The following is a 72,089-nucleotide window of genomic DNA, read 5'->3' as shown; positions in this document are numbered from 1 at the left end:
CTGTATGAAAATGGTAGTGCTTACCTTTGCATCGGAAAGTGTCCGATGCATGGTTAATTTGTGTCCGATGTACGGAGAAATGAACATACTAGTGAAAACCAGCTTTTAAAAGAATTATACGAACATTGAAGTGAAATTTCTTTAAAATTTATGTAAAATTATCAATCTTTGACTTTATTCACCAAAGTCTGCCTCGTTCCGTTGAAGTCGAATTTTAAGAACGATAACTCTAAAAAATCGCAAAATCTTAAATTCCTGGTTGTCCCCCTTTGATGATGTAAAATATGACGTATCTTCAAGGCCATTCTCGGGGTATTTTTATCACAACATGATAGTAACAATCGGTATCATTAAAAAATTTAAGTCTTCAGCTTCAAGACAGAAACAAATAAATACAAGCAACTCTTAAGTTGAAAGAGAGTTTATTGTCTAAAGTTGTCCGATGCAAGGTATGTGTCCGATGCATGGTGAATTCACCCTATTTATTTTTTATTTTTCTATTGTTAATTTTTATATTAAAGCACCTGAAATTAGAATTATAAAATAATAGAATACATGTAATTTCAATGCAAGGAAAAGATCGGAGGCATTCCGAATAAATCGTTCATCTTGCGTTCACCGTTCGTTCACCGTTCAATTTGCGCTCGCGTTCGCGCTCCGTTCGCGTTCTGCGTTCACTCACCGTTCACCGTTCACATATCGTTCACCAAGTTGCGTTCAGCGTTCGCACAACTTTCACTCACCGTTCGCTCTGCGTTCGTTCACCGTTCGTTCACCGTTCGTTCACCGTTCAGGTGGGAAAGTAGATTGTAACTATAGTAAATCAAAGTGTCAAAGTTTTCGATAAAGTTTTTCAAAGTGTCAAATTTTTCGATAAAGTTTTTCGATGTCTTAAAGTATCCAAATTTTTGACAAAGTTTTTGAAGTGTTAAATTTTTCGATAACGTTTTTCAAAGTATCCAAATTTTCGATAAAGTTTTTTTAAATTTTCAAAGTTTTTGATAAAGTGTCGAAGTTTTGGATAAAGTTTTTAAAAGTGTTAAATTTTTCGATAAAGTTTTTTAAAGTGTCAAAGTTGTCAGTAAACTTTTTCAAAGTTTAAAAGTATCCAAGTTTTTGATAAAGTTTCTCGAAGTATCCAAGTTTTCGATGAAGTTTTTTGAAGTATCCAAGTTTTCAATAAAGTTTTTCGGAGTATCCAAGTTTTCGATAAAGTTTTTTGAAGTATATCCAAATTTTCGATAAAGTTTTTCAAAGTGTCAAAGTTTTCGCCAAAGTTTTTCAAAGTGTCAAAGTTTTTGTCAAAGTTTTTCAAAGTGTCAAAGTTTTCGCCAACGTTTTTCAAAGTGTCAAAGTTTTCGCCAAAGTTTTTCAAAGTGTCAAAGTTTTCGTCAAAGTTTTTCAAAGTATCAAAGTTTTCACCAAAGTTTTTAAAAGTGTCAAAGTTTTTGCCAAATTTTTTCAAAGTGTCAAAGTTTTCGGCAAAGTTTTTCAAAGTGTCAAAGTTATCATTATAGTAGATCAAAGTTTTCAAATTGTCAAAGTTATCACTATAGTTAACTATAGTAAACTTTAGTTAACTATAGTAAACTTTAGTTAACTATAGTTAACTATAGTTAGTTAACTATAGTTAACTATAGTATTTTTTTGTTAGGGATTTAACGGAATATTATCTACAGATTTAAATAGGCTATTGATATCAGTGTTAATCCTTTGTTTAGTGCGATTATTCATTAACTATCAGAGAATGAATTTCATAAATTATGTAGTGTTTTTATGTACAGGTTAGGTATATTTAACATCGATATGCCTCATAAAATGGTACTTTTGCAAGGGCATAATGGAATAGATATTGATCATTTCTTAAATATAGATGAAGGATAATTTCATTACCTTAACAAGTGTTCCTGCTTTCTTTAAATCATGAGGGTGATTTTATAAGTACGAAAAATATTTCGTAAAATTCAAAAATATTTCGACATTGGCCTATTTACTTAAAATTTTAACTATTAAAACGCGAATTCTAATCAAAGCAGAAAGTGCAAAGTATGCAGAAACAATTAATAGCTTGAATTTTTAATTTCAACTAGGATTTGCCCTTGCGATTTTGAAATTTGTAGTTGACCTTTATTCAGTACACGAACTATGCATTCATCACGTGACTGTCCATCGATGGGACCAAACCTCATACAGTACAGAGTGGTTAATACTATGCTATTTTCATAAGTATTTAAGTTCTGTGATATCAAAACAGCTCAATAAAAATAAATCCTGTTTTAAAAAGAAATCCCGTTTTTGCACGTCTAATTTCCATTGATTTCTCATAGTATACATGTACCTTAACAGTGCTGCGTATCAGATCCATGTTAAAGTCTTGTATTTAAGGTAAAGATCCATACCATCCTATAGAAATAACGGAACTACAGATTTTGTTGAAACTTTTCAGAATCTTAACTGAGTATTTGTCCTTTCCAGATCAGTGTAAATTTTGGGGTCAACCGGGCCTCCTTTTGAAAGGATTGTTACTAAAAATAGACATTGTCTCGTGAAATGACGGAAATGCGGAAATTAAGATATTTATTCTAGCTTTCTAAAATTAAAAGCAAAAGAATTTTTTTAACATATGAATCATAGAGAAAATATCTCTCCCTTATATGGCATAAAAATTAAGTGGGGCAGCGGGCATCAAACAAGAAAATTTCACATTTTTAAACCAAATTTGCTGAAAAATGATAATTTGAAAAATCTTTTTAACATCTATACTTTTAGGATTTGGGTGTAAAAATCGCTTTAAATATTTGAAACTATCGATAATAGAACAGTAATAAGTATGGTTTAAATCATAAGTTGAATATTTAATGCATAGACGGCCAAAAATTCGTTTTCACGATTCACAAGCCTAATAGTAATCGGGTTCAATCTTCGGAATATTCTATAAACCGTTAATGCGCATGTGTGACGTTGTGACGGAAGTGAAAGAAGAAAATACTTTAGGCGCACTTATTTCATAAGCCGGGTCAAGCCGGTTAATATTCCGGAACCGGGCAAGTCACTTGTTTCAAATATATTTAAGCCGCCGGGCGGTCAGAAAGTAGCCCGGATCGCCCGAAAAATTTCGAGCGGCCAAATGAAAAGCAATATGGCGGAAAACGGAGGTAGAAATATTCTTGATGGCGAAACATTCGTTTTTTATCATTTGTCGTAGTCTCGGTGTCAATAAACAAACACTACTGAGATAATAAGAGACTTTAACAACATATTTGTTTACATTTGCACGACAAAATTTTTTTTTCAATTTTAAAGCTGCTTTTCAGTTCTGTGTGTAACGAGACCCTATATGCTCCAAATTTACAAATTGTACATTGAATGGAACTATAGTAAATATTAAAACGAAATATATCCACTAAATCGTTGTTCTCGTGCGTTCAGATAATTTTGATATTTTTTTTTTTTTACTGCAACAGCACAAATACCAGACAATCCGGCTTATTTTTCACTCGTTTCAGCGACACTAACCGGGTCAATATGCCTTGTGATAAAAGTGAACCGGGTCATCGCCCGGCTGTCTGAAACAAGTGCGCCCTTTTAGTTTCAACATGGGTAGTTTGGATGCGATTTAGTTGATTAAAAATTTAGAGAAATGACACGTTTTACTACTTTTTGTGTCTATGTAATACATTTCTCGCTATTCATAGATACAAATAAGTGGTTTGTTTGCCACATCTTTTTAACGTCTGGTTTCTGATCTCAGGAAATGCTCGGACCTGTCCAAGTAAGGTTCAACGTTGTTTATCATGTTTTTATTCATATACCATATAAAATAGATCAAATTAATGTACGCGGAGATGAATATGTTCAGTGTTTCCACTTTGTAATGTTTGTTTGTTTAAAACACCGTGCTTACAGGCGATCATATCCTTGGAAGGCAGCGATCCCCTTCTTAAGCTAGGGACACTCTAGCACTCAATGATCGAGGTTTTCCGTACATAACTCAAATTCGTTTAATAAATTCAAGCTCCATAGTTGGTGACTAGAATTGCATTGAGAGCATCATTACTAAAGCTATGTCATTTAATTGGTAAAATGTGAAGTAATTTCTGTATTTTTAAAATCAATAAGGTTTTATAAATATATGAAAGAGTTCATAATTAAAAGGGTTAAGTAAGTCAAACAATAAAAAAAATAGTTGTTTTATGTACTCTGACCGAGCTGTCAAAATCACCCTCGTTTCCATAGTATAATTTCTATAGGATGCTTTTTGATTGAAATTTTCATGGCGGATCTAGTGGTGAGTGTGTGTGTTCCCATGGACATTGCAGAATTATTAAATGTACATACTTAACCTAGCAGTACAATTATTCTCTGCCATCCTTGGACTTTTAGTAAGACGTAGTATTCTCGGTACTAGTGTCTTTCAAATGGCAAATAAATTTTCATTGGTTAAAAAATTAATAACATCAGGTACTTTTAATCATTGTTGACAATCATAAGACAACTTACCGATAATCTTACTTTCTTATATGTCCTGAATTTCTATCCCGGCCACATATATTTCAACGATGAATGAAAGCTGTGTAAATTTTAGAGGCTAAAATAATACATAACATCAAGAATATCCCGCCTGACTGAAAGTCCTAAGATAACAGTGAATTTACTAAAAGTGACCTTGGATGGCAGGACCCCTCCTTGGAAAAACTGATCTATGCAAAATTGGTATGAAAAGTCATTGGAATGATGCTTTAAAAGTCAACAACTCCCTGAGTAAATAGAATGTTCTATGTTAAAGTGATATTTTGATATGGATCCAGTGAGCATTTGTTCCATGAGTTTTGACACAGATTCTCGAACCTGAAATTGTCTGAGCTGATGAACATCATTATAGGTACTGAATATTTAATTTGTATGTATACTTGTATATTAAAAGTACCTGAGTAATAATACATGCATTATGAACTTGGTCTAGTTTTAAAAAAACTCTTTTCTGTTGCTCTGTGCCTAAAATAAAAACATTTAATCAAGACATCCAAGATGGTTCAATTTGACTTGTATTGGAGTTTAGGCAGTTCAATTATACTTCTTTAAAATTGTATTCTAATAATGAAATTTAAAAAAAAGGATTTTTTTCTTCTCCAGCTTTTTATCATGCTACATGACACAGCACAAAGTCCTAACTCATAAGTTTGGGAAGGACTCTTCATTCATTTGGGGGAAAATGGTTTGATACAAGTTTTGCATGCTGGTCCAATACATTATATGGGTTTTTGGAACTGTGTTGCTTAGTGCATATTGATGTTAAAATAGATAAATGTGTAGGTGTATAATATTATTAAGCTCAATATGATATCAAAAACTATTTACGTAGGAAAAGAAAGAACTGAATAATCACTGGGAAAGTTATGCTATTTTTTTAAAACAAGTATCTTGATAAACCAAGTTTAACATCAACAAAAAAAAAACTTATATAATTGTCTCCCCTTTCACTGAAAGTGGGGATACTAAATTTAGGTCTGTGCATCTGTCCGTGTGTCTTTCTGTCTGTCTGTAACACTTTCAAGAAGCCTTTGCATTGAAATTTTACACAGCAACTCTCTGTGGCTCGAGGGAGACCCTTATTGATTTTGTGATCAAAGGGTCAAGGTAATTATGCAATAAATTCTGTATGTTGGAAAATTGATTTGTTTTTGAAAAAAAAACATTGTCATAACTTTTATGAGACAGTATTAATAATTTTTCATTCAAATAAAAAGCTACAATCTTGACATAAATCCATAAAATCTAAACTGAAACTGGTTATCTTTGTTTTTAATGATTAATGCATGATTAAACCACGCACGAACAACCTAATTGTATAATTATAACATTGTAAGCACTCGGCTTAACTAACAGAGTTGATTTTGTGAAATGTTGGATTGAAATTTTATCCTTTTCCTTATTCCTTTTTATATCACCCTCTATGATCTCATAGGCATTCCTATTTATCATCTTATACATGTATTCCCTTCTTTGTTACTGTCATATTGTTATTTGTGGGTTTAAGTCTAACTATCATTACAGTAATCATGGTAATGCATAAAATTGCACATTATCTTATTAGCGACTGATATCTATTGCTATACTATTCACGGGTGCTTGAAGACAGAAATATCCCCTTTCCCCATCTGATATAGACCCCTTGGTCTGTTCGACGTATGTTTTTCTCATTTATTATACATATTGTATATACCATAGATGAGAAATATGTAATTTTATCATCAATTTGGAAATTGGCTCTAGCAAACATATAACAAGAGGCCCAAAAGGTTCGAAAATGGTTATGTACTATGTACAAGTATATATAAGCAAACGATAATGACTTTCGACAAAAGAGAACCATTTATTTGTTACTCTGTATTTTTTCAACTTCCAGAGAATCGAACCCAGGACACCTGTCAGTCTAATGACATGTGCAGCAATACACTACATTGTATACCCAAAGCACTACAAATGAAAGCTAAAGATTATTGTGCACTAGCTTTAAAACAAATTTTTCCAAATTTTCAGCATATATATCACATATTATGTGTATTAAGGAATTTTTTTGTCAATGTATCAATGTCCTTTCCTACTTAAATGAAATATTCTGGGGTTTTTTTTATCAATATTGAATAATTATTTTATGTTTCAGTGCAAGGATTAATGGATATACCAAATAACAGAGCATTAATATTTGTGCAGTAACTGTTTTATGTATGATATATACATTGTAAAAAAAAAGTTTTCCATAATTTTTTTTCAAAATCCTGAGTCAATCCCCAGGGGACGATATTTTAATTCAAACAATCGAGAAGAGAAAAACGACATATAAAAATCGGAATATTGAAGCAAAGTAGTTAGGTACCTGAATACTTTCAGAGCCGTACATGGTTCGAAAATGGTTATGTACTAAGCCTATGTACAGACATGTAAGCAAACGATATAGACTTTCGACAAGAGAACCATTTATTTGTTACTCTGTATTTCTTCAACTTACAGAGACAAAAAACGACCCGATTGTCGAAGTCTTTTAGTTATCTTGTACTCGAGACAATGAATCTTCCATGCCATCTTTGTTGTACTTTCGGTTTGACGAATCATCTAAATTTAAACTCTCCTTCGATCATGCATCCCGGAAAATAACTGAACATCGTATATTTATGCCTTTTATTTGGAAATTAATGTACCTTTTTTTTCACGGTAAGTGAAATCGACGTCAGACATTTTTGATAGAATAAGCGTCGGGCGCGTTTGACGTAATAACGTCACAAACGAGAATAACGTCACATAACGTTATTTTACGTGGTATGGATCTTTACCTTAAAGATTGAGGGGCAATATGAAAACCGTCAATCCTTCTGTGTTCAATAATCCAGAAGTGAAAAGAGAATGAGATGGACTACGTAAGGATTAATGTACGAGTAGCGCTCCATTCCTTAAAAGTAATGGAGCAGAGGCCCCGAAGGGGCCGAGGCCTATAACTTTTAAGGAATGGAGCGCTACGAGTATATTAACCCGCGTAAAATCCGCCTTTCTGAATGCTTATTTTCATTGTTTGTTAATACAAAATAACGAATATTTATATGATACATTGTAAATACTTTTTACATATTAGTAGTAGTATTTATATATAATATAGAAAGAAAAACTAAAAAAAGTGTACTGAATTTAATCTAAACCAAAGTATTTCAACTTCCTCGTTAGCTCAGTGAAATGAGCATCGGACTGCTATGGTGAGGGTACCGGGTTCGATTCTCATCAGGGGTGATCTAGTTTTCTTAATATGAAACTAACCTTTGAAATTTTCAAAAACTCTTCTCTAAAATTTTCTAAGTTCTTTCCTTGGTAGAAGCACGGAAAGGAGAATAAGACCATAACAAATTTCGTTTTCAATGTTATTTGCAACTCTCCATTCCTTAAAAATAATGGAGCACTCAAACAAAAGAATGACGTCACAGGAGGATTTTACATGATCAGAAAGCACTGGTCCCTGCTGACAAAGCAGGTAACAACATTGTCTTCGTTTGTAAGGCTCATTATATAATTTCTATTTTAGAAAAACTTGGATTTACATGTAATTCTTCAAATGGTAATTCTACTTATACTCATACTTCCCTTTCCAAGTAAGAAATTTTTCGAATTCATATGTCAGTTTTAAATGTTTTTAATATTCAACAGAGCAAAAATGAATTTGAACTACCCTACATATATACTGGATTCCGAAACTTCATAAAAATCTTTACAAACAAAGATATATTGCATGTTCCAGAAAATGTTCAACCAATCCTCTTTTGTTACGTCTCACTAAGATATTGATAGTAGTGAAGGAAAAATTTCAAGAGTACTGCGCAACAAAGTATTGAATCAGATGTGGATACTCAAAACTCTAAAGAACTTTGGACAATTTGAAATCACAAGAATTAACAAAAATCAACAGCTTAAAAAGTTACGACTTTAACACTTTATACACAACCATTCCCCATGATAAATAAAAGTCCAGGCGTTTTGATATCTTTGACAGCTGAACTCGTAAATTTACTTACCTGGTCATTGGTCATTTGCAAAATTATTTTGTTAAAACATATTCGGATTGCACACACAAGTACTCTGATATTGACATAAAAAAGATGCTTGAGTTTCTGATTGACAATATCTTTGTGGTTTTTAAGACCAGATCCTCCAACAATCTATTGGAATTCGCTTAGGTACCAATTGTGCTTCGTCATTGGCAGACCTATTTTTATATATATACAAAGCATAATCTGTGCATAATCTAATGCGTGAAAAGAAGAAAACACTTGCTGTGGCCATCAGCTCGACATTTAGGTATATCGACGACGTATTCTCAATTAACAATCATGGTAATTTTATTCCTACATCAATACGATATATCCTAGTGAGCTTGAAATAAAAGATACCCTAGAAACTGACAAATCTGTTTCATACTTAGATATTTTACTTGAAAAAGACGTTAATGGTAATCTAACAACTTAGCTTCATGATAATCTTGATGACTTTATTTTTTCTATCGTCAACTTCCCTTACTTATGCAGCAATATACCTTCATCACCTGAATGCGGAGTGTATATATCTCAGTTGATTCGATACGTAAGAGCATGTTCTCTAGTAAACCAAATATTAAAGCTGATGTACAAGTTTAAACACATTTATTGATTTTTAAGTAAACGTCCTCTCATTAACGTTATCCACATGCATGTTCATATTACTTTATAATAGTAAACATTCTACCTGGTCTGTAATTTTATCTATCATTTTCATATAAATGAACAATTTTATCAAACTTAAATATCTTCCGCAGGTGTTTAAAGGTGTACAAGATGATTTTAAAAAACAACAACGGATGAGTCCTAATGTTCTTTGTGCTTAATATATAAACATTAACGACACAAAGTGACGATTTTTCAAGCATGAACACCACAAACTTTGTAGCAACAACGGAAACAATCAATTAAATACGTATTTTTCTTGTAATTGATGGACCATGTACAGATTTATTTGGATACATATTTCGACAATATATTCCAGAGGTCGATTTTCCAGATCTTCTAGAGGATAAAGCAAAAAAGAAAGTATTATATAATAAAGCAAAATTGAGTGAAGTTCAGAAGAAAATCCGTTACCCGGGCGTTGGACAATTTTTGGGGAGTTATGATGAACTAGATTTGTGTTTACTCTACACTCTTATAAGAAATTTATCGGAAATACAGCCTCATAATAACAAGTGGGGTAAACCCCACGACCCTTCTGATCGATCAATTTCTGCTAATATTGATCGAATCCGAGAAATGAGGAACAACTGCTGGCATTCCTCTAAACGTACCCTTCGAGACACGGACTTCAATACAATTTGGCAGGAACTGTAAACAATTGTCGGCGAGATTGAAAGAACGGTGACTGGTGGAGGAGGAAAGGCATTCACTGAAGCTATGACTCGTTTGAAAACAGAGAGTCTAGACCCTATAAGTACCCCAAAATTATCCAAAAGCTTTGGAATTCTATTGAGGATAATACAGGTATAACATACTGATTCCTCATTTCCCTGAAACGTGTGAAAACTATCTCTAACATGTTCTTTGGTCTTTTTATGCTGCTATGTTGTAACATCTTTTTAAATTATGTTTGCTTTTAAAGTAATTCTGAAAGCAGTTTAATGATTATTAATGAGAATGATAGCTTTTTTTTTATTGTTATATCAAGATAGATAGAAAGACATAACACAAAACTTCATAACTTTTTTAACAAAAATGCTTAAAGAAGTAAAACGTAAACATCAAACACAATTCATAATTACAAATGAATAGAGAAATATAATCTTTTCTTGATTTGCGATTGAAATGCCAATTCATCTGCTTTAAAAATCCTATTTTCCTGCTCCGGATCGGAGCAGGTTTACGTGTCACCGGTAAAACTTACTCTGCGACCATTTTATCGTCATTAACAGTGCATATACCAAAGTAAAAAAGGGAATTTCCCCTTAATCAAATTAAAAATTGGTTGAATGTCAATTGTGTTCAAAAAATTCAACGCGTTCATTAACTTTAAGGTATGTAAAAGAAAAAATCAAATTAGACAAAAAAATGATAGTCATTCGTATTTCAATAGTCGTTACAATATGCTTCACATATGATTAAAATGTATGAAATAATACGGAAGACCGTTGAGGCCAGTTCAGAGCAAAAAATAAATTTTATTGCAAAAAATATTGCGCTTAAAAGGAAAACATTGCGATTAATTGAGATAATCGTTGCGTTTAAACTCAAATTACTTTGCGTTTAATCGAAATATTTTGCGTTTAAACGCAATACTTTTGCGATTCAACGCGATTTTTTCTTTGCGTGTAAACACAATAATATTTTCGCGTTTCAACGCAATAATTATTGCAATTAATCGCAATGTTTTGCATTTAAACGCAATAATTATTGCGATGAAAGGCAATCTTTTGCGTTTGAACGCAATAACTATTGCGATTAAGCGCAATAAGAATATTTCTTTCTCTGAACTGGCCTCAACGGGCTTCCCTATGAAACCAATTTTTAATTTCTTTTTTTTTTTCGACAGTTATATCTGGCATATGAATATTCAGAAGGATGAAATTAGAATTATCTTTTAACGTTAAATCATGGCAATCTTACGACAATTTAAAAGGAAACTAACTTTTTTTCTTAATTACATATTTCCTATATATTTAAAGCAATATACTGTAGAAGTACTTTTTACCGCGTGGTATTGATTTACGCTATGTACGCGGTCTTAATTTTTCCGCGGAAATTTGTCCAAGCGTTCTTAATATAAATGTAAGACATATAGTGACAGTCTAGGAGATCCGCGTAATTTTCTACACGCAGATAAAACAGAAATTGAGATTACGCGGAATTATGACCCCGTGGAAAAAAGTACGTCTACAGTATATTTAATTTTTTCTGTGTGTGTGTATAAAAACATATACATATATATACATATATGTAGTGTTTACAGTTATTCTACTGCACAGTGACAACGTTTTGAGTGTGTTCTAGAAAGGAGTATTTCATTTTTTCCTATGGATGTAATGAACAATTCACTATGAATTTAAATGTGAGGAGTTAAGGACAGACGAAATGTTCCTCTGTCTATATTATATAATTTCCCCAAGGTTTTGTCATTGAAGAATTACTACTTTAACATCTTTACACACAATAAATTGAGGTACCTTACCAGGCATTTACGCGAGATACCAGAGGATGGCATGTCTTATATTATCCTTTAGGGAAAAAAAACTAAGCCAAAATCAAGTTTTCAGTGTTTCAAATTTTTAAAAACAACTAGAAACTGGTTTAGAAATCAGAAAGTGATTAAAATTTTGTATACTTCTCATAAATTATATAGATATACAAAACAGATATTTGGGGAACGTAACGTCTGACATAAATACAACCCCTGACTTTTGAGAGGTGGCATCAGGTGCCCGGGAATAGCTAGCATCTCTTCTTAACAGATTCAAAAACGCTGGGAGTCCTTTGTCTTTATTAAGTAAAAGCAACTTTCTGTCGTCTATCTTAATTAATACAAAAAGCTAAGGTCTTTCAATTGTATGAAACAAATGGTCGTATAAATAGAAAGGGGCACGTGATTTGAACGATATATAAAATACTTTTAAAAACATAGCATCTCTGTTCTTTTGTGCCATAAATAAAAGCTCTTAAAACCCTTTTTTGCTCGTCAAGGATTTTTTTTGGAAGTTGATAATGCCCGCAACACAAAATGAATGGTGTGCCTTCCACCACAACCCATCTTGAAAGTGCTTCTTACGGGCTTGCAAAAAGTCAGTCGAAATTTAACCTAATGATAAGTTCTTACGCCAATAAGTCAAGGTAGCGACACTATCGCTAAGAAATGTATTTGACTCTGAGTATGTTATCTGAATATCTGAATCTGAAATAATACCGTCGAACATATATTGGTTAAATTCCACTTAACTTTTCCTGTATTTAATGGAAATATTTATTTTCTTGTGTTACATTTAAACATATCCTGACCCTTTACCTGTATTTGAAGGGAGGCATGTGATTTCTTGTGTACAACATATTCTACCGTGATTGATAACTATGTTTATTGTAAAACTTTATAAGCGTTCAATGACCATTCTACGGAAGCCCAATAGTGCAAACGAAATTATTAAATAAAGAAAAACGAAATTAATATATAAAGAAAAACGAAATTATTAAATAAAGAAAAACGAAATTAATATATAAAGAAAAACGAAATTATTAAATAAAGGAAAACGAAATTAATATATAAAGAAAAACGAAATTATTAAATAAAGGAAAACGAAATTAATATATAGAGAAAAACGAAATTATTAAATAAAGAAAAACGAAATTATTATATAATGGCAAACGAAATTATTAAATAAAGAAAAACGAAATTAATATATAAAGAAAAACGAAAATATTAAATAAAGAAAACGAAATCAATATATACAGAAAAACGAAATTATTAAATAAAGAAAAACGAAATTAATATATAAAGAAAAACAAAATTAATATATAAAGAAAAACGAAATTAATATATAAAGAAAAACGAAATTATTAAAAGTAGAAAAACTGAAACTAAAATACGGAATTTATAGAGGTGCACGGTAAGGGTCTGAACCCATAAATCATTAGTGCACCGCGTCTGATGGACCTGATTTTGTCTCGACAATAAACGAGCGAGATGTTTGCCTTTACATTCACCTTTTCCTACATCGAAAACATATCCATTACAATTCATGGATGGGGAGAATTTAACCTTTGATATCTAATTGCACAACTATTTAAGAAAACATGAACGTTTACAACTCGTAATTGTTGAATTTTTAACATTAAGGAAATTCCCTCATCCATTATTCAACTATCGCACAATACATTCATTAGAAAATGCTGTAAAATAATACGTTATCGATCGGACTTGGGTTTATTTGACGTTATAAAAATTGTTTAATGAGAACAGGTGCAAAAAGTAAAACAAGTCAAAGAGGTTACAAGAAGTAGATTTTAATGATTGCTTACTATATTAGAAGTAAAGCAAATCACCTTCAGTTGATTCCTTGGTCTTATCAACGCATAATTAGAGGTGATGTACTGGCTACTAGTACTTGTTCTCACATATTATAAATGTCAAACTCTCAATCTGTACTATTTATAAGTCAGTGGTACTATAGTTCTTGTTCTCATATATTTTAAATGACAAACTCTCAATTTGTGTATTTATAAGTCGGTGATATTTGTGAACAAACAATGCACACTCTTGTAAATAACAAATCCCACAAAGTAATCAAATCATTTTTCTTTTTATAGTTTAAACAATCTAAGATTTATGTGTACACAGATCGGACGCTAGGTTAAGTTCATGGGAATCCAGTAATACGATACGCAAGGTCTTGACCTTTTGCGATTCAAGTGCTCTTTTGAATTGGATGTCATTAATTTTAATCATGCAGAAACAGCCACCCTCATGATCCTCTATGCATAATGCCACACATTAACAAATTACGTATACCGTTAAACAATTATTGACAATTTACTTCGAACATTAGATTGAAGTATTTGTTTCAGTTGATATTTTCTCTTTCTCCCTCACTCTCCTTTTTATTTAATAATTTCGTTTTTCTTTTTTAATAATTTCGTTTTTCTTTATATAATAATTTCGTTTTTCATTATATATTAATTTCGTTTTTCTTTATTTAATAATTTCGTTTTTCTCTATATATTAATTTCGTTTTTCTTTATTTAATAATTTCGTTTTTCTCTATATATCAATTTCGTTTTTCTTTATTTAATAATTTCGTTTTTCTTTATATATTAATTTCGTTTTTCTTTATTTAATAATTTCGTTTTTCTTTATATATTAATTTCGTTTTTCTTTATTTAATAATTTCGTTTTTCTTTATATATTAATTTCGTTTTTCTTTATTTAATAATTTCGTTTTTCTTTATATATTAATTTCGTTTTTCTTTATATATTTTTGGTTTGCACTACTGGGCTTCCGTACCATTCGGTACATCAAAAGTATGTGCAATGCATACGTGTATTTGAAAAATACAAAATGAAATGTGCAAAATCTCTCAAACATCTGTTTGGTAGGGGAAAATTCTCATTGCAAAAAGGGGGATGAAACACATTGTAAAAGCTTTAGAATAGTACTATGTAACTTAATGTGTTCCTTTTAAATGTAATAAATATTTACGCGTTAAAAGAAGAAGTTTCACTTATTAAATTTTGTTTTTAGTTAAGGAAAATATATATTATTATTTGGACTATTATCTATAAAAATGACATACCTTTTTGGCCTGTCAATGTATTATGATGAATTCGATAATACATTTTTAAATCCATAAATCTTCCACAAGAATGATCAAGCTACATAAATAAGATCATCCAAAAATAATTAAGGAATGGGTTTATATATTTTTTTTTATATTTTCCTTAAAATGCAAAAACTGCAATTTCCTGAAGCATGTTTTCCAATACCTGGACGCTCAGGTGACGATTTTTAGTAGAAAACTTAGTCTTTACTTTATCCTGATGTTTAAAATTAATCATGGAGTGTTTGTCATAAATTGGTTCATTTATAGGACTATTTCGTGCATAAACAGAGTCTAAATCTTTAAAAATAATGTCTTTATCCTTAAATATAAATTGACTGTTTTTTGGGGTTTTTTTTTGTACTTGACCCAATATTAAATTCTGTAAATGATATAAAATATAAGCAGCTAAGAATTCAAGTTATGAGATTATAACTTATTAGAAATTTACACTTAATTAGTTCTGTAAAATCTTGAAGTACATTTAGTAATAATTTTATTGAAGAACATGTAAGATATCCTTTGTATATTTATTGTAACTCCTTTTTAGCTCACCTGAGCCGAAGGCTCAAGTGAGCTTTTCTGATCACATTTTGTCCGTCGTCCGTCCGTCCGTCCGTCCGTCTGTCTAGCTGTCTGTCTGTCTTTCTGTCTGTCCGTCCGTCCGTCTGTCCGTCTGTAAACTTTTCACATTTTCGACTTCTTCTCAAGAACCACTGGGACAGAAAAGCTGAAACTTACATGGGAGCATCCTGGTATAGTGAAGATTCCAAATTGTTCAAATCATGACCCCCGGTGGAAGGGCGGGGCCACAATGGGGAATCAAATTTTTACATAGGAATATATTGGAAAAATCTTTGAAAATCTTCTTCTCAAGAACCACTGGGCCAGAAAAGCTGAAACTTATGTGGAAGCATCCTGAAGTAGCGTAGATTCAAAAATGTTCAAATCATGATCCCTTGGGGAAGGGCGGGGCCACAATGGGGAATCAAAGTATTACATAGAAATATATAGGAAAAATCTTTGAAAATCTTCTGCTCAAGAACCACTGTTCCAGAAAAGCTGAAACTGATGTGGAAGCATCCTGGTATAGTGTAGATTCTAAATTGTTCAAATCATGACCCCCAGGGGAAGGGCGTGGCCACAATGGGGAATCAAAGTTTTACATAGGAATATATAGGAAAAATCTTTGAAAATCTTCTTCTTAAGAACCACTGGGACAGAAAAGCTGAAACTGATGTGGAAGCATCCTGAAGTAGTGAAGATTCTAAATTGTTCAAATCATGACCCCAGGGGGAAGGGCGGGGCCACAATGGGGAATCAAAGTTTTACATAGAAATATATAGGAAAAATCTTTGAAAATCTTCTTCTCAAGAACCACTGGCCCAGAAAAGCTGAAACTGATGTGGAAGCATCCTGGTATAGTGTAGATTCTAAATTGTTCAAATCATGACCCCAGGGGGAGGGCGGGGCCACAATGGGGAATCAACGTTTTACATAGAAATATCTAGGAAAAATCTTTGAAAATCTTCTTCTTAAGAAACACTGTGCCAGAAAAGTTGATACTTATGTGCACATGGAAGGATCCTGGTTTAGTGTAGATTTCAAAATGTCTAAATTATGATCAGTTGGGTAGGGTGGGGATGCATTATGTATTACTAGGAGGAAATCTGGTAAGGAACAGAATGGTCAAAGCTTCTCAGGTGAGCGATGTGGCCCATGGGCCTCTTGTTTATTAATTTAATCTTACTGTGTGATTTCAAATGGTTTGTTTCTTTATTCAGAAAAACAAGAAATTTTAGCAAATGAATTAATGACAACACAACTGAGACATGACAGTGAAACATCAGATTTAACATTTAAGCAAAACAAACAGGAAGAAAGGAATAACAAACTCGGTAAGTCGTATAATAGTACTTTTATCTTTCTTTTTCAAAATTTTTCTGAAAATTATAGAATTATAGGATTCGAAATTTTACTCATTAATTTAATTTGTATGTCTTATCCATATAGACAATTGTAGAGTTTCTGAATATGTTTTTGTACAGTTTCCTTTTTCGTGTAATTTACATGCTTTTTGCACCATTTTTTTCTTTTTACAAAGGAAAAAATAGAACATGGGATGAAAATTGTAGCAGGTAAGATTTGCGAAGAACAGTTTTTTTTTTCTGAATCTGTTGACTTGAGAAAGAGATATTTATATTTATTCACGTCAGATGTAAAATGCCCTGAATTACAAGTACTGTTGCTTTCCATCTCATAAATTTTGAAATACAACAAAGAACTAGCAATAAAATGCAGATTGGTTTGTAAATCTTTGAAAATCGGGATAGTACGTACAGTACACAAAAGGTGGTTCATGACAGAATAGAACTGGATACTTGAGCGATGTGATAGCATCTGAATAAAGTGTTTAGTGTTTATATGAATCAATATTCAGCGCTTCGCAAAAAGAATTATTTTGAATGCAGATATATTTGCACATGTGGCATATACCGTTTCAGGTCAGCTTATTCTATTTGATCTATAAAACTAAATGCTAAAACTTATGAGAAAGCTCGCACCATCAGCTGATAGGGTTTACATTCTTAATTTAAAACTATAAATGTTTCCAAATGGATCATACTTAATCTGACAAGATAGATATATTTAAAGAAGATTGCAAGTACTTGATATATTTCACAAAAAACACTTGATGCATTCATATGAATAATTGCAATGAAGAATATACATCATTTTTATCTTAGAAAGTACATGTGCTATTCTTAAAGAACACACGTCGTCCAAAGTGTATGTTAGAACCACGGCAGTTGATGCCACAATCGATACGCTAAAGAGACGCAGTATCGCAATATTGACAGGAAAACATGGTGTTGGGAAAAGTACAATTGCATATCAAGTCCTGCTTGAGCCAAGCAGGGAAATTGACACTGAAGAAGAAGGTGACCCTATCAATAAAACGAAACGAAAACCATTGATTATAAACACGCCTGACCAATGGCTGAGGGCTGTCAATCCAAACAATTGTTTAATTGTCTATTTACAAGATTTTCTCGGATCAACCAATCTTGATAATGGGGCTGTTGAATGTTGGAAGAGACATTTGGATGCCATATATGCACCCGCAAAGAATTGCGATGTTCGTCTTAATTGGATTGCGGGAGAATATTTTGATGGGAGCAGAGGAAAAATTGTTTAATCACAAGTTGTTTCAAGAAGAGTTTGAGATAAAAATTTCCACTAATCTCACTAGGGATGAGAAAAAGAAAATGTTTGAAGCATATGAAGGGAATTACTTCATCGGAATTAAACAAGTAAATGAGAGCAATGTTGATGCAGTAAAGAAAATAAGCATGTTGCAAATCCCAGATAGAGAGAAGGAAAATATTATAGACACTAATCCCTTTTATGGATTTAACCTTGTATGCTATCAGTTCTTCTCAAGACCGGAAATCCTCGAATGCAAATGCGATTTTTTTAGTCACCCTGATAACAATTTATTTAATGCAATAGACGACAAACGCAAATCAGACAGTTTTACAGAAAAGTTGTCATATGCAATTTTAGTGTATACATCTGTCCATGAAAAAATGAACCCGAATAAAATAACCAACAAATTGTTTGAAAGAATTTGTCTTGAACTAGATATTGCTGGCAAAGAAATAAAACGAAGTAAAATATTAGATGCAGTAATGTCTCTTAAAGGGTCCTTTTTAGAGGAAAATGAAAATGGTGAGTACGTTTTTACACATGAAACTGTATTTGAGGCAATACTTGTTTCTTTTGGTAAGATTGCACAGGAAATTGTTATCAGTACATGTAGCAGGAGAAAACTGTCTGAGCCTGCACGAACTCTAGAAAATAAGCGCAAGGATGGTGAGATTGTCTTAGATATTTTGGAAGATAATTACGAAGTTTTAGCTAAGGGGTTATTGTGTTACGAACAGGATGGTGAAAATATAAATCCTTGGGAACTAGCTGAAGAAATATTGTGGCAACCTGCCACCGAAGACCCTGCTTTCGTTTCCGTTCTTTTAAACCTTGTAGAGTGTGATAATCAAAGTGACATTCTTAGAAATATTTGGTGTGCAATCACAGGATCATATTCATCTGTAATTTTGGAGAAAATGCTAGAGTTATATGGACCTCACACTGTCTCATGTTCAAAAAAAGAATCTGAAGCAAAACAGAATGAACGTAATTTGCCTGTCCCAACAAAAGGTGTCCAGGAAAGAGTCAACTTGAATGCATTGAGTAAAACCTTGCAACAAACTACAGGGCCTCAACAATCACAATCATTCGTTATTTCTCGTGAGGCATTGAAAATATTCTTACGTCAATGTATTAATAACTTTACTGGAAGGGAAAAAACATATAGCTGTGTATTGTACATTCAACAATACAAATCCTTGACTTCATTGTTAAGCGATGAATTTCATTATTCTCCTCGTGGAATGACTCTCCTGCACTGTTGCATACTTCTTGGATGGGAAGATGTGGTGGACAAAATTTTGGAAACCCATAAACCAACAACTTCTAAAAATGAATGGACCTGTGCACACTTTGCATCTTACATAGGCAATTTCTCTTTGTTGAAAAAGTTTTTGGATTTTTATAACTGCGCAGAAGCTAGGACAGAAGAAAAATACTCATTGCTACAGACAGCATTTATTGGAATACGGTATGGTCCTGGGGAGACAAATTTGCCACTTTATTCTGTTAATGAACATAAAAGTTTTCAAATGACTTTATGTTTCCCATCAAAAGATCAATATAAAGAAGTTTTTGAATTTCTCTTTAACCTTGAGCTTCCTCATCTTCAAAGTGATCTCGGAATGATTGTCGATGATTTTAACAACAACATTGTTTATTATATTGTCCTTCAAGTTTAATGCTGAAATTCTACAGCTTTTGTGTCGACAAAATGAGGAAATTGCTTTACATCGCAATGAAAGTAAGCTACCAACAGTCTTGCACTGGTCTGTATTTCTTGGAAGACCTAGAATAACTCAAGATTTGTGGACAGATGGGGTACGCCCTGGTGACTATGATCTACCTTTGGAAGAAGCTCTTGCGCTGGGTGAACACTTTCAGAATAAGACCCTTGAGTTCTCCAGACTTTATGGTATAGACAGAAATAAATGGTGTTGGAACGACGCAAAAATGATATACCTGATATCCCGATGAAGCTTATGCCAAGTATTGATGTCGTTTTCGGAAGTGATGATGACTTCTTTATGATAAGAAGCTTTCTCCAAAGCCAAAGCGTGCTGAGCAGTAAATAATTACAATTCTTCGTTTTAATTTTTTTTTGTAGAAAAGCTGGGATCAAAATTTACAAATTCATCTTTACTAACATTGTATATGAAAGACTCTTTGTCAGATGGTATCCTAATTGATAGAATACTTTACGCAGGGATATTTATGGAAAACATTTTTATTCCTTATTTTTCATTAAGCAAATCGACATCAAACTTGGTAAATTTGTGTGCATCAAGTCAGTTATTTGAGGCTTATCATAAATTCGTACGAAACTCCATACCATAACAAACTTGCATAAAAGCTTGTGGCTTACCATTATGATCAAAATATAATTATATCTGAGTAGATGAATTGAATGTAGATTTTTTTTAAACTATATAAAATATGTATTTACGAATGTATGGTCAGGAATTCAAGCCTTAATGTTATCTTATCTTATATCCTAAAATCATACATGTATTACTTGAATGGGGTTTGTGTGAGTATAAAAGATCATTAAATTGAATAAAGCTCTTTTTCCAAGGCACACTGGATAAAGTTACAGGCAAGATAATGTTCTGTTCAAATAGTATCCGATGCAGGGAATTATTCATACTTTAAATGAACATTAGTACTAGACAATGAAGAAAAAACCTTCAATAGTCACGAGTTAAAAAAAAAAATTAGTACAGCTTGGTTACAACTGATTTAATATTTGCCTATCTTTAATATTAAAACGAAAAATTACAAGTAAATTAAAATGTTGACTAATACCTTTCTTTTTCTTTTTTTTTTTTGGGGGGGGGGGGGGGGGGGCTAAGGTGTTTCCATCAATTGAAGTCAATTTGTTTTCCACTCAGTTTGCCAAGGGAATGCTTCGTCTAGTTGATCAATCCACAGATTTTAAGTCGGACTAGTAAATAGAAAATGCCCCCCCCCCCAAGACCTGACTTAAAATATTTTGTTCATAAACGAAAATTTTTATTTATTTCCATTTATATTTATTTTTTGCACACATAATTCCACTTGCTGATGCATGATTCATCGTTCTTCCCTCTGTAAGTAGCCCTGTAGGTAGCACAGTCCTCTCCGCTTCCATAGACATTCGGTTCCTTCGTTGACCAATGTTTAAACGAAGTTTCTTAGCTTTTCAAAAAAATATGAACGTTCCCTCTTCTTGAACATCACTTGCACCAAGCTATATTGAAGATGAAATACCTTTTTTGAAGATATTTAAACAATACTGGAATACATTTTATAACGGCTACCTTTGAATTTTATACTATTGAAAATCAGCAAAACATTTTTCTATGACTAGTTAAAATACTCAAATATTTACAGAATACAAATTTAATACATTTTACCTCGTAGCCGGAGATCAATCCATTTTTCTTCCATTGCAATTTGAAGTTCTAACATGGCTGGTCCCATCAGATAACATGCTTGTATATAGTGTTATCCGTAAGAAAATTTCATTGATTATTGCTGTCTTCGGCAACTTTTAAATAAAATACGTGAAAATGCACATAGTTGTAATGTCACAATTTGCATCTAAAAACACGTGTTAGAAAAATGATTTGTGTGATTTTTTTCTGTAAGGAATTTCATTGATCCAAAGAGCCTGAGTTTTCTTTTTTTTTTTACACCAATTTCATTTTTTTTTTGTAGAAAATAACAGAGCAAGCAATTTTATTACAGATGCATGTATCAAAAGTGTACTCGACTAATCATATTTTTGTGCTCATTGACTTATACCCGCATCTTTGACGTACAATCTTACAATAGATATTATTAATACTTGTGATGCATGTATGTGAATCTGAGCTCTACAGCTTTGCATGACATTGTTCCTGCATATCACAAAATGGATAGCAAAGTCTAAATTATTTCACAGTATAGATGTCTTTAAATGGAAATATGTGCTCGATCCTTCTTGTATTTTATTAAAAACCAAAACCACAGTCAGGTTTAAATGTAAGCCCAATGCACATCCTCAAGTCTCAGAATCAGTATTTATGAACAAATTACAAAACATGTGTACCATGTTTAAAACCTTTAGAGCCAAACACTTTAAAATTTAAGCCAAATATACATTTTAGGTTGAGCAATCTGTATAAAATTCCAGAACATATAAACATCCTCTGAGGTCTCTTCAAAACATAATTGCTACATTGATAGTAATTTAAGGAACTTTCCAAATTTGGTTACTTCTTTTTTGTCAACACAAAAGGGTTACATTTGCTATACAATCTTTTACATAGATTGACAAAACAAAATGTGAAAATATGGGAACAAGACACGTTTTTTTTCTTTTTTCTCTCTTTAACACTTCATTGGCGGATCCAGAGGGGGGGTTCCGGGGGTTGGAACCCCCCCTTTATTTTTTGCCAAGTGGAGAAAGAGAGAGAAAGAAGGGGGATAAAATGTTTCCCGAGAATAAGTATTTGTACGTCTAACTTAAATATGTTTTGAATAGATAGATTCTCACACATTTAGTATTTCCATTCACCTTCACTATTACTTTTTATGAGTGAATGGTAGAAAATATTCTACTTATTTTTATATATCTTATATATAATATGTAACATGCGAGGTTAAATTTGATATTAGATTCCCGTGATCTTAATTTGGCTGTGTTAGCTATATATACAAGAAGGTGCCGTTTTTTTAAAACTAAATCTTATGAAGGAACTAAAATTTAATTCAATGTTTTATACCCAACCCAAAAAGGATTTTCAAATTCTTTAAGAAAATTAATTCTACTCTTCGGAAATGTTGCAAATCCATTCAATTTTAAGGCTTCAGTAGTTTTTTAAATGTGTTATTTTTTTTATATGGACTGGGGGTACCTTTTCAAAGAAAAAAAGGACGTAAAACAAAGATATTATTTTCCACAATCTTTTATTTTAATATACATGTGTGTGTGTGATTCTTTGCCTGAGAGTGTGTAAGGGCGGGGGGGGGGGGGTTAGATGGACACAACCCTGGAACTCCCCCCCCCCCCCCCCTTTCGAAAATTGCTGGATCCGCCCCTGCACTTAGAGACTAGAGATAGAATTAAATTCGGCTTTTTAACGTTAATGTGTTTGATTCATACTGATGGAGTAATTTAGACATTTATTTATTCAAAATGTTCAATTTCATCAGAACACCAATACAGGGGCACTGAAATTCACATATTTCGAAGAAGAATCCTGTATGCGCAGAAAAGATTTTTTTCTTGGAATTAATGTATTTTGACTATATTATAAATAGAGCCCCACCCTTACACAAGAACCATCTAACCTTTTGGGCCATGAAATGCACAGTTTTGGAAGAGACATTCTTGTTTATCATAACTATGTACTTCGTTAGTTTCTTTAATACCCTGGAGCAGAGAAGAAGATTTTCAAAGAGAAAAAGCATTTTCACTACATAATCTACATGTATTTACATTGTAGCCCCGTCCTAACAATATATCCTCTAGCGCCGAATTCACAATTTTGGTAGAGGATTCAATGCTGATTATATTCAAGCCAACAGGTTGACGCCTTGATATCCAGGAGTAAAGAAGAAGATTTTTAAAGATTGTCTCGGGCCACAGGGGGGCATGGACAATGAAATTTGTAATATCTGTTTCCCCTTACCCAGCACCGTGGGGGGATGCGGGTTAGAATAGGTCCTCAGTACCGCCTTGCTTGTCGTAAAAGGCGACTAAATGGGGCGGTCCTTCGGATGAGACCGTATAAACCGAGGCCCCGTGTCCTAGCAGGTGTGGCACGATAAAGATCCCTCCCTGCTCAAAGGCCGTAAGTGCCGAGCATAGGCCTAAATTTGCAGCCCTTCACCGGCAATGGTGATGTCTCCATATCAGTGAAATATTCTGGAGAGGGACGTTAAACAGTATACAAACGATCAATCAACCCCCCTTACCTTTATATGCTGCGTGCTAAAAATTAGTTGAAATTGGTTGAGCCGTTGCAGAGAATAAGGTGAACTGTATAATTGTTAACGCACGGTTTACGACGAACGACGCACGACGGCGGAAAAAGAATATAGCAATAGGTCATCTGACTCAGGTGACCTAAAAATGAACAAGAAAAATACTGAAAAATATTTACGCTTTATTAAAATTATTCTTACAGAATCAACAAATAATGGAAAACAAAAGCGAAATTTTGGATAGATATTTTATGGAAGAAGAATTAAGAAAATAGTTACCATGCTAAAAGGTTTCTTTTCTAAAATGGATTGTAAGAAAAATTAATATGAATATTGCTTATTTGAACAAATTCAAAAGTAATCATTCAATTCTGTATTTTGGATGTTCAACTGTATAATAATTAGAATTTAGTGTATTGTATTGTATTTTATATTATTATGTCGTTTATACATATATATCTTTCCAATATTATTGTTTCATATCTGTACAAGGTAAACTAATATTTTACGATCGGTATTTTTTTCATAAAATGCCTAAATTCAATATAAAATACACCACGTGTTTAACATTTAGCGGAATGGTACAATGTGTATTTCTGATAGAATAAAGCGTTTTCAGTCAGTTTTTAATTTCGATAATAGGATGAGCAAGCAGCATAAGACGTTATTAAGAATACATACAAGTTAATTTTAAAATAAACATAATTAGTATACATACATGTATATTCCTAACGAATATCATCCAGGTACAATTTAATTTTTACTAGTCTGTTTTATACAACCATTGCTGACAATGTGTACACAAAAATATTTTAAGACGTGCAGCTGCATGATTTTTCTGTACATTTTACATAGATCGTTTATGGCCAGACATGTAAAAATGCTACATTTATGTGACAGTCAAACTTCTACATAAATAAAGATTGAAACTAGCTTTAAGGAACAAAGGAATTTGAAAACTTTCTCGGAATAGTCTTTTTTTTCAATTTAACATTCATACAATAAGGTTTTATCTGGCCTTTGGGGAATTTTAAATGCAGATCTTAAATATGCAAATAATTATAAACACTTGAAATGACAAGCAAATAATTATCATCTAATAAAGGCAAATCACAGCATTAATCATAAAGCAAAATCAGAGTGGGTTTCATCCAAAGCGTCTGTTAACTGTGTATATGTACATCAGAACCGTATGGAGATACTCGTACGTTGTACATTTTATTCATGAAATAATGATCATATCGTTTCTTATCAATATAACAACTCTTCTTTAGAGTTCATCATTACGTCGCGGATTCGAATCCCACGACGGGACGTGGTAACCAGTCCTTTAAATGATACCATATAAACAGAGGTCCCTTGTCGCAGAAGTTGTTGATAAGACACCTCGCTGCTCAATGTCTGTAAGTGTCAAGTAAAGGACAAAATTATCAGCTCTCCACCGGCAAGTGATGGCGTCTCCATGCGATCATATGAGTGAAAAATTCTCAAGAGGGGCATTAAACATTATACAACCAATCTATTCTTCTTTACATCAAGTGATCATTAGTTTCCCTTTTCAGCAAAGGAAAAAAAACATTGTCGAGCCTGACTTCAAATCAAACAATCTTCTACTGTATTATATATCATTTAGAAAAAAATATGTCTTATTAAATGCAATATTGCAGTATGCAAATTATCAAAATATAACCATTTATCCATGTGCTTTACAAATACGAAATCTTTTTCACAAACACAGATTCATTACGTCTCCATTTAAAGAAATATGTACCATCGTTTCCATCGATCTTTTGGTAAATTTCATTTTTCAATTGCAATGTTGTGATGACCAGTTTGATCTTACACTGCAGAATCAAGGAAATGGCAGCTTCGGAGACTGGTTCTTATTTTTGCAAACTCATGAGACAGTTTTTCCAAAGAACCCTTTTTACGTACAAGGCCCTCATATTCCTTTTCTATATTTTTTAGCAAGCATTTTCCATTCTGTATTTCTTGTGGGATGATCCTGCTGAATAACTCCTTAAATAATTGAGAGTATCGACCTCCGTATTTTTGATCTAAAATTTTTTTAACCGTGTCTTTGGTGATTGCATTTCGTCTTGTTAAAAATGACTGCTCAATGACTTCTTTTTTCGTTAATTTCAGCGTTTCAACAACACCTTTTGCGTAATTATAGGAAAGTACCATTGCAACCGCTGCACCAGCGGTGCATACAGGAATGCTACAAATAGGGGCCAAAAGAGAAAATGATAAAAAGCCGAAGCCAAATCCATAAAATCCACTCTTTAAAGCCTCCGAAAATATTGTCTTCAGTAATTTACTAATGTCAAAGTTCCTTGACGTCCCTCCTAATCTCTCTAAAATTTCCTCTAATTCTCTTTGAATTTCCTGAAATTTCCATGTGATATTTCTGTCTAAGTCAGAAATAAATATATCATCATTCTCCTCGATCCAACCTGAAATAGACTCTTCAATTCTTTTGGATATCAAAGCACCAACCCGCAGTTGAGACGTTCTTTTTAATGTCGAATCTTGGAGAAGAACTAGATTTCCAAAAGCCGTTGAGTTTATAAATTTCATTAAATTTTCTCCGTGTTTTCTTATTGCATCATCCAACATGTCTGTGCAAGTCTTCAACGTCTACAATCGAAGGAATCTATTTAGGTTTTTATTTATTGTATTTTAAATTTTCCATCAAATAACATCGAAATAAAATGAAGTATATAAATAAGTGTAGTAAAGTGTCCATCTATTATTTTTAACTTACAGTCTTGCTCTTTCTCTCAAGGCCTTCCAATCTTTTAAGACACTTCTCTGAGTCAGTTTGTAATTCAGGCAAGGATTTGCTTGCAGCGGATAATCTTGAGTTGATAAACATCTCTAATGTAGATAACATTTCTGCAAGAAATCTAAAATAAAAATGTTTACAGGTATTTGAAACAATTTTCTTTCATAGCGTTAAAGTAATAATGTAATGGAGAAAGGTGCATATAGTGGATTCGACAAGCATATGGCTTCAATAAATCAATATGAAATTTTGAAAAATAAGCAAAGGAAGCATTTTAAATTATCACATAGGTATATTTATATTTATGCATGTTTAGATAATGGTACATGACGTACAAAAATAAATACCTGTGACTATTTTCTATTCTTTTGTTGATATTTTTGTCAATGAGCAAATGCAGACGTTTTTCAAAGCAGGAAAAATTATAACTGTAGGTCGGATCTTTCTCGTACGCCTGATTGATACACAATGATTTTAAAATAAAAAAAATATATGCCTTTTCGTCAAATTTTATGGAAAATATATTCAGCCTCTGCATTAAAAAAAGTAAAACAAAATGTACTAAAGCAGAAAATTTGTGTGAAGAAAGATAAATAAAGAATCAACAATTTACCAGTTTGGCAGACATCTGTATGATGTTTTCAATATTCACTTTTGGCCAAGATTGTTTGATCCTATCAACAACATTGCGCCACTGCCTATCAGTGTTCCGCCTTTTCTTGTCAAACATTGCATCCCATTTATTAACAAGGAAAATAACATCAGCAGGGTCAAAGCATATCATCGTATCAGTTTTGGCCTTTATACTCTTCATGACCTTTACTATCTGTATTGAAAATTTAATTTTGAAATCATAATCATGTAATGACAAGATTTGAAAGCAACAGTTTATATATATATATATATATATATATATATATATATATATATATATATATATATATATATATATATATATATATATATATATATATATATATATATATATATATATATATATATAGTTTAAAGTTGTTGAAAGTCGATGTTACACATGAAAATAATTATAAAAGGAAAAGAAAATAGAGTTTCCAAATTTCATTTAACACAAACGCTTTATGGATTTCATAATCCGTCTTCAGGTGTACATAAAATGAACTGATTGTTTTGCTGGTAACGTTAACTATGACGTCATGACGTCATGAGAGTCTTTGCAGGGAAGGAAGTAATCTATGACGTCATAATAAGGCTACGTTACGTAAAAGATAGGGAAAATCAAATTGGACAATAATGTACAATTTATCATATTTTTCCCCAGTCTCAATAAACAAAGTAAAAAGGAAATTCTAATTGCTGGTATACAAAAAAGATAATTTCTCAATGTTAATGTTTGTTCAGTTTTGGTGAAAAAAGACTTATAAAGTAATTTTCTTTTGCTAATCTCATTGCAGTGGAATCGTTCCCAAGTTTATAAAAGGGCAAACATCGAAATGTTCACTGCATGGCGTGTTTTTGAGGCTTGAATTATTAATTTGTTGGCGATGTACGCGCATGCGGGTGGTTAATTTGGTCCCGGTCTGGCCGATGTATTCCTCTCCGCAGATGTTACTCGTAACTGGGGGAAAATATGATTTATTGTACATTATTGTCCAATTTGATTTTCCCTATCTTTTACGTAACGTAGCCTTACTATGACGTCATAGATTACTTCCTTCCCTGTAAAGACTCTAATGACGTCATGGCATCATAGCTAACATTACCAAACAAAACAATCAGTTTAATTTATGTTCACCTAAAGACGGATTATGAAATCCAGGAAACGTTTGTGTGAAATGAAATTTGGAAACTGCATTTCCTTTTTCTTTATATATATATATATATATATATATATAATTTGAGGGTTCATGAAATGCGTTCTATCCAAAAACTCATTCGAATAATATTTTGTAATGTTTGCTTTTCTTTTTTTTATGACGAACATTGTACTGAATTTCGAACATAAGTTTGTCACGAAAAATTAAAGTAAAGTTTTTTGAACGATTATGGATTACTTCAGCCTAAATGAACTGAAATGCACGCTAGGACCAAAAGAGATGAAACTTTCTAAAACAATGCTTTTATATAAGTAAATTTAATTTTTTAAAAAATCTTTTTTAGTTTTATTTTTACAGTCATTTGAATGTGGTATTGTTTTCAAAATGACTTCTATATAACGTCATGACATGGATATTATATATAGGAAGGTGCAAAAAATCCTGATTTTTCTGTTTTTTACCTGTTTCTGAAGCATACTAGAGTTCCTCGAGATTCAGAGCTTATTTGAAAAAGCCAAAATGAAATTTTTAAAATATCTGGATTCTTTTTATTTATTGTACGTGAATTTTATGCTTATTATTAATATTAGTAAAACAATGAAGTTAAATTATATAGCCTGTAAATAATGACGTCATTCTAAACTTTCATAGACCCGCCAAAATTCCTTCTTTCCAGTTTACGCAAAACGATACATTCAGTCCAGGAATCAGTATTCATATTATATTACCAAAATCTTACTTCATGTCATATAAAAATTTTTTGAGGAAACATCTTGTAGAATAAGGTGGTCATTTATAATAGTGCCCATCATACTAATGGTTTGGGTGGGATAACGTAACTAGAAATTTTTTCATGCATGAAAATTCTATTAAAAAAATTCAAAACTTAATTTAGACCTTTAGCTATGCTGATGTATTCCAAATTAATTACATCTGCTGCATGTGTGGTTATTACAACGTACTGAAGAAAGTTGAAAGCGTTCAATTTAAAGCAAGCTTAAAAGAACTGAAAATGTAAATTTAAGTATGGCCCTACACCTGAAACCACATTAAACAAATTGAATATGAATCTACATGAATCAATCATTTAAAAAAAAAACTTTAAAAAGATAGGGCTTTTATATTTGACATGTGCATTACCTGGGACAAAATTTGACAAAATATGTCATAAAAATGACATCCCACCCACAAAGATATCGAAAACGGGGGACCACAATTCTCTGAATTTGCCTGTTTTATTTCTTTTCCACTCTCTTGTAAAGCTTTAACATAAATGCATTCCTATGTCAATAAGGATTCGATATAATATATATAATAATATATATATATAGAAATAATGATATATAATAAATTTAATATATTTTATTAGTTAAAGAACCACATTAAGGTATCCAAATCTAAATATAAACATTTTTATGGAAGATTTTATAGATGCTATAAAAAATTAAAGATTTCTTTATTTTCTATAAAACCATAATTTCATGTATGAAGGAGTAAGATTGAATACAGTTTCCATGGTAACGGAATACCTATTAAATTTAGAATATATTTTCTTAGTAAAACAGTCACTTTGACATATCCCAAAGTATACTTCCTTTCATTAACTTAAGACTATATAGTTGATATCAAAATGAAAACGTGGTTAAATGTCAATAGATGGCATTAGACGCCAAATTTAGAGGTCTGAAGGTGTATGTTTTTGACGTATGTGTATGTTTTCTGGCAAAGGAACGCCTGATCAAATTAAATTATATATCAATAGTAGCTTCCATGCCTTATCCCTCTCCATAGTAAAGATAAAAATTTTCTGAGTAGGTGCCTTAAATGGCTCCTACCCTATATACTTCTTTTCTTTGACTGTATCCGTAAATAACATTTATTTAGATTTCTAGATTAGTTTTAAAAACGTTAAGTAAAAGATTTGACGTCAAAATTTTTAAAATGCTTGATATTATATCTGATGCAGTTGACGATTTAATTTTCAGACAAATCTGTGCAGATATGGAAACGGAACATCGTGTGTTTAAAGGCATCCAAAATCTTAGTTTTGCTGAAAACTGTAATTTTGATGCAAATGAAGGCATTGGAGAAAGTGGGGAACCTTATCGAGCTTCACTTGATTTATACATAACAATGATTCATTGGCTAGAGGGTTTTATCGTGAAAACGCACAAGAAAGAAGGGGTAATACCCCCCCCCCCCAAACTCTCATTTTATGTGGAAATATTGAGGCATATACGACAAAAATGTGTGTACAAAAGAATTTTTTGTCGGACTAAGAACAGTTTAAACACGAAAATAAAATTTCTCTTTGATACTAGTAGATGCCGCCTGTGGTGTGAGATCCGCTGTCATATTTACTCTATAGGTATGTTTTTATTTGCATTTGAATAGCATTTGTAAAATACTCAGTTATCCTATAGGGGACCTCTATTATTTTATCCTCTATGGAGCCTCAATTCTTCCAGGCTATTTAACCGGCACGGTTGAGTAAATTCTTTTTTTCTGCTGTGTTACGCTAAAGCATGCACGGGTCATAATTACATAGTCAGTGAAAATCGAGTTAATTTCTACAATAGTCTGTAAGTACAACTACATGTGATACTGACACTCAGATTCTAAGGTGAGTACGAATTTTACTTATTCTTTTATTCAGTTTTTGTTAATTTCAATGTTCTTGGTAACTTTGTTCAAATGGCATGCTTTTAATTGTGTTTAATATTCCGTACATGTTGAAATTGTTCATTATGTAAAGCGTGTTTGTATAGTGTTCGTTTCTATAAATAGTTGTGTTATAAGTAAACGTTCGCGGGTTTTCTAGTATGGTGTTCCGTTTGTCTAACGTTTCATAAACGTATCTAGTGTATATTTGAGTATATCCCTTCTTGAGTAGTGTTGCATAAATAAGTGTAAAGAGTAATTAAGTGCAAGTGTGTGTAAAAAACGCAGCACTGCTGTATGCTAAATGCTGTATGCTAAAAGCTATATCCTAAAGGCTATATGTTATGTGTCATGTATGGTTAACCAATTGTGTGATAATTTGTGTAGTAACTTGTAACTTAATATTGCGTATTGTTTCTTTATGAGTAGGTCCCATCCCGAGATAGGGGGTGTGTGGAACAAGGAACTCTACGAGCCCAGTGAAATGTTGTAACTCTTATAACAGAATAAGATATATTTTATTTATTAGATATTTGAAACCTTTTGACTTTTGTTTCATTGACAATTCTCGTAGTGTGGATTAGAAGCTTAGTTATCCGGCAATAGTGGTTTCAGAAGTGGGATAGGAATCCTCAAGGGAAGGGATATCAGATTCCGGATAGAGAGCTAATCTATTTGTGTATCTCATTCAACGGCTCATCTACAAATATGACAAAAGCAGCAACTGTACCATTCGTTGTCCAGCAACATTGTCTAATATAATTTGATTCCGGCGACAAGAGCTGAACAACTTAATCTCTTATTTTAACATTCCTCTCAACGTTGGATGTTTCCTCTGTGAATTGTTTTCAAAATTAAAAGCTGTGTTTTGTCTCTATTCATTCTTTTTTGCATCTAGCTCCAAATATCTGCTGATTGACAGCAGGGATGAGGTAATCGTAATCAGTAATTGTAATCAGCTGTTATTGATGACAGTTTGCCAAATAATCATGAGAAATCAGTGATCACACATTTTCCTGATTACAAGTAATCGTAATTTAATCGATTACTCTGAAAAAAGTCATGTAATCATGATTACGTTTTGATTACTTTGTGATTACGATTATTAAAACAAAGTTCATAATTTTTTTTGATATTCATTGAATTTTTTTTTTCAGTGTAACAATTTGTTTATAAGCAAAAGTTTTTATGAAACTATAAGCTATATTTAGTTAGGTATCTTCTTCTTATGCTTCCAGAAATGCTTATAACCAGGTCGATTGTTGAGGCAATGAGTAAATTCTATCATTTCTTAGCTATATTAAGTAGTCATTTCAGAATGCTTTAGCAGCTTAGCAATTTGCCATTTTTAACTAGATAGTTGATACATGTATATACTTAAAAAAAGTTTTGATCTACATGATCAATTTAAAGTATGAATTGTTTTTGGTTTCAATTTTAAAACATGAATATACCGATAATGCAAAATTTTGTTTTCCCTACAAATCTTTGAATTAACTTGTGTATATATTTTTTTTATATCAAATGTTCCTTTATTGAGATGTCTGTTCTAAAAATCATTTTGTTTGATTTACAATGTACATAGAAAGATAATGTAAAATAATTAGTTTTAAAACACAGGTATTCTTAATTTAGGTCAGCTTGGGTAATAACAATTATTGAACTAAGTGGTATCCATGCTTGACCAGTCAATGTGTTAATTCTAGTAAAAACATCTAATAATTGGCAGCTCAATTGAAAAGTTCAGCACTAATCAAGAAGGTCAGTTACTTGTGTAAATATTCTCTATCTAATCCTTATATCCCTAACTATAATTATAAATAATATATATATTTTTCTATTTTTCTCAACCGTAACACAAAATAGATACTTGAATTAAAGATAGAAATTGGATGTTAAAAGATAAATCTCATGCATCTATATAAAGACATGTACCACCAAACTTTGTCTGAATTTTACGTTAGAAATATTACTAATATTAAAAGAAAGAAGAATAAAAACATGCCGTTGTCCTTGAACATTAAAAAAACTTAATGTAATCTAAAGTTATCAAAAGTAATCATGATTACATGAAGGAAAAGTAATCAGATGTAATTGATTACTTTGAAAAATGTCTGTAATCAGCTTGTAATCGATTACTTTTAAAATCCAAAGTAATTGTAACTTAATCGATTACTTTTGAAAGTAATCGACCCCATCCCTGATAGACAGATGACAGACGATGGCACTATGGCTCAATTGTCAGCAATGTAAATGCTGCAACAGTCATCCGTTTACAGAACAAACCAGGACAAAGGACTGGGGAGGATCACAGAACAACATTAGCTAAAAATTTATTATTATCATAAAAAAGGTATTCTTTGTTTTGTGATAAATTTAACTTCAAATTGAATTAAAAAAAAAATGATATCTACCTGTCTTCTTCCTATCAATCTGTCTTTAACATATTTTGTATTTGAAAAAAAAAATTGTTGCTGTACTTTTGTATTGTAGATTTGCTATGTAGAGAGTTAATCGGGACCCATAGGTTGAATCATTGCTGAAACTCCAAAATTTCCAAACTGATAAGAAGTCACTTCAGTAAGTTGTGTGTCTGTGTTGTGTAAGTAGTGTAAGTAGTAAGTGCTTTCAGTGTAAAATTTGCGTATTAGATAAAATCTTATGTGCATATTTGGCGTACCCAAGTGCATGTATATTGAACACAAAATAATGTGAACACCACTCTAAGTATGTTCGGAAATTTTGAGTTGTTTCAGTCAAGTTTGTTTTCGTTTGTATCTTTAATTATGTACTCTTGACGTTTGTTTATCTATTAATTATGGCTGAAAGGTTGAAAGAAATAATTGACTATGGGGTTACATTGGATTATAAGGAAGACGATGTGAGAGAATTTGTAAGAACCCAACAGGAAATCGAGAGAAAAGAAAGAAGAGCAGAAATAGAAAGACAGAGAGAAGAATTAGAGTATCAACGACTAAAAGAGAACAATGACAAGGAAATGAAACTTCAACAGATCTCCCACCAATGTGAAATGGAATTACTCCAGGAAAAAAAGGAAACTAAAGATAAGTTCAAGTGATGAGGTAAATGTAAAAATGAATAGACAAAAGATTCCAGCATTTGAAGATAGAAATAATGACATGGATAGTTATCTTAGGAAATTCGAGAGATACGCAGAAACACAGAAATGGTCAAAGTTAACATGGGCTACAAATCTCAGCGAACTTCTTAAAGGTAAGGAATTAGATGTGTATGTTCTATTACCTTCAGAGGAAGCTCTTGACTACGATAAGTTAAAATTAGCTTTACTTAAGCGCTCAGACCTTACAGAGGATGGATTTAAGCGAAAATCTAGATCCTCCAGGCCAGAAGAAGGTGAGACTTTCATTCATTTTCTGCGAGACTTAGTAGTTATCTGCAAAGATGGTTGAGAATGGCAAACATTGCTAAAACTTTTGAAGCTTTGTTTGATTTGGTTCTAAGAGATCAGTTTTTGCATGTTTGTAATAGAGATTTAACTCTTTTTCTAAAAGAGCGAATACCAAAATCCATTCAAGACATGGCTAATTTAGCAGATCATTATCAGATTATAGATCGTTTCTATATATTGTTGTGTAAGTTGTAAATTTTCGCTTGTTTTCTAGTATGGTGTTCCGTTTGTCAAACGTTTCATAAACGTATCTAGTGTAAATTTTTGTATAACTCTACTTGAGTACATATATGTGTAGTGCTGCATAGATAAGTGTAACGAGTAATTAAGTGCAAGTGTGTGTAAAAACGCAGTACTGCAGTATGCTATATGCTGTATGCTAAAAGCTATATCCTAAAGGCTATATTTTATGTGTCATGTATGGTTAACCAATTGTGTGATAATTTATTTAGTAACTTGTAACTTAATATTGTGTATTGTTTCTTTATGAGTAGGTCCCATCCCGAGATAGGGAGTGTGTGGAATAAGGAACAATAAGAATCCAGTGAAAAGTTGTAACGCTTATAACAGAGTATATATAATTATAACCTTTTGACTTTAGTTTCATGGAAAATTCTGGTAGTGTGGATTACAAACTTAGTCATCCGGCAACATCGGCCAAGCTGATTTTATGTGACCAGAAGATAAGAGAATTGGTGGAAGAAAAATGTTTTTGGAGAAAAAAACAGTGAATAATTACAACATACGGTGATTTTTATTTATGTAACCGTATAAACCAAGGTCCCATGTTGCCGTAGGTGCTAACACGAAAAAGATCCCTCCCTGCTATATGACCCTGAGTGCTGAGTATTTGTCAAAATGTGCAGCTCTCCATCGGCAAGTGGTGGCGTTTCCAAATAAGTGAACAGTTCTCTAGAGGGACGTTAAAAGCATACAATCAATCAATTAGAGAACACAAAATCGTCTGGAGGAAATCAATCAGAGAATCAAAGGGGAAATAAAGAAGCATGCAAAATATTCTACCTTGACTAAATCAGTGCTACATTATGACGTCATAGAAAGCTAGTTGACGTCAATTTAAGTATCAACTTTTCGTAATATTGGTATTTAAAAATGCAATTTAACTCTAGAAAATGAATAAAAACGTGTAAACATTAACAAAAAATAAATGTTTTTATTTTTGGCATACTGTATCTGTCATTTTGGTTAAAATCAAACACTGATGACGTCATATGTGTACATCAAGTAACTTGAGATTTGACCATGTCGTGTAAAGAGAATTTGGCTAAGACGGCATGTACAAAGATAAGTATAATGGAGTTTAATAGTAAATATCATGAATATTTTGTAAAATTCATATGGAATTTAGTTAATTTAAAATGTATGCTAATTTATTTCATTGATTATATTCTCTTTCCAAGACAGTCAGCTAGATACGTATCCTGGTCGACCTTTCCACTATTTTTGAAGACGAAAATAACGCAACAAAACAACAATAAGCTGGATATTTCAAAACATAAGATTTGTACAGATCAAAGGTTTGCCTTCTAAAATAATCGGGAAGTACTGCTAAAATCCCGAGTTAAGCATGGTTTTACGAAAAATCTCGGTTCATATGTATAAAATTCAAAACATCGGGAAAGGTTTTGTTTACGCTTATTAGCGGTTTTGTTAAAAAATCAAACTCATTTTTTTTAAGAGTCTTTTTTTTAAAGAGTTTTTTAAGAGAATTTCCCGAGAAATGATTTATATGCTTCCTTAACATACCTGCGATTACAGTTTGATGTTTAAAGATTGACGAAAAAAGATATCCCAGGGTACTTTTAATAAACTGATCATTGCTTTAAAAAAGGGCTTGTCATCTTTAACACAACTCACCCTATCTTCTTGAATTCCTCCTCCGCTGACTGGATTTACAACAAACACAAAAGCAACGGCATAAGGTAGATATTCATCTAGTATTTCATTGAGTTCGTCAGAATCTCCTACTCCAGGTGTATCAACAAGGGTAATGTTTCCCTTAAAAAAAAGCGATTGCTGAAAATCATGTTGAAATTGGATTTAAAGCATTTTTTTTTATTTCAGTTTTTCTTATGTTTAGAGAGTGTTTGCGACTTTTGTTTTGATACCGACGTTTTAAAAAAAATAACAATTTCTGAATTAATGATGTTGATTTGTATTTTGAATTATGTCAATAACTATTTTTTTAGAATTACTCTAGAAACACTGACTATACAACAACTACACGCCAAAAATATTCATGAATTTCGGAACGTTCTTTTACTCGCGAAAATTTCATGTAATGATCCAACAAATCAAGCTCATATTTATGTAACATACATATTGCTTATGCATGAAAATCAGTAATCGCAGACAGGCTCTCTCTGAAGAATCACGATATAAAAGATGATAAAATAAATAGTTGGTTTTCAAATAATTTTAGCAGGTTTTGCAAAATTATATATTTTTTCAAGACCACGGTTAGCATTGATAGTCGATAAATCGTCTTTTTCATCACAATTTAGTATTTAACATGCAATCCCTGTGTAAAATGTTTTAAACACAAAATTACAATGTAATATTTATCCATTATAAGAGAAAAGATAAAGTATAAAAATACTTTCAATAGCCTTATTGGATGGTGTATTTCAAGGAAATGAATGTCCTCGGATGGATTTGAAGCACTTTCAAATATACGTTCTAAAACATCACAAGTATCATCGACGTTTTCCTTAACGTAAATATATTCTGTCCCTTCCTCGGTACTTTGCGGATTGTTACGCTCTTCCTCAAGAATAAGATTTTGGTGTTCAACATCGTCCTCGTCGGAACTTTCCTTAAAGTCGCTCGAATTCTCCATGTTTTGAGGATCAGTTTCTCCGTTTTCGTCATCTATTACATCAAATATTTTCCCTTTTCGGTTAAATATTTTTATCAATTTCTCTTCTGAATGCATTATCTTGCAAATTACGTTTGTCGTTGCCTCTACACCTTCTGGAAGAATATCTGTTTTCAGGAGTAAATTTATTGTCGAAGATTTTCCTGCACTTGTTTCACCTTAGTAAAAGAGACGCACGAAAAATTACATATAGAACAAGCTTATTAATCGAGTTCGTGTAATCTGATTAAGGGAAAAATGAGGAACAAGGTCAGATATAAAGAGATGGAGGAGTGGGGGGTACATTTAGAACACATAATGCTACTATTACTGTGGTTTTATCAATATTCGTTGAGCATCAATTTTCGAGGATTTCGTTTTTGAGCAGATCCACGAATTCAAATGTTCATTGAATTAAGACATATAATATTCATTTGTATAGGCAAAGATTTTGTGCACGAAATTATGTTTCTTCAAAAACGTCTCTTTTACTAAATCCACGAAATTTTATGCTGACGAAAATAGATGAAACCACAGTATTCTGTGAATATGGTTGCCTTAATTTTATCTCAAAACTTCTTTTCGAGTTAACTTAATAAATATGTGTTGAATATAAGTTTCGTTTAACAAACAAAATTAATACTTGTGCATTTTCTGAAAATATCAGATTTCCACTGTCCTAACAACGTGCTTGTTTTAAATTTTGACACGATTGATTTTCTCAAACTTTTACACAACACAATCAGGATGTCTTGTCCGACCAAGATGTTATTATACATAGAATAATGCTGCATGCACACATAGTATAATAATGGTTCATGTCAAAATAAACACTTCTTTTTGTTTGTTGAAAAAAAAAGTTTGTAAATATATGCCGTTATTAAAGCTTTCGTTGCCAAAATATTGCTTTATACTAATATTGATAGTGTTATATGTATGTTGTTGATTTGAAACAATGGTTTATTTAGTTGATTACTTTGTGTATTAGTCAGCTGCGTAATCGGGAATTTTTGTCCGGAATTTTTTATCATAATATATGAAAAATATACATTTTAACTACTTTCTGATTTCTTAACCAGTTTCTATTTTTTTTTAAATTGAAACAAAAAAATGTGATTTAGGCAAATTAAGTTTATTTTCTTTAAGGATTATATAATAAATTTCATCCTCTGGTATCTCGCACAAATGCTTGGTAAGGTACATGTACCTCAATGATTGTTGGTAAACATGTTAAAGTGGTAATTCTTCACTGACAAAATATTGGAAAAAATTACATGCATATACTTTAGAGGATTGTCTCGTCTGTCCTTGACCGTCATGAATTCTATCATCATATTTGGTAAATATACCAAATATATTGTGATATATGTGTAGTTCTTGAAATAAAGTAACCCAAATTATGCCAAAAATTAATAGTAGTTAGTAATATCTAAAAACAATTACTGGACCCATACTTTTTCTTTGTTTTCTGATTATATGAAATAAACTAAACCACTCTGCTTGAATTCAGAAAGGTTTCACTACGTTCAATGAATTTATTGCTTTTTTTGAAATTTTTCACACCAGAAAAATAACATTTTTTGGTGCAGAAAGATCAAATGATTGATTATAGGAGTTATTTGAAATTATATAGCTATTTATGTGGATACATTTTTTAATGTGACTATCTAAAGTAAAAAAAAAAAAAAATTGAAAACTGATTAATATGTTAGCACCTACCCCATTTTTTGTTTCTACTTTTTAAATTATCAAGCTCTGTGTGTAAAGGTAGATAATAAAAATATACTTCTCAGAAAATTCTCAGTAGATTTGATAAAAAACCAACCGCCTTAACTTCAACATTAATATCATACTAGTTATATGTAGATTAGAATCACATACCATTTTTTTTAATAATAATTTGAACCATTTTGAATATTTTCAGGGAAAAAATGTGAAAATTTGCGAATTATTCTACTGTTTAGTAATTTTTTTAAGACCAGAAATATAACATCGTACGAGAGTAGAAAGGTTAAGAAATCGACTATGCGAAGTATTTAGATTTTTCCCCAAAAAATAATGCCAGCCTTTATGGTAAAAAAGGGATTTTGTTCCTATAATCCATTTAGATAATGATAAATCGGGAAAAAACTTTGAAAATTTGAGAAATTGGCGAAACCATAGAGCAAAAGTCATAAAACCGGCCCATAACGTTAAAAGAAACTAATTGACCCGAATTTCTTTTTCGTAATTTTTTATTAAGACATTTGTGTAAATTATTAAAATATACTTTATAAAATATATCAATACATTTGATACCAGGATCCAAATACCTTAATATAAATGTGTAAAGAAATTAAGTATGTTACAAGGATGATCAAAAAGTTTACTATTTCTGAAACTTAAGAATAACAGCGTAAATCAAAATGAAATTTAACACATTTAGTCAAACACATGTTCTATAAATAGTATAATTATGTAATGCATTGTTTTTCACCATGTCTGTGATGCCACAATATGAAAATTATGTCAATATGTTAATTACTTGTGACAAAAAATAGTTGACTTAGTGGTATTTGAGCAACGAAAGGCTTCAAATCCTTTGCAGTAGTGTATACTTATTTGTTCATGGTTACATGTTTTGAGGACAAAAGACTTGCAGATTAGTCATTAATTGGATTAGTTGTTTTACTGCAGAAAGGGGTATGTTAAAAATGGAGCTTTGTTCTGTTATCAGTAAAAGCGAGCGGGGAGAATATGTGTCCTTTGTTATGCAATTTGATATGAAATATTGCAAATTTACAGATAGAAAAAAAGTTTATTTTTTTAACAATAATCTAATTATTTAGTCTCTAAAATATTGTAATCTTTAGAGTTGAAGAATATAAGATGTTAGAAAAAAAGGAGGCACGCAACACAGTTAAGGTTAAATCAAGGAGGCGGAAATAATTTGTACGGGAAATGTTTACTATGACGTCACACACAATATTCGGTCTTAAAATACCACAAAATAGAATTATTTGCTATTACAAACAGCTTGATAGCTGTATACTACAAACAAACTTACTATTGCATGCAGTTTTGTTGTTTGTTAAACCCCACACGACAGTATATAAACGATACATCGATCGCAATACACTTGTCAATGTGACGCCATCTCGCAAAATGACGCAGTTTGTACACAGTGAAAGGCTGATCAAGTCACATTTTGTACAATGAAAAAATGTCTTTTGTTTTTAAATAAAACACCATTTGCAATTAAACAAAAGGTCGTTAACTTGGATGCAATGTCTATTAAAATATTTTATTTATAAACTGTTCGTACATTCTTCAGACAAGTGATACTGTGCTGTGTTTGCATGCAGATTCATTGAAAAAGTAATGGAAGGGTCCTAATAAATCAATTTATTGCAAGGGTATACCTTAAATGTATAATGTCAGGTTTTTACACATTAACTCAAGAAGCATTGAGATATTTGAAAAATACTGCGTACCCCATGAAATCTTCCATATAAATTAATTATAGCTATATTTAATGTAGTCGACCAGCAAAATGTTCAACCTGCCGTCCAACAAATTAAATTTATCAATTAGTTCGCGAATTTTTTTTACTTTTACCACCACTTGTAACTGCCAATATTTTAAAGCCTTAAAGAGTAACACTCTCTCGGATTTCTGTTAAGGTATACCTTTACTCAGATGACCAAAAATTCCACTGATAAGAACGAAAAACTACCTATTGCACAATGTTCACCTATGATTCTTGTGTTTGATTCTAATTTCAAATAACTAGGTCAATGACCTACTTTTCACGCTAGTGGCCCCTGAGTATTTCTAGGGAAATACTTCAATTTTTCACACTATGACCATTTTTTTCTTTACACACAAAATACTACAAGAAACTAAACTCTTTAAATAATGAAATATTTATAGCAATAAAACAGCGTTCCTTCATATTAAGGAAAGATTGGAGTTTGGGCCATAAATATGATAATTATTACTGTCCGAATTTCCTCTGTCATATTTATATTTTTTCCCCATTTTTAATCGAATATTACAAAAATCTGACTGATAAGAACTCTAAATTGAAAGCCTCTGATTATTACTATTGTTGTCCTAATTCTTATGGTATTAATTTGATATGGGGTCAATGATCAAATTATTGAGATACATGTATGTTGTGTTGAATGGTTTTGTACATATTTTTGAATTTCTTTATTTCACAGCTTTCAATTATTTGAAATAATCAATAAGCTTTGACACATAAAATATTTGCAAAATGATGTTTGAAAATACATATAACCTTACTTTGTGATTAATATTGCAAGAAATAAAAAAAAAGACAAATATAGAAAATTAAAGATTTAGTCCGAATTTCCTCTGCATTACCTTACATTGACTTTTGTTCCTGTATATTTTCTTTAGATAATATAATACTAAATTTTCAAATTGATTTTGATTTGAAACTTGTTTATTTTATCCATTTAGAACAGTTTTTGATTTAAAATATTGTACTTTATAAAATTTCCTTTCTGTTTTCTGAAACCTGAGTAAACGTCATCCTTAAACCAGCTAATTCCCTGATACCTTCAAGTTAATGATTTTAATTTGGCAATGATTTTCTGCATTTTTTTACGCCTATGACGGTCTTTGTAACACAATACAATTTAGATTAAATATACATATATATAATTATGCTGTTGGTAAGGTCAGATTTTATATGCAGAAAAATTCTTAGACCTTAAGTATATACTGAAGTGTATACTTAAGTACCATTCATCTGCTTAACGGATAAGAATTTAACTTAACATATTGCTTAGCATATTGCATAAAAGTTCTTAACTCTTAAGTATATACTCAACATATTCTTTAAGTTAAGCATGATCCTTACCTGTCTTTTACGTTCTTACGCATATTGCTTTAGATAAAAGAGTTAGCAGCACAATAATAATTTTAAAAAATGTACAAAAAAGAAAGAAAATTATGAAGGGTAACTAAATCAATCAAATAAGTTACAATCTGCCTGTGCTTACTTTATTATATTGAATTGTATACTCTGAAAGATTTATTACCAAAATCCGTCGATAATATGATGTAATCTTATTGTTGAGTAGCTGTGTTGCGTCTTACGTCTAGCACTGTTATTGGGAGATCTAGTTATGTTTATTAAAAGACTTTACAGGTATCCCATATTACACAAATTTAAAGACAATCATCCAATCGACACCCCAGTCGTTGATTAAGATGTCAATAGTGAAATAATTAAAATTACAAATTGCGCAAAACTATTTAAAGGCGAGAGAGAGAGAGAGAAAAGCAAATGACTGTATTTAGAAAAAAGCATAAAATAATCCACATTAGATTATACATGTATAATTATACAAATTTAACAAGGGGACCTAAATTCCTCGTGGAAAAGTATACAGTATAGCATGTCCTTTTATTCTCTAAAAAGTAGTCTTAATTTTGAATTAACTCTCATTTTCTCTCTCTCTCTCTCTCTCTCTCTCTCTCTCTCTCTCTCTCTTTCTTCTTAAAATTATATCAAACAACCTATTATGATTAATTAATTCTATCAAAATAATTATATTTATAACTATAAAAGGAAGACAAATCAATGCTATAGGTAAATAAATGTGAATTACATTTTTCACTATATTTTGTTTTGTTTTGTCATCATGTCATGTTTTTTTTTTACATTTCTTTGAAAGTGGGAATGACTTTATTGATATGACAACAGTGTACTTTATTTGATTGTGATATGCTTAGGTAAGAATCGCTAAGCATGTTGCTCAGATTTTTTATGCAACGGAAATTAAGCATGTTTCTCAGCAAAGAATTTGCATAAGCAAATACCTTAGAAAATTCTATGTATTTTTAAACATATGAATCCAGATATTTACGGAATTCGAAACAATGCAAAGTGAGAAATCTTGGTATCATGTCAAAGATTTTAACTCCCTAACATGGATCTTTTTCAACTTACCTGTAACGATAATGGCACAATCTTTTTTCAACAAATCAAAAGCACGATCCTCGATATTTTCCATATAATTTGGATGATCTCTTTGAAGGGAATCTTGAAGTTCCTGATCAAATTCCTCCATTTGTAGAACCTGAGAGATGTCTTTCAAAATTTTACGTAAGCTTTCCTCGTTTGAAATATGATCGTCCCCATAACTGAAAGTATATGCACTACAAATTTGTTTTTTTAATCCAATATGTAAATATTAGTACAGAAGCCCATTTAGGACCTATCAAAAATATTTTTGAATCCGATATAACGAATTGTCGAATTTGTAATAACAAATTTAATTCGTTATAACATTTCCTTTGAATTTGTTAAAATGAATTTAATCTGTTAGAACAAATTTGTTGATTTCATTGTAACAAATTAAAAATTTATTAATACGAATTTAACTCGATTTAACAGATTCTTAAACTTGTTATATCGAACTGAATTCGTTTAAACGAATTCGACAAATCGTTATATCGAATTCATATATATATGTATTTTTCTAAAGGCCCTGAATGTTAACTCTGATTAAATGAATTGAATTCGTTGTAACAAATTTTGGAATTTGTGTTAACGAATTTAAATTGTTATAACAAATTTTAGAATGTATGTTAACGATTTTAATTTGTTATAACAAATTTTTGAATTCGTTTTAACAAATTTAATTCGTCATAACAATTAAAGAATACGTTATATTGAATTTAACAAATTTGTTTTTTAACAAATTTTGGTTAAACAGATTAAATTATAATAATGAATTCAAAGAAATTGTTATAACGAATTAAATTCGTTATACATTGTAACAAATTCGTTATTTGTTATATTGGATTCAAAAATATATAATCCATGTATTTCACATACATTTATTCAAATATATTTGAACTGTATTTTTATTTTAATCACTGTCCAAACTAACAGCTAAAGTACTCATACAGACACTCAAAGTCATGTTTGATGGGGTTTCTAGTTAGTCTAAATATTTATCCACCCAGATCAAACCTTAAAATCTATGCTAATGAATTTGATTGCCATGTATCTATGTTTGATTCCAAATCTTCACAAAAATCCCTAGAAACAAAGATACATAGCGGGTGCGTGTACAATGAATGTTTTATCAAGCCTCTTTCTCTACTCCCCACTTAAATATTAACAGGAATGAAGGAGAAACTTTAGGAGTATAATGCAATATTACATTTAAGACGTGGTGTAAATCAGGCAGAACAGTTAAGGTTACAAATGGAAATATCGGCGATTTTTTAAGATAAAAAATACATACTTTATTACGATGGGCGATTCTTTTTAGGACTTCACTGATATAAAAGAATGTAATGTGGTTTATATTTATATGTTTACCTATATAGATTCCCTTTTTTAATTGCTAAAATTTAATTTGTTGGAAAAAAGGTTGAATATTTTGCTGGTTAACTACATTAAAAATTAGCTATAATTAATTCATTTGCAAGATTTCATAAGGTTCGAAGCACTTTTCAAATATCGTAATGCTTCTTGAGTTTATGTGTAAAAACAGATACATTGAGGGTATGCCCTTGCAATAAATTGATTTATGGGCCCTTCCATTACTTTTTCAATGAATCTACAAACACACGACAGGGTCACTTGTCTGGAGAATGTAAGGACAGTTTATAAATACAATACTAAAATAGACATTGCATCCACGTTAACGGCGTTTTATTTAATTGCAAAAAATGTTTTATTTGAGAGCAAAAAACATTTGTCATTGTACAAAATTTGACTTTATCAGCCTCTCACCGTGTACAAAGTGCGTCATTTTTGCGAGATGACGTCACATTGACAAGTGCAGTGCAATCTAGTCCTATGTAAAACTTTGATCAGCTATTTTGGCCCCAACCTACCCACGGGGGTCCTAATTTGAACAAATTTGAATCTACACTACCTGAGAATGATTTCACATGAGTTTCATCTTTCCTGGCCTTGTGGTTCTATATATTGCAATGTAAAACTTTGATCGGCCATTGTGGCCCCACCCTACCCCTGGGGGTCATGATTTGAACAAACTTGAATCTACACTACCTGAGAATGATTCCACATGAGATTCATTCTTCCTGACCCAGTGGTTCTTGAGGAGAAGATTTTTAAAGATTGTTCCTATATACTCCTATGTTAAAATTTGATCGGCCATTGTGGCCCCATCCTACCCCCGGGGGTTATGATTTGAACAAATTTGAATTTACACTACCTGAGGATGCTTCCACATGAGTTTCATCTTTCTTGGCCCAGTGGTTCTTGAGAAAAAGATATTTTTTAATGCCATTAATTTTTCACAAAGTCATAATTATCTCCCCTTGGAAGAGGGCGCAGCCCTTCATTTGTACAAATTTGAATCCCCTTCACCTAATGATACTTTTTAGCAAGTTATGTTAAAATTGGCTTAGTTGTTCTTGAGAAGAAGATGATAATGTAAAAAGTTTACGACAACAACAACAACGACAACGACAGACAACGGACAAATTTTGATCAGAAAAGCTCTTTTGAGCCTTCGACTCAGGTTAGCTAAAAATCAGAGCAGAACTTAACAGATCAGTTAATCAACGAACTTGAAGAAAAAAAAAGAGCTAGAAGTAGAAGAAATAAAGAATATCAAATTCAAAGGTCAATTTATAAGGTCAAAGGTCAAAAGGATTGAGGTGGGAGAAAAATCTTCAAAATATTTTGTAAGCTTAGAATCAAGAACCAATGTTTGTAAGCAAATACCTTAAATAGAAAAGGGCAATGGATCAATTGTTTCTTCCCAAAGCGAGATATTAAATGAAATGAAAGCTTTCCATGAAAACTTATATAAGAAAAGGAAAAATATAGAATCTGAAAATATTCATGAAAGACTTAAAAAATGTGATATTCCCAAATTAAGTATATAGGAATCAAACAGCCTGGAAGGTCCAGTAACAAACTTTGAAGTTTTAAATTTCTTAAAACAAATGAAAATGACATAAGACCAGGACCGGATGGATTTACATGTGAATTTTCAAAATCTTTCTGGAAAGGTATTGGCTCCTTTATTACAAGATCAATAAATAATTCAAATGAAAAACTTCTATTCTCAGACTCAAATAAATTAGGAATCATTACTTGTATCCCAAAACAATTTCTGAAAAACTGGCGACCCATTAGTCATTCAGATGTTGTTTACAAAATAGAATCAGGATGCATTGCGGAACGAAGGAAAACTAAATTGGGCAAATTATTAGATAGAGACCAGACTGGATTTATAAAACGTAGATTTATTGGAGAGAATATTAGACTGTGTTATATTATGTCTTTTTGTTATGTGCAGAAATTATTGGAATCTTAATTCGAAATAAACAAGATATCAAAGGTATAACAATTGAGGGTGAAGAGTACAAACTCTCTCAATATGCTGATGATGCATCTCTTATCTCAGATGGTTCACCAAGATCCATGGATGGAATTCTCCGAGAATTAGATTATTTTGGTAATATATCATGCTTGAAGATAAATTTTTAAAAAATAAAATGATATGGATTGGAAGTAAAAAAAAAATCAAGGGATGTATTTTACACTCAAGGTGGAAGCTTGATTTGGAAAATTCAATATTTGGTGTTCTAGGAATGAAATTTTCAGTAAACTTGGATGAAATGCTTGATATTAATTATTCCATAAAGCTAAATGAAATCAAAACTTTGTGACGTAAGTTGAGTTCAAGGAAACTTACCCTAATCGGGATGTTAACATTAATTAAAACTTTAATATTACCCAAACTAAGCAATTTAATTCTTACTTTACCGAACCCTAAGTCAGACTTTTGAAGGTGTTTGACACTGAAATGTATTATTTTCTATGGGGTAGCAAAATTAATAAGGTAAAGAAAAATGTTATCATCCAGGACTATAAATATGGAGGTCTAAAAATTATTGATTATACAGAATTTATATCTGCCCTAAAATCAAGTTGAATCAACGATTTATTCACTCACATGCAAACTGGGTAAAACTATTTGAAGCTGAACTAAAAGTAGATATAAACAATCTTTGGATAAGGGGTTCTGATTATATTCTGAATCTCTTAACAATATACAGTTATGGACTGTTCTAAACAGTCCATAATAGTTTTATTATCCTGAAGAATATATACAATTATTAATTAGATAGAGTAGAAAATAGTAATCAAACCTCTTAATTTCTTCTACTCTGCTCCGATTCCATACTTTCAAAATATGTCAACAGACAACTTTGACGTCATCGTTAGAATTTATTGTTTACCGAGCCCGCATATTTAGCCATTGTACTTATAAATAGGAGTTATCTCGCTTAAACCACTGTAGTTCTATTCAAAGGGCGACAACACAGTTGTAACCCAGCATGATCGCTTACGCTAATTCATTGTCATCTGAAGGGAAATAACAGTTGTCTCCCTGCGCGTGAGGGAGACATCACGAGTTGTCTCCCTGCACGTGACCTGCTCTAAACCAATCAGATTGACTGTATAATTCTGAAGGATAATAAGATTAAATAATGTTTTTTTGGAAAGAAGTTCTGTAAAGCTCGGAAATACTAACTATGATAAACCAAGAGAATGACAGGCATGTGCTCTTTGAACATATATGGAATAATCCAACGATTAAAATTAATAATAAATCTTCCTTTTGGAAAAGCTATTTTAATGAAGGCAATGTTTTTCTTACTGACCTCTTTAACAATGATGATAGTTTCATAAGTCTCGACTCATTGATAAACTTGAAAGTGAAAAAAAAAATTGTTTATTTTAATGGTCTAAGAATAGCAGTGTTAGATAGACTGAAAAATGTAAACAGTGATGAAATTAAAAATATTTAAATGATTGGACCACATCTTCCAAATTTCATTTTTGGATTTTATAAACATGATAAAGGTTGTAAGGATATGTATAACATACTTATAAGTAAAAAAAGAAAGAGCCAGTTAACTCAATGAAGAAATGGAAAGAAAACATACTGTTCTCTGGTGAGGCAGACTGGGCTAAAATATTTGAACTCCCTTTTTAAATAACCCAAGAATCTAAACTTCAATGGCCACAGTTTCAAATCTTACAAAGAATCATCCCAACTAATTATTTTCTCTTTAGACTAAAATTGATTGATTCTCCAGCATGTACTTTCTGCAGAAGTGACAAAGAAATAATTGATCATTTATCTGTTGAAGGTTTCCATGTAAAAGAACTTTGATGTACTATTGAAGAACTGATTTTAAATGAGTTTTATATTCATTGTTGTTTTGACAGACAAGCAATACTATTTGGTAAATTTGAAAATATGAATGTTTATAGATTTCAAAACCTTTTAATACTTATTGTAAAACAATTTATTTTTGACAGTAAATATAAATATGTTCTAAGAATAAATACTGAAGCTGTATTAAAGAGGATCACAGATAGAATTTTGATTGAAAAATTTTTATTGATGAAGAATTGTAGATATGAGGAATGCGAAAAGCATTGGCAAAATATTTGCGCGATACATTGTTAGCAATAGAGTTAATATACATGTTTATATATACATTCTATTGTTCACTGTAGCTCAATCGGTAGAGCGCTCGCTCCATGATCGGGAGGTCGTGCGTTCGTATCTCGACCGCGACTGACCTAAGACGAGAAAAAATGGGTAGCAACTGTTCCTTCCCAATGCACTCGGCACTTTGAAGTGAAAGTTGCGGGTCCTACGGATGAGACCTTAAAAACCGAGGCCCCTTGTCAGCTGCAGGCGTTGGCACGATAAAGATCCCTCACTGCTCAATGGCCCTGAGTGCCGAGTAAAGGTAAAAAAAAAATGAAGCCCTTCACCGGCATACGGTGACGTCTCCATATGAGTGAAAAATTCTCGAGAGGGATTTTAAACAATATACAATCAATCAATCATATATATACATCCTAAAACTTATTTGAGTGATTTTATATCTTTTTTGTATTATTTGTAATAGAAGAATGTTTTTTTCTTTTGCTGACCCCTCCCCCTTTCTTTGTCTTTATTTTTTCAAAACAACTTTCACACTCTATAAGCATAACTCTATCTTGTGTGTAGACCCGATGTTATTTTGTACCATAAGATGAAAATCATTATACATGTACTAAGTGTCATATCAATAAAAAATTCAGTGTTGTTTTAAGAAGCTAAAATGCATAAGTGCGCATAACCTACCCCTAAAAAGTAGAGGGGTGCCATTTGAATAGAATTAATCATAGCTTTGCTGTTCTTGGGAAGAAGAAATTTTGAAGATTTTTCTATATATTCTTTTTAAAAACCTTGATCGACCACTGTAGCCTCAACCCTACCCCCAGGGCTAATGATTTGTTCAAATGTGAATTTCATACCTGAGAATACATAACATAAATATGATCACATATTGTTTATCTGTTCTTGAAAAGATTTTTAAAGATACTTTTTGTATGTTCTTAGTGTAAAATCTGACAGTTGATTTGAATCTGTAATAGCTGAAAATGATTCCACATTAGTGTCATCCTTCCTGGCCCATTGGTTTTTGAGAAGATTTTTTAAATATGATATTAATTTTCAATATCTCATAATTAAATCCCTTTGGTAGAAAATTTGGCCCTTCATATGAAAAATAAACCTTGAGTCCCCTTCACCCAATGATAGTCTTTACCAAGTTTGGTTTAAATTAACCTAGTAGTTGTTGAAGAAGATGAAAATGTGTAAAGCTTACAATTGCGACGAGGAGACGACAACACAAGCGACGACAACGAACAGCGGACAAATTTGATCAGAAAGACTCACTTGAGCCTTTGGCTCAGGTGAGCTAAAAAGTTACTTGAGTTTTTGATTGACAGCCATAGGTTCCAATTCCTTCCCCCGTTATTGGCAGACTTATTTTTGCATTTTGCATTCATGCGAAGCAGAAATTGTCCAAACTCTTATGCGTAAAAAAAGTTGTTGTGGCCTTCATCTCAACATTTAGATATATTGACTATGAATTGTCAAGCAACAGTGATAATTTCCATTGGTCAATACAATGGGACATATGATAATAAGGATGAATTCTCAAGCTCAAAAGTCATACAATCGAAATTGAAGCAAAACAAACAGAGGCCTCACAATAAAATCAAACGTCGGAACAGACTTGTGGACAACTCTGTATGTAAATTATAGTCCAACAATCAGTATGAAGAAAGTCACTAAGCATTTGGAAATTGGCCAGTGGTTCTAGAGAAGAAGTCAAAAATGTGAAAAGTTAACAGAGAGACAGGCATACGGACGCCCGACAAAATGTGATCACAAAAAGCTCACTTGAGTTTTCAGCTCAAGTGAGCTAAAAATACTTAATTTGAAGAAACTTTTTAGGTCACAAAGTTAATGATCAAGGTCATTGCCTTCGAGAGAAATAGGAAAGAAGAAGGTATGGTTTTAGTTTTATTGCTCCCTAAAATGTTATGACATCAAAAAGTTTTGAAACTAGCTTAAATATTAGTTAAATAAATGACTGATAAATCAGGAAAAAATATGGTTTACCATTCTGCAAATATGATATCATTAATGTGAAGCATTTCTCTATTTTCAACAAAAAAGCCTCAACATGGCGCATTTCAAGGGTTCCTTTAGAAAACAGTGTCCACAGCCATCGCCCATGTTAATATTTTATGCAAAATTCAATAACAAATCACATATCTCAAGATCTTTGTGGGCGATGCCTGTGGACCATTTAAGAAAATACTGGAAAATGCACATGTTTATGACGTCATAATTAGCATTTAAAACACATGTAAGAGAAATGACTTGATTTTTCTGCATTGAATTTCAATTATTTAAAAAGCATGAGTTTTCAACTTTTACACCAGTTTCATTTTTTAGAAAATCACAGGTTAAAATTTGTATGGAAACCATACCTTCTTTTTTGTCATATTCATTTTGATTTCATAAGATCAAGGGTCAACCTATTACAGACATATCAAAAATTAAAGCCAGTATCTTGACAAAAAAGTTCAAAAACGCTTTTGCTTGACAAAAAGACTTTAAGTATCTTTAAGATAGGTTGTAACGATTTCATTGGTTTCATTAGAAATAGCAGTAGTATAGTAAGTAGATCTCTAACAATGTGACTTGCCTGTGTTTTTAGAATAATTTGGATGATGAAAGTTGAGATGAAGAATATTGATATTGCAATCAGCAAAACGTTTAAACTTAAATTATTGTGCTTTGTGGTAAAAAATACTTTCAATTCAATCTCAGTCAGGTGGTCCTTATCTGAAAAAGGTTGAGTTCTCTGGTGTCAGGGGCCAGTTTTACAAAAGAACTTACGAATTAAGACCAAGTTTAATTCTTCATATAAATTTTTAATTTACATTATATCGAAAATTATTTTAAATGTTTTAAAAGGAATGTGGTAGGATATTTTTACACAAAAAAAATTTAAAGAGAGTTATTAATTTTTCAAAGTTTTACAATAATCTTAAGTTTATGGTCTTAGTCGTAAGTTCTTTTGTAAAACGGGCCCCAGATGTTTAATTTTTAGGTACTGCATTATAGAACGTGTCAAAATCCTTAGGTATTAAAACAAAAACATCAATAAACAACAGTTACTCCTTTTAGAATATATTTTCAAACTTACTAGGGAACAAAGTTTTCTGGTGCTAAGGATGCAGCCATGTCAATTACAGACCGTACATTTAAGGAAATAGTTCCTAAATGAAAAAAAAAATTTTGATTAATTATATATCTCAATTAAACAAAAGTATGTATATATTTGTTAAAAAAAATTACATTAACAAATAATATAAATAGAGATTGCATGTAAATTACAAACACTAGAAGGGTATCAACATGCTAAACATTTCATAAAATTCTTAAGTTAACTTAAGGCCACAATCTTATCAGTACATTTTGCAATCAAGGTTTTTTTTCTTTGACTTTTTTCAAATTGAAATTATGATTAGAGATAGTGCGACGGTTAATAATTTAACACCACATTCGCGAATGCATTTCATCTGGCTTCTTTTGTGACAAAAAAAACTTACTTAATCAATCAAATCTTAAAGGCGTTAATTGATTCATATGTATATCATCTATAGCTATAGATGGCTATTTAATAAAAAAAAAAAAATAAACTACTTTCTTATCTTACCTGAATATTGCAAGCAATATTTAAACAATTACGATTCATACATTGAACTCAATGAATATTTTTTTCTGTTCACATACTGTTGAGTTTGACCTGTACAGTGATCATTGAAAACTAATTACAAATATTTTAAAAGAAAAAAAAATAAATCAAAACACAGTTGTTACAATATATTACCATAGACGTGTTTATGTTACACCAATGGGAATCACGTAATAACAATTACATACAATTGATCCCACTTGATCTCACCTCTGCTGTATCGGAGGTCCGCGTTTACTCTTAACCTATTTTGCAATGTTTGATAGACTTTTGAGGTTGAATACTGCTCATTATCTCAATAAAAATATCTTGTAAACAATGTTAAATAAAAAATATGTTATGTAGCAACAGGAAATAATCACAAAAAAGAGGGAAAAAAAGTCAAAGAAGTTACGAGAAAAAAGCAAATAAAAAATAAGTAATAATAATTTAAAAATAAAAATACAATTTATTAACAAGTTGAAGCTTTAACTTATTATTTGAATAACTCATCTATTCAAATTGTCCTTTCGGTTTTATTTTTTTTTTTAAACTTAACAATGATTGTTGCATTTTATTTTCTGTAATAATTAATGGACTTTAAGCAAAAAGACAGATTATAAATTCAATTTTTGTACTAAAAATAGGTTTGTCTGTGCGAGGAATATTAGACATGATTGTGCAGAATATTTTGGAAGAGGTCCATAGTTTCTGTTAAGGAAAAGGACGAGCCATAATCGTTCATGGAAGCGTGTGCGTTTGAAATTGATGTAAATGTTTTCATAGTTGCAATGACGTACGTGCACAAACCAGAAAGATGTTTAAATTCAAATTCATTTGGAAATTACGTGTAAATAAATAGAACTCTTTAAAGCGATATGATTTGATTGTATTGTAATGTGCATCTCATCAGTTTTATCGTGTACAATTCTCCAAATGATATCCAATAGCAAAACTGTAAACTAATCGTATCATTTGAAGAATGCCCTTGAATCGAGATTATGTTCTCCATAGCGATGTTACATTTCAAAATTATAGCCATCTAAACTAGGAATACAAATAAGACACAGAGAGTGTAGGCATTGAAAAATCATATACGTAAACTATTTTCCATCATGTCTGTAGTACGTGTATATATATACATATTCGCTAGCTTACATGTCCTCTTATTTTTCATTAATATACAAGAAATTGAGTAAATGTTGTATGCTTAATATTTTATATGTAATAAATATTTCTAGCTTTCGTATTTTGTAAGGTCTTTCTGCGATAATATCGATGCATAAACCAAAGAATTAATGTACTTTGTGTGTGATCAATTCTATATCAAGGATATGATTTTAAGAGCTTCCTTTTTTGAATCTGAAAAAGAACAACAAAAAATATACACAATAATGACGAGAAAGATATATCATATACGTCAGCTTAGTAACTCGGATGACCTTTAATGAGCAATTTGTTTACTTTGAATTCTACATAAAGGATAAAAATATGCTGCATTTACCTACTATACTAATAATACCAACCCTTTCTGTAATTCAACGTTAATTCTCGTACGTATATCCGTATAGAAGCAACTCGTCTTATGTTTTTAGAATTCCTATGACCTTCATGAAGTCATGTTACATGGGCAGGAAGTCCTTTATTCAAAACGAAAGTTGAAAAAGTACAGTTACTTTGATTGATTTACCATCCAAAATTACCTTATGTTGTGTTGCACTTAATTTGAATTTCTAATTATCAAATGTATGCCCCCCAAAAATCAAACTAATTAAAGTTGGGTATTGCGTACTTTAAATTAATCTTTCGAACTACGGTAGCCTATAAGGTGCAAAGAATGTTCAATCAAATTGTAATTATTTTTTTAACAAGTCTTATTAAAGTTGCTTGTTTAAGTTATCTCATTTGCAATGGCTACTCAAACAAGTCTACGCAGGGTTATCCATGAGCTGTTTTACTGTGTTGCTCCCGACACAGTAAATTTTCTCCGACACAGTAACGTTTCAAATTTCATGCATGCGACACAGTAAAAGTTTTGCCGACACAGTAAGAGTTGTGATAATTAGAAAATCTATACAAACAAATTCTCTCTAATTGAAACTTTAATCAAACAATTCTACAGTCTTTTGAAAAGTTATAACACTTAATCACTAGGGCTTCAGCTTGAGTAATCAATGAATTCTCTCCTAGACCCTCGCCGGACTTTACGCATGACGGAACAAAGACAAATAAATTGTTTTCAGAATTCAATGTACCGGTTAATTGGTAGCTGTAATGAAATACACTGTATTATTTATGAAAAAATATTTAAATATAGGTTTCCTATAGAGCCACGGCTCTAGAATTATGTAATCATTGTAAGTCAAACCTAACATCGTACCGAAGTCATTTAATTGATGTAAATACATTGCCAAAACTTTTGAAATTTCAGCATGTTCAAGAACCTCTTTGAAGTATTTAACTGTTCTGAAGTTCTTTTTTGTAATGCGGTAACTCGATCAAGAAACCTGATAAATAAACACGGCAAGTCTACTTTCAAAAACGTTAAGTAGATCGGCTATCGGTCAGAATTTTCTCTGCTTTTCAGAAAGTTTTTTTTTTCTTTTATCAGTATGTACGACTATACCATTTGTGTAACCAATTAGCGATTTCTAAATAAGTGTGTGCTTGTAATCTTTTGTAATTATAATGAATTGTGATTCAGTTGCGAATTGTTCGCGAAAACATCGCGAAATATTAGTGCTTCGCGTAAACTCTACAAAACAGTAATATCTCAAACGATGGAGAACCGTGTCACGTTCATTCATTAGAGGGGCGTAGATATGATTCAGCTTAACTTTTCAATTTTTTTTTATGTTTATAATAATTAACTAAGGTATGTCTAATCATCCGAAACAATTTGAATGGAAATTTAAATTGAAATATATAGAAAGGAAATAAGGAATCTTTTCAAGACGGACCAGAAAAGCTGAAGTCTATGTGGAAGCATTCTTGGGTAAATAAATGTAGATATTAATTGAATTTGTTTCTTTTCTAAAAACAATGTAAATGTAACAGAAGCTAAGATGATATAGCTTTCGCTTCGAGTATTCGGTTAACAGCCGCGACTGACCAGCTCTTTTGCGGGTCTTTAATATGAGACCTGAAATCTAATATTTATGAAGGGAGAAAATGGTCATATTCATAGATGAAAAAAAAAAAACGGACTGTATATTTACTTCTAGGGAGGCCAATTGTGCCCTATGAAAAAGCCTTAGGAAGTTCTGAAAATTTTGCGCCGCAAAAGCGTATAATAGCTAAATTCCACTTCGCTTAAGTTCTGTTATAAATAAAAATAATATTATGCAAACAGGATCAGCTCCCAGCACTTTTCAAAATATGCACTATATAAGCAATTATTTTTCTATATTTCAGCTCAAACAAAAGAGCCAATGCCCTTACACTGTTGATGTAAATCACGAATTCACTTATAGTTCTAGCGATATTCTCTACATTCTTCGTCCCTTTGCAGCCCCGATGTACTAGATAAATTCATATTCTATACGAATTGTATCTAATGAATTATTATCTTTTAGTTTGATTAGGCTAAAAACTAGAGATGAATTCATATCTATTTAAATATTTTTGTAATTATTGAATCAGTGAATCTAGTCCTCTGATTCATTCGTGCTGCGTGATGTTAAGACTAGTGACGTCATATTTGACGAGAGACTCCATCTATTAGTCGACTGTATTGCTATCAAGTATACAGATTTTATAGATAATTGATAAAATAAATAAATATAAGTTGTTATTATGCATCATCATGTCGTTAATTTGTGTGGCTTGTTAAATTATTCATGAGGTCACAATGAAATTTTCAATACGGTGTACCACGAAAGTGAACTCTAACCTTCCTAAACATAGTTTTGTATTTATTTTTTACAAGTGGGTAAAACTTTAAGGTAACAGATCAAAAATCAGGTATATTTAAGAAAAATCTTGTCAAAGATAATGTACATGTGAAATATGAGAGCCTTATTTCTTTTCAATTAAATGTTATGATCAAGGTTATTTTTTTGTTATAGACAGACTAACAGACAAACAGACTGATGAACTCATGAGATCAAATATCCTCTAGCTTTTGCGAATATTATTTATATATTTTTTTAAACTCCAGATTCAATTCTTGCAGTCCACATTTTCATTTTTGCTATTTATTATAGTTCTTATTTCTACTCTCTCTAATTAAATTAATTTCTATTAGTTCAAATTTGGGGAAATTTATATGATCCAAGAACACTGAAAAAAGATTCAGTATTGTATTTCTGAATTTATTGAAAATAAGATACATTTTTTAAAAATCAATATATAAGTATTACATCAACCGTAATGCATAACGCTTTTCTCCTTCTCTAACACTCATTTATACATTGCTGAAAAACTCTTCTTGTGAATACAATATTATAGGTATCCTCCATGTACATTTTGAACATTTTAAGGGCAATGTTTTGAGTAAGATGTACCTTTTTCTAAAATTCTATATTTCACTGTCCTAACTTGTCTAAAACAGTTTGTTTATTTTACAGATATTTCAAAATCTAATAGTATAGATTTTACTTATAATTAATATTTTGATAACACTTATGAAATATGTCGACTTTAATTGTCAATATGCTTTATTAGGTCACCTGAGTAAACTCAGGTGACCTATTGCTATCTGTTTTCGTCCGTCGTCGTCCGTCGTCCGTCGTGCGTCGTGTGTTAACATTTGAACATTTTCAGCTTCTTCTCTGAAACCACTGAACCAATTTTAACCATATTATGCATGTATGGGTGAAGGGGAACAAAAATTGTGAATTTCATGATCCCTGCTCCCCTGGGGCCTGAGGGGTGGGGCCAAAACCACTAAAATTAATGCAATCTTTAAAAATCTTCTTCTTTACTCCTGGACATCAAGCAGTCAATCTGTTTGCATGATTGTAATCAGCAATGAGTCCTCTACCAAAATTGTGAAAGTCATGGCCCTGGGGTCAGGGGTTCTAGTGCTAGGGCGGGGCTAAATAAGTAGGTAGTGAAAATGCATTATTTCTTTGAAAATCTTCTTCTCTGCTCCTGGGTATTAAATAAACCAACTAAGTATATAGTTATGATGAGCAAGAGTGCCTCTACCAAATTTGTGAATTTTATGGCCCCGGGGTCAGGGGTTCTGGTGTGAGGGCGGGGCTCATTGATTATATAGTGAAAATACATTATTTCTTTGAAAATCTTCTTCTCTGCTCCTGGGTATTAAATAAACTAACTAAGTACATAGTTATGATGAGCAAGAGTGCCTCTACCAAAATTGTGAATTTTATGGCCCCAGGGTCAAGGGTTCTTGATTTAGGGTGGGGCTCTAATGATTATATAGTGAAATGCATAAATTCTTTGAACATCTTATCCTTTGCTACTGGTTAATATGCTAATGATCTAATTACACATTTAAGGCCAGGATTTATTTTATTTTCAGTTTTATAAACCCTCCGCTCAAGGTTTAGAATTTTCAGAAAAAAATAAAACATTTTTTTCTTTCCGATGTCAAATTTGAGTCGGGATCGAGATTTCAAATTTACAAAGTCGCACTTCCGGTTTTAAGATGAAATGGAGGGTAAATAATGCTAGATCTATCTGAGAAGATAGCTTGGTTTAGTGTAAAATTCATCGACTCGAGTGCCATTCAAAACGTTTCACCCGTTCAAAGGACAAATAAAATGCTGACGACTTTGTTGCACAATGACATGCTGGTATCTGTCTGTAAATTATTTTCCTCCCCCAGGTTTTAAACTGCCAGTGGTAGCTATTGCATATTGTCAGCGACATTGTTTAGATCTCTGTTATAGCTTACAGTCTAAGCATCATTCTTCAAAAAAGGGTTGCTTAAGCATCAGATGTAATGAATAAAACTATGGAAGAAGTTTAGTCCATTTGAGGAAGAAATAAACAATAACCTGAAGAAATAAAGAAAAAATTCAACTATTAAAAGGAAAAAATATACAAATATATACAGGCATGAAGTATCATTTGTATCAGCCAGAAAAATTATTTTACACTTAATTGAAAAAAATGTTCACCCTACTCCCTAATACTCCCTGTCTGTTTTATGATAGGAATTATATAATTTTAGGCATCAAGTAAATTTTAGAACAATGCCTACATATTCACCTAACACATATTAAAAAAATGAAGATATATTGAAAGACATTTAAAGAATTGATTTTTTTAAATACATTTTAACCAACATCACAAAATTTATATGACTGGCCCAAACTGGCAGATGATGAAATAAGCAATGTTCTACTTTCGTATTTGTAAGCATTATGTGTCCAGTGGTAAGGAGCCTATATATTAGAATGGCATAAAAAAGAATGTACAAATGTTAATAATTGATTTATCAAAAAAAAAATTATTTTCTTCTCACTCGGGACATTTTTATTCTCATGTTCATAACTAAACCTAAACATAAAAAAAATGCTGGCCTTGTAATGAAGATAGGGGTCTCTTTCAAAATAGATAATTTCAGGGCCGCTGGGTCAGGGGTACCAGGGGGGTATTTTGACTAAAAATAAATTAATGCTTTTAAATCTGCCCTTTGATAAACAATGGTGCCTCTTTCAAAATTTGTGAATTTCATGGCTTTTGGATTAAAACACGAACCACATACAATCGCTGGAAAGTTTTTGCATGATACTCAGGTGACCTATAAGGCCCGTGGGCCTCTTGTTCAAAATGATTTCGTAATAATTTGTTCTGTCAGAATCGACTTTTCATTTAATAAACCATTACGTGTATTTTAACAAATACATATCCATGCAAACTTGACCCGCAGTAAAGCTGAAAATCACCAAGACAAGTAAATACCTTGTTGTGAAAGGCGTTTTCTTGAAAGTTTAGTACTTGAAAATGTACATAAGTTAAAATTAAAATATGGTTCATGTTTCATGTTTTTATAAGCACTGATAAAATCAATACCTCTCAAAAATTGACCATCAAATCATGTTAGGTTTTAATATTTTAGTCACCATCTGTTGTTTAGTTGGCGTGTAATGACAAATTTCTCGACTTGCAGATTTCCTTTCACTATTGATATTTCACATGTTTATTTTTCGAATTTGTCATAAAATTGACATGCTATTTTGTCAAAGTTTTATAAGTGCAAAGAACAAAATAACACTTTTTTTTCTTATTGAATAATGTCAATGACATTTAATACTTAAAGAAATAAAAATACAGGTAGCGAATACTTAAGTTTACAAAACAAAATTATATTTGGTTTAACTATGAATAAATGAATCCAATTTAATTGAAAAGAATTCAAACGAAAACATAAGTTTTCTCAAGAAACATAATATGATAACAAAAGGAATTTTCATATTGCTAAAAGTGGTGAATTAACTTTATAGAGATTGTCAATAAGTTTTTATTTATGTTTTAAAATAGCAGCACTGAAATTCTGTGCATTGAAAGGTTAATTAAGAAATTATCAAGCAATTCCTATAATTCACAGAATGTCTTAAAAGTTCAAAATTAATTGAGTTCACAAGCATGATATGCGGGCTAATTATTATTGATTAAAGGATCCTAGTCGTTCAGATTATTAATTTATATAACTTATTCAATACTTAATATGTCCATTGAAATATATTGCAAATATTTCCTTCTGTAATGTAAACATTTGAAATAAGAAACCATTGTTTAATATTCATTTGTGTATAACTATGTATTCAAAACACCCAAGGAATAATGTGACAAGAAGTAGCAAATCAAAAATATTTTATTATAAATATCGATCTTCAATCACCTTCACTCTCAGAAGATAACACCACTTTAATTTAAAACTGTATTCCATAATATTTCTCATTTTTGTCATTTACCTAATATTTTTTTTCATTTCATTCGATTTTTACGTAGACAAGTTTAGTTTATTGCATAAAAAATGAAATCACACAATAATTAAATAATTTACATTGGTTTGAAATGTTGTTTAATTTTTTAAAGGGGCTCCCCTACTCTTCACGTGTAATTACTTTCTCCGTGACACATGATTTTATTGTCAAAGGTTAAGGAGGCATTATGTAGCTAAAAAGTAGCTATTTATTAAATTGATTGTATTTAACATGATTATCCAATATGTGAAAAACTTGAAACTGAATAAGGTCTTTGGTTCATAAAAATTAAAGTTTATTTTTTTTATTTTTTGCACACATATTTAAACTTTCTGATGCATGGTTCATCGTTCATCCCTCTATGAGAGACCTTGTAGGTAGCACAGTCCTCTCTGCCTTGGTAGTCATTTGGTTCGTTCTTTACCCAATGGTTGTAGCGAAGTCCCTCAGCCTTTGAGACAGATATAAACTTTCCTTCTTTTTGAACATCACTTGCACCAAGCCATATTGAAGTTGAATTGCCTTCTTCGAAAACATTTAAACAGTAATTAAATTTTTGTATATAGGATTTTATTTAAAGATCCTTTTTCAAACAAAATATGTGCTCGTTTACTTTTTTTGAAACAAACGTATTTTAACTCTATTTTAATGTAAATAAAGCTTATTTAGACTATGACGTCAAAATTATGATTGCACTATGCACATAATTAAGTATTGACAACCAGCTGAACATTATATCAAGCAATGTTAATAAGAGAAATTGAACTTTAAACTTGATACCTCGTAATCGAATCTGGTGATCAATCCATTTTTCTTCCATTGCGTTTTGAAGTTCCAACAGTTCTGCGCCCATCAAATAGCATGCCAACTATATATTGTAAATATTATATGTTTTGAGACCAGTTATTCACAGAAATAACATATTTTAATTATTTTGTGATAATTCCTTTTCAATCTTTTTAAATATAGTCAGACCCCGTGGGGATCCGGGTTAGAATAGGTCCTCAGTACCCCCTTGATTGTCGTAAAAGGCGACTAAATGGGTAGGTCCTTCGGATGAGACCGTATAAACCGAGGCCCCGTGTCACAGCAGGTGTGCCACGATAAAGATCCCTCCCTGTTTAAGGCTGTAAGTGCACATGAATAAATGGTTATATTTTGCTTATTTGCTTCCATTGCGTTTTGAAGTTCCAACAGTTTTGCGCCCATCAAATAGCATGCCAACTATATATTGTAAATATTATATGTTTTGAGACCAGTTATTCACAGAAATAACATATTTTAATTATTTTGTGATAATTCCTTTTCAATCTTTTTAAATATAGTCAGACCCCGTGGGGATCCGGGTTAGAATAGGTCCTCAGTACCCCCTTGATTGTCTAAAAGGCGACTAAATGGGTAGGTCCTTCGGATGAGACCGTATAAACCGAGGCCCCGTGTCACAGCAGGTGTGCCACGATAAAGATCCCCTGTTTAAGGCTGTAAGTGCCGAGCAAAGGCCTAAATTTGCAGCCCTTCACCAGCAATGGTGACGTCTCCATATCAGTGAAATATTCTGCAGAGGGACGATAAACAGTATGCAATCAATCAGTCAATAAATCTAGTCAGAAAATAAATGTGATCCTTAAGGGTTGCATTAACAACGACTAAGGTAAAATGTACATGAATAAGTTTGGAGTAATATAAAAAAAATTATTTAGACTTGTTATAACAAAAGAGTTTGGTGCATGAATTTAAAACGTTGGAGTGGTTTTAATGTTAGAAATTAAATTAAACCTTTTTTGAAACTTACAATTACATGCACTTTTCTAAATATTAGCCGGTTTTGTAGTTAGATATCAAAACGCTGATTAATGTTCATTCCAATCTTACCAATGCCTGTCTAAATGTAACAGGAGATGTTGAAAAATAATAGCAGCTTCTTCGGAAGGTGGGCCAACCTTTTTCACAGTTACTTATTTGACCTGTGTAGAGAAGTTTAAAGAAGGATACGGAGATAACAAACAGTATTCAATCTCAAAAATCATAAAACAATACAAAATAAGGGCAGAGCAAATACGGATCACCGAAACATCAGAGGTGGGATCAGGTGCCATGAAGAACTGAGCATCCCCTGCCGAACTATATAAATTTTCAATAAATATATTTATGTCTGTCTGTGCCTACTACTCATAATTAGAAATAGAACATCTCCTCCATAAAGATAAAATAGGTCATTTATTGAATATAAATGACAACAGAAAAATAGAATACACAAAATAGCCTGTTGCATGAAATACACAGTATGCTCAATCAAAAGCATGCAACTAGGCTACCAGTCCTACAAAAAATGACAAAATTGCATGAACATATTATGCATCTGCTAAATAAATTATGTACAGTATGGAAACGTATATGCTTAATTGAAAAAAGTAAAAAAAAATACTTGGACAATTACATTAATGGGTCAAGAAAAAGACAATAACATTATATGATGCAAAATGTATTGGATCGTTACATCGCCTAAGAAAGCATGGTGCATGAATTACTTAATTCAGTCAAACTTAAAGCTAGAAGCCCCTGTCTTCATAGCTTACTAGTAAATAACATTATGAATGCTGCGGTAGAATCTGGCGCAAAAGTTTGTAATGTGCCAAGTTGTTTAGATGTACGCCGTCGTGCAAAATGGGCATCTGGCTGTTTGTAAGTCCTCTTAACTTCCAAAACCGTACGATTATTTAGCCTACAATGTTTTTGTAAAAAAATGTTGGCAGCTAGCCTTTGATTTAAGATATCGGTGTGTACGAATCTGGTCGTTTCTCGCTGGAAGAAACTTAGTATTGTTATAGACGCTAAATGGTTGCAATTCCTTAGCTGAGTTAGAAACGCTATCAGTCGAAAAACAAGACACTCAACATCGAAAAATGGGTCAGCGGAATCTAGGTCATTGCTTTCCATCATCACAATAACACGGCTCGGTCTGATGCGACGTACAGCAGAAGATGACAACACTTAATGTTTATGGTTGGAAACACGGCCCCCACCAATACCATAGTAATGCACTTCACTCAGTGTATAAATATTGTAAACAATGGACGACGGGGTTTTCCCCACGAATGTTCTCAGTCTATTTATATGTGAATCCCGATACAGAGTGACGTCATAGTGGTAAAATAAAATGTATGTGTGAAAGGTCTCTTTGATGTAAAGTCTTGGAAGCCGCAGTTACATATCATATGTAACGTAACTGATGTATATCAAATTACCACATAAGTTATGCACTTATTCATAGTTTTATCGTACAGAAGATAGTAATCCAATCGCCGCAATAGCACATTCACACAATGAGCAATATTCACGCTCGCAACCGAGCCAAGTGACGCTTTCGTAAATAAAAGGCAGTCTGTAAGGAAACTCACACGTTACCTGAATAAAGTGATCGGCAGCATTCCAAGGAACGTTTCGGTGAATCCAAACTTTGATTTCTGCAGAGCAAAGTGTGATTTTCCTATATAGTTTAACAGAGTGATTTGTGCTGTCTATAAACGGGGATTATTAATGTGCATGGGTAATCTAGTCAATGTTGATATTATTTAAACAGTCAAGCTAAAAATAGCATTGATGTAAGGAAGACACATGGCAACATACATAAACCATTTATTACCATAAATTATTTAAAGAAAGAACTTAGCTAATAAATAACAAATTTTCAAAATTGTCCGTCCTTAGGAAGGTGACAAATGCACATTCAGTAAAATTATCAATCTAAATTTTCCTAAAAATATCTACATATGCGAATATTGCTTTTAATCAGCATCTTATAAACAAGATTTTTATTGCTGTTAAATATGTAATTGTTACCGAACGTGTGTAGTATAAAAGATCAAATTAATCTGTTTATAAAGTACATATGCTTATTCTTTTAACAAATAAAATGATGTGGACTTACATGTAAGAAGAAAATGAATTACAACGGTTTTAAAAATATACTTATACTAGTATGCACGTGCCAAGGCGATTCCGTGTATAATAATGATGTTTTTTAATTTGCAAGGTTCTGTACTCGTATTTGAAAATTTTAGTGCAACAGTACTACAAATTTATGTGTCTTTTTCATGATGATCATTTAGCAAACTTCTACATGTACTTGTAGACATTTTCCGGACGTGATTAAACATGTACACGGACAAAAATATGGAAAGAGGCATTCATATTAATAAATCATATTTTCAGAATTAAATGAGTAATGCGGTGTCATAGTTTTTATACAGCAGACAGATGTGCGTGAGAGAGTGAGAGAGAGTGAGAGGGCGGGGAAAGAGAAAGAGGAAATATATATTTTAACCTCCCCTTCTTTTTAAGATATCTGTTGTATCAAATAAAAATTTTGTTTATTTTTTTTCTTAATATTCAAGGCAGTGAAAGTATTTTGTTTATTAACAGATCCTATTGACGATTCACTTCATATGTTTACGTCTTAAGTTTGATGCGGCGCCACGAACTAAATCGAACCCGGGCCCCCGATCACGAGGTGAACGCTCTACCACTAGACTACTGTTGGTACAACGTTTCATTCTACATGTAAAATCGACTATCTTATCCCATCTTGTCCAAGATAGTCTGCTTGTTGTACAAACGTATCAAAATCTAATAATAATAATAATCTAAATTTCAATAAATAGAACTGCTAGAATAAGATGGCATAAATTGTCAAAATGCTTAAATAAAGAGGCCTTCATTATGATTTGTCCTTTAATGATCATTTTTTCCTCTAATCCATTATTTCGTGCATTCTAGCATTTACATACCCATGTGGATTTGCCCGGCAATGAAGCTGAAAACCACCAAGAATAGTGAATACCCATGGCCAGTTTTGAAATGCATTTTCTTGAAAGTTTAGCTTTTTTTTCCTGCGTGAAAATGCACATTTAAAATGATTCGTATTTTATAAGCAACAATAAAATCAATACCTCCGAAAATTTCATATCAGTTATGATTTAATACAGTAGTCACCATCTGTTATTTAGTTTGCGTGCTGTAGCAATTTTTTTTACGTGCAGATTTCCTTTGAATACTTATATTAATAGTTGATATCTTTTTTCTTTACAGTTTTTATAAAAGTGGAATGCTATAATTGTGTTTAACCTTTATTAGTACAAAGAAAGTTGTTTTTTTTTCAATTAAATAGTGTAAATGTTATTCGATACTTAGTGAGATGAAAAAAAATACATGCATCACAAACTATTGATTAAAGTAAGACTTTATGCACTCTTTGACCTGTTTACTGTTCTTCAAAGTTATTATATTTTTATGCATTATACATGTAGATTGCAAACAAATAAATAAAATTTATTCTTTTTTTATTTTCATTCAGATATTTTATACTATTCTTCTTAAGAGAGTATTAGGTGAGCTACTTTCGTTTTCAATATTTTAACATCACAAAGTGGGTGGGTTCATGTTACAGTTTTTTTTTCTTTATACGTATCAGCCCAAAGTAGTTCTACTTGTCTCCGATATGCACATTGTAGTATTATATATAATTTGAACGAATCGCAAACAAGAGTGGACAAGTGCTTTCTAGTCCTTCAGATTTTTATTTTACATGTCTTAATGAGAAAATATGTGGGTTTTTTATTATGTCCTATATTGTAGACATGACCATTTGTATGTATTGCAACATATTTTCTTTCTATAGTGCAAACTTTTCAAGTAAGATATCATCTTGTAGTATTCTTTTTTAATAACCCACATACTAATTAGACAAAGAGTAGCAAATCAAATATTTTATAGTATATATCGATGTTCAATCACATTTACTTTCAGAAGTTAACACCGCCTAGAAAGCATTTTTTCATTTGTATTTTTTTCACTTTATCCTAATATTTTATTTGTGTATTCGTACACGAAAATGTATATGATATTTTTACTTAGACAAGTTTAGTTTATTGCAAAAAAAAAAAAATAAAATAAACAAATACATCAAATTAACTATTGACAATGGTTTGAAATGGTGTATATTTTTTCTTCATAAAGGAAATCTCCTATTCTTGAGAAGAAAAATTTTCATTAAAAGATTACATGATTGCATCATTAAAAATCAAGCAATTATTTCCTAACATTTGTTATTTTTTGAATACATGTAAATGTACTTTTTTGTCTTTCATTCAAGAAATTTCTGTGAAACTTTAGTATTGTAAAACATGGTACGGTTGGTGACAGTTTATCTTCTGTCAGATATCTAAGAATGAAATGTCTTTGACTCGTGTGCGGATAGCGCCACATTAGTTTACAAAACGAAAATTAGATTCGACTAAATCTACTTAATGTCTATGCCTACCACTCAAAGTAAGAAAGATGACATCTCCTTAAAAAAAATAAAAACGGTCATATATTGAACATAAATGAAAATAAGCAATTCGACTAATTATACTTTATGTCTATGCCTACCACTCAAATTTAGAAAGAAAACATCTCAAAAAAGATACAAAAAGTCATTTATTGAACATTATTGGACAATAAACAAATAAAAATACACATAATACGGAGGACAGCAAGCGTCGCAAGGCGAGCTCAACAGACTAACGTGTAAGGACAGAAAAAAATTGGAATGCAATTTTTACATACATCATGGAAATTTTTATGTGAAACATTCAAAAAATTCAAAGAATTGCGTATCTCAGGTGATTTGATACGCAAGAGCGTGCTCTACGTATGAACAAGTTCTTAAAGGAGGTAAATTATTGACAAGTAAGTTGAAAAAACAAGAATATCAACAGTCTCGTTTAAAGTCATCATTTCGGAAATTCTATGGTCGATACAATGACCTTGCCAGCAAATACAATTTATCATTGGGTCAAATGCTGACTAACGTTTTTCATACCAATTGTTAGTCCATTATTCATACACTGAATTGACGACGGATTTTTTCCGTTATTTCCTGATCATGACAACGAGCACACGGCGGGTCTGAACGGTCGGCAGAGGATGCTCACTCCTCCATGGCACCTGATCCCTGCTCTCATCTTTCGGAGGTCCTTGTTTGTTCTGCTCTTATTTCGTATATTGTTTTATGGACGTTGAGATTGAATACTGTTCTTTATCTCCATATCCTTCCTTTACTACCCAATGTCCTTTCAGCAAATAAATGAATGAATAATAACGTATAGCATTAAAGGATTTCAGTCTGTAGAAATCTTTCAAAGAAACAAAAAATAACTCTGAAATCTTTTGCACTATACACTAGGTCTATAGTTTCAACCAGACACTCACCTGTATCCGTAGGTTTCGACGAGCTTCGTGGCGTCGTGTGACGTCACAGTTAGTCGTGATGTCTCGTGCGGCTTGATGTTTGAAGTGGCTGATCAATTTTTCAAACGTTTTTGATTGTACAACTGCGCTCGCCTAAACGGTAACACCGTAAAATATTTTAGCGCTTTGTATAAAAATTGAAAATTCGCCTTATCAGAAAGCATGTAATTTGACTAACAGTCCCATTTCATAACAGGGTTGCATAGAACATAACATGCCTCTGCTCAGTAAATGCTATACAGCATGAAAAGATCTGTGCTTCAGTAAAAAAATATCTTTGGACTAGTACATTAAATGAACTAGAAAAAAAAACATAATCATTACCAATAAAAAAATATTGCTAGTCCTTTATATCGCAATCTTAACAAGATAGGCATACAGTGTACTTTGCACATCATATATCCACATTCAGGACAAATTGCGATAACTGTATGACATGTATTCAATCCGATCATGGTCCGCATTAAAAATTTGAAAGGTGACGGAAACGACCAATAAAAAAAATTATTTTGGTAATTGCTGTTCCACGTCCAGAGTTGTTTCATAATATATTTCACCAAGTTGTGTCACATTGAATTTATCCTTATCACTTAAGGGTTCTTGTTGCAAACCGTGTAATCAAGCCATCTATGAGAATTTGAATGCAGACTTATCTTAGTAATATACACTCCAAAAAAGGTTGGAGGAAACCTGCTGATCCTTCTTGATCGTTTCTACGAGGGCTGTTCAAAAATAATGTCCTCGCTGCTCGGAAAGCAACAAAAACGCTTGTCAATGATTTTGCATTAAGAATTTTAATTAATATTTTTCTTTTCATTTAAACACATGTCCGTTACATTTTAATCCAATTTCTGATTGTTTTAAAACGCATTCTTGAATATTGCCCTTGGTCTACTGGAGTATGGCATATACTATGGTTTCCTTGACTTGTTTCTTCCTTCTAAATGGTGTTCTTTTCAAGTTTGGAAATTGAAACAAGAGAAAGGATGAAAGACCTGGTGAATATTGTTGGTTTGATAAAACCTTAACTTTCTCTTTATCCCCATAAACTACATCAATCTTCATGGCCTGTGGGTTTGGACGCTCTCATGCCGAAATTTAAAGAAGTGGATCCCTAATCGTGGTTCCATTCTCTCAAAAACTTGTTTTTGCAAAAATCTACTTTCTAGACTTTCTAGACTTCTCCAGACTTCAACTGCCACCGCGAATAAGAATTTGACCCACAAAACTACTAATATTGAAAAAATGACATATAAATCTATTTTTGTGCTTTTGAAATTCGTTGATTTTTTTCACACATTGGCTGTTTTTGTGCATCTTATTGTAATGTATTTTGAGGGGTTAAAGCAATGAAATGAAGTTTCACTATCTGTTTGAAGCTCAGACAAGCGTGGATAAATTCAATTTTTGATTTTTTTTTTTTATAATTGTTTCAATATTTTTACACATTTTTACATTTTTTAACATTTACATTTGAGCGATTGTTTTCACTCATTTTAAAAACAAAATGGGGTGACCGTTGAGTATTAAGCTTTTTTTTTACTGTGAAATGTTTCTTTAAAACATATTTACATCTGCTGAATATTTTCTCCTTTATTTCTAAAGAAAGCCATTGCGTTAATCACTGCATGAACTACAGTCGGCATGTCCCCTGTACAGATTCTTGATCAGTGGCTGTTCCATCGACGAAACGTATAAAGACGGTCGCATCATATTAATACAAAAATTAATCTTTTTAATCCTACTTTAAATGATTATTTAAATATATATAAATATAAACAATAGAATACCTTTCTTTGTTATCACTGAAATTAACGGTCGCAGCTATTGCAGGAAAAATTTAAAAACGCGGGAAAAAAAACGCGGGTTATGTATTTTTTCTGCAATAGCTGCTTCCGTTAATTCCAGTAATAACAAGCAAAGAAAGCATTTTATTGTTTCAGTTAATAACCCCAAAATGATGCCTGTCAATTTTGATATGTGTATTAAGGGGTACCGACCCTCTGCTATCAAATTTCACTCAGAAAATTTAATATTTCTAATGTTGATTTTCATGAACAACAAAAACATTAGAGCCACATGGAAATAGTTTGATGTAAGAGGCGCAGCTTATTTTTTTCAGAAATGGTTTTTGTGTCAGATCATGATATGAAGAAATTTCAACATAGAGAACAGAAACAGTAAGGATTTATTATCATAACATTTGATTTGAAATATGAGGTGTATATGAAAATAATTTTTAGTGTATTACCTATTAAAATCATGTCAGAAAACATCATGAAGCGATGCTTCCTAAGTCAGAAAATTACAATGTTGTATGTGGTTGTAAGAAAAAAATAAATCTGTGAGGAGGAGTTATCTTATTTCTAATGATTTCTTCATATGATAAAAATGTCATACTTATAAAAATTCTGTATTAAGGGGGGACCTATGTCGTTCGACGTCAAAACAGCGTCATGTGACGTCACAATAGCGACGTTCGTTTTTTTTTTTTCCCGCTGACTTTTGCAACTGTGATTACAGGCATAACATTGTTATCAATCAAAAACGAATACAGTTTACAAAAAGAAAATTTTTTCATCATTTAAAACAGTTTTCTTTGATTTATGGATTTTGCTAATATAAGAATTCTCTTCCTTTGGTTGATAATTTAGTTGTGAAGAAATACCTCTATGATATGCTGATATGAAAATGTAAAAAAATATTAGATAAAATTCAGCAAAGACAGCGGCTTAAGTATTAGGGAAATATGTTTAATTTTATGATTACCATTAATTGTATTTTCTGGATAAAACTAATAAAAATTAAGAAATGTACTTGTACCTATATTTACTTATTGATTTATAGTGTATATAGATTTTATTGTATAAAGTCATTCCTAGGTTCTGTTAGGTGTTGGGGAAGGTGTGGGGGCGCAGAATGATTAGAATGAAGAAGAAAAGAGTTTATCTGTTTAAATTATTTCTTATCAAAACAAAATACTCGGGTTTTTTTTTTTTTGCAAAATAGTTTTATATTCAGATATTTGTAAGTGTTAACTTACCTTTTTTAGTGCAGAAAGGTCAATATTTATGACAGAAGAATACAAAAATAAATGATAACGTCATATTTCTCGTTTATTTTATCATAAAGGTATACTTTTTTCCTTGTTAAAATAAAGAGAGGGGTCATTTCTTCTAAAAAAATATGAATTACAACATTTTCACACAAAGACTTTTTTAAGATATTACCTGTTATGCATGTCGGAATTGTAAAAAATACGACAAGAAAAACGGGGTGATCCTTACATTGTGCTCCTTTATAATTTTTCATGCGAGATGAATTACAATGAATTTACCATCATTTTAAAGGTACAAGTCATATAAATTATATACATATTGATTTCGAATGTGATTTGACATTTTTGGTTCCTTTTAGCGCATATTTGGAGTAAAACAATAATGTCTTAAAATAATCTATTTTTAGCATTTCACACTGTTTTTGCACGTGCTCCTGTGTAAAAATAAGCATTTAAAGGTATTGTTTTTAATACCTAAAAATTAAGATCAAGTGATCAGGAAAGAAATGTCAAAGTTTTGAAAATTTCACACAAAGACTTTTCGGACATAGGTCCCCCATTAAGTACTTGAAACATTAAACAATTATTAAAATAGTCTTTTAAAAGATATAACTTATTCAATTTAAGATGCCTTTAAAGTCGGATAGAAATGTTTTATTGTTAAATATAATAAAACAATCAGTAAGAAAATTCGCAAAAAAAATATAAAGTAATGTTTCCATCACATGTTGGATTTCATCGAATTGACTACTCAGAGGTCTAGGAAACTCTGTTTAAGAAAACTGTGAGTAGTATTCATATTTTGTACTCTGACTGTCTCTGAGAGTTATCTGTCATATAAGAGGGTCGGTACCCCTTAAATTCAATAAAGCATCATTAGTGATTATTTGTTGAACTTTTCGCAAAAATTACATGGGTTGATATAAGTATTAGTCACGGATGATATCCATTTAGATGCCCATTATATCATTTATGTTTATTGAAATCCACCTGCTTATGTGTCTATAAAACAGAAATTAGTTGCTGTAAGTTTCACATATTTCAGGGAATATTTCTTTGGTATTCTTAACGAGTTTTATAGCACCTTTCATTAAGCATTTAATTTTACTTTTGTTTAATGATTCTTTCCCATTTATTTTTAATGTATTAT

At 31.6% G+C, this 72,089-nt stretch overlaps 2 protein-coding genes across 2 annotated transcripts; one reads left to right on the top strand and one right to left on the bottom strand.

Annotated features, from left to right (window-relative positions):
- The first annotated feature begins 16,653 nt into the window (after nucleotides 1–16,653).
- On the top strand, nucleotides 16,654–18,187 carry LOC134272183 (uncharacterized). The gene is made up of 3 exons (XM_062754434.1): nucleotides 16,654–16,756; nucleotides 16,963–16,996; nucleotides 17,606–18,187. The coding sequence occupies exons 2-3, from the start codon at nucleotides 16,981–16,983 to the stop codon at nucleotides 18,055–18,057; spliced, it is 468 nt and encodes a 155-aa protein (XP_062610418.1). The 5' UTR covers nucleotides 16,654–16,756; nucleotides 16,963–16,980; the 3' UTR covers nucleotides 18,058–18,187.
- Nucleotides 18,188–25,817: 7,630 nt separating this feature from the next.
- LOC134272182 (dynamin-like protein 1) lies at nucleotides 25,818–54,343 on the bottom strand. Its single transcript, XM_062754433.1, has 9 exons — nucleotides 54,195–54,343; nucleotides 52,160–52,232; nucleotides 43,536–43,729; nucleotides 37,313–37,749; nucleotides 36,571–36,711; nucleotides 27,422–27,634; nucleotides 27,156–27,262; nucleotides 26,788–26,929; nucleotides 25,818–26,660 (listed from the first exon to the last, which is right to left on the bottom strand). The coding sequence occupies exons 2-9, from the start codon at nucleotides 52,195–52,197 to the stop codon at nucleotides 25,860–25,862; spliced, it is 2,073 nt and encodes a 690-aa protein (XP_062610417.1). The 5' UTR covers nucleotides 52,198–52,232; nucleotides 54,195–54,343; the 3' UTR covers nucleotides 25,818–25,859.
- Between the last annotated feature and the right edge of the window lie 17,746 nt (nucleotides 54,344–72,089).

Source organism: Saccostrea cucullata, unplaced genomic scaffold (assembly GCF_032062105.1).
Source record: "Saccostrea cucullata isolate Sc308-1 unplaced genomic scaffold, CSIRO_AGI_Scuc_v1 ctg2266, whole genome shotgun sequence".
Taxonomy (NCBI): domain Eukaryota; kingdom Metazoa; phylum Mollusca; class Bivalvia; order Ostreida; family Ostreidae; genus Saccostrea; species Saccostrea cuccullata.
This window is presented reverse-complemented; position numbering and strand designations above follow the sequence as displayed.

Bases quoted from the DNA above. Each gene is read 5' to 3' on its own strand.
- LOC134272182 (XM_062754433.1), bottom strand. From the start codon at position 52,197: ATGGCTGCATCCTTAGCACCAGAAAACTTTGTTCCCTA. The intron at 43,730-52,159 runs GTAAGTTTGAAA...ATATACTTTCAG, and splicing joins CCAGAAAACTTTGTTCCCTA to TTATGGGGACGATCATATTT. The intron at 36,712-37,312 runs GTATTTTTATAC...CTTTTTTTTAAG, and splicing joins ATCCAATAAGGCTATTGAAA to GGAAACATTACCCTTGTTGA.